Source organism: Miscanthus floridulus, chromosome 2, assembly GCF_019320115.1.
Source record: "Miscanthus floridulus cultivar M001 chromosome 2, ASM1932011v1, whole genome shotgun sequence".
Classification (NCBI taxonomy): Eukaryota; Viridiplantae; Streptophyta; class Magnoliopsida; order Poales; family Poaceae; genus Miscanthus; species Miscanthus floridulus.
The window spans coordinates 72841868-72913956 of NC_089581.1; the positions used below are offsets into that span (position 1 = coordinate 72841868).

General features: G+C 47.6%; 2 protein-coding genes and 3 pseudogenes across 3 annotated transcripts; 3 read left to right on the top strand and 2 right to left on the bottom strand.

The window, feature by feature from the left end:
* The first annotated feature begins 4005 nt into the window (after positions 1–4005).
* Positions 4006–5091, top strand: LOC136536712 (uncharacterized; annotated as a pseudogene).
* Positions 5092–8212: 3121 nt separating this feature from the next.
* LOC136539114 (uncharacterized) lies at positions 8213–15493 on the bottom strand (annotated as a pseudogene).
* Positions 15494–15781: 288 nt separating this feature from the next.
* Positions 15782–19810, top strand: LOC136539115 (protein S40-7-like; annotated as a pseudogene).
* Positions 19811–35694: 15884 nt separating this feature from the next.
* On the top strand, positions 35695–44537 carry LOC136526120 (probable prolyl 4-hydroxylase 7). 2 transcript variants are annotated; one of them, XM_066518892.1, is made up of 7 exons: positions 35696–35918; positions 36018–36075; positions 36169–36273; positions 43317–43374; positions 43465–43640; positions 43715–43775; positions 44000–44537. In XM_066518892.1, exons 1-7 carry the CDS (start codon positions 35788–35790, stop codon positions 44308–44310), a joined length of 900 nt encoding a protein of 299 aa, XP_066374989.1. In that variant the 5' UTR covers positions 35696–35787; the 3' UTR covers positions 44311–44537. The 2 variants fall into 2 exon arrangements, with proteins under 2 accessions (XP_066374985.1, XP_066374989.1); XM_066518888.1 differs by having other exon boundaries at positions 35695–35918; positions 43317–43640.
* Positions 44538–44883: 346 nt separating this feature from the next.
* Positions 44884–50910, bottom strand: LOC136526110 (glycerol-3-phosphate acyltransferase RAM2-like). The gene is made up of 2 exons (XM_066518880.1): positions 50180–50910; positions 44884–46094 (listed from the first exon to the last, which is right to left on the bottom strand). The coding sequence occupies exons 1-2, from the start codon at positions 50834–50836 to the stop codon at positions 45210–45212; spliced, it is 1542 nt and encodes a 513-aa protein (XP_066374977.1). The 5' UTR covers positions 50837–50910; the 3' UTR covers positions 44884–45209.
* Between the last annotated feature and the right edge of the window lie 21179 nt (positions 50911–72089).

Sequence of the window (72089 nt, forward strand, 5' to 3'; positions counted from 1 at the left end):
TCATAGGTGGCAACCGACATGATCTGTCGGGCGGTGAGCTTCTGTTCCCACCTATTCTTGGAGGTGGCCCTCCCACCAAAGTTGGAGGCGACGGTCTTGGTGGCATCCAAGTAGACAAGGCCTACATCCTTCTCCCGTCCTCCGCCTTGGCCGTCATCTATTTCATCATTGTTGCATCGTGGCCTCTTTGCATCCTCCATGCGGAAAGCCCTATTCAGGCCTTTGCACTCTCCCATGGTATGCTTGGCGCCCTTATAGATAGGGCATGGACCATCTAGGAGCTTGGCATAGTCAGCGTCGTAGGTGCGCTTAGCGTGAGGAGTGTTGACAGCATTTACTGAGTTTTTAGGCCTACGGCGGCGGTTCTGTCTGCCTCTCAAGCTCTCCGGGCGATCATCGTGCCGGTGCTCACGATCATCGGAGCGACGGTCATGCTTGTCATGGTGGCGGTCGCGATCATCGTAGCGCTTTTCTTCACAACGGTCGTCATGATAGTGTTGGGGTGATCGAAGCGGGCTACCCTTTCAGCTTCCTCGGTGTTGGTGTAGCCATTTGCAATCTGTAGCAGCTTGCCGATGGTCATAGGCCTCTTGCGGTATAACTTTCCATGAAGTTGCTCGTGATGGAGCCCCTTGGTGAATGTGGCAATGGCCTCACCATCACTGATGTTGGGGATTAAGTTCCTTTTCTCCGAGAAGCACCTAATGAAACTGCACAGGGGCTCCCCGAAGGTTTGACGAAGCTTCTCTAGATCATACTTGGTGCCCAGTTGCTCGCACATAGCCATGTAGTTCTCGCTAAAGACCTTCTTGAGGTCATCCCAAGATCGGATGGAGTCCTCCTGTAAGCTAAGGAGCTAGTTGTTCGTAGATTGGTTGAGCATGATGGGCAAATATATTGCCATCACATCTTCACTTCCTCCTACGGACCTTACGGCGATCACGTAGAGCGTTAGCCATTGCACGGGGTTAGCCTTGCTGTCGTTGGTGTCCACCCCTAAGATCTTGAAGCCTGTGGGCAATCGGATAGCCCAGAGCCTTGTCATGAAGGGGTGAAGTCCAGAGGTGTTGGCAATGGGTGGTGCTTGGGCTGCACCGGGTGCTCCATGTTCGGCATCATATTGCCGCTGGCGTTCCATCTCCACGTCGTGGCACACGGACCTGCTATTCTCGATGCCATCATGGATGTCGATGTTGGCGTTGATGTGTTCACGAATGTCATATGTTGTGGTTGCCCCCTCGGTTGCCTAGTGGATGAGGAGGGCGTCCGCCTTAGTCCGGATGTCCTTCATAGTTGCCCCTAGATCCTCTATAGAGGTAGGGGCCGCTAGCTTTGGGTCAAGGGCACTCGGAGCCCTGATGTTGACTTCCTCTATCATGGCAGGAGCTACGAGAGCGATGGCTGTGAGCCAACACAGTTGAGTAAAGCGGAGCAGGGTGCTGGATGTTGTTGACTTGAACTTGAGCCGCTTTGACATGCGCTTGGATCTTCTCGACTTTCGGAGTCCATGGGAGCTTCTCTAGCTTATTGAAAATGACAGCGAGATTGGCGCTTAGCGTCTTCTGTATCGACTGGTTGCCTACCATGTCGAACTCGTCCTCTAGATTGCGGTGCGCGTGGTGTAGGGCGTTAGGATCCCCATCAGCTCTATGGGTGGCTTCTTTATCTCGAAGACGTTAACGATCGACGTTCTTCACCAGGCGAGCATTGCCTTCTTTGGTGGTTTCACTGTCCTTGGTTATGCTGTCGAGGCTGATATGAAAGATCTTGCCCTTGAATCCTAGAGGAAAAGGGGGTAGCTAGAGACGGTCTTGGTGGTGCCCTCGGAGTATGTGTTAGGGCTCTCATCCAAGCTGTTATGGAGAGAATCATCTGGTACTTGACGAATAGCCACCATGTTGACCATAGGCGTAGGCTAATTGGCCTTAGGCAGATCAATCTTGTAGAGGTCGTCAACACGGTCATGCTCGGAGTGGTCAATGAAAAGGTGGTGGACGGTGTTTTGGTACGCAGATCCCGTACCCACCAGCCCAAAAGGATAGGGCCTCAGCATATTCTCCATTGGGGCTTCGTAGTTGGCTAGGCATAGGCCGGTCGTTGGGAGTGGTCGGCGTCGCACCATACGCCCTTCTGGAGTTGCTGTGATCACCAGATCTGAATCTTGCCACCCCGGATGATGTGGTCGAGCAAATTGCTCGGTCGTAGTGGCTCGGCGACCTTGGAGCGTAGGAATTTCGCTGCTCGTAGTTAACCGATTTAAGAATGAGTCCACGAGGAGCTGACATTCTGCTAAGCGGTCTATAACCCGATCGATAGATGCGATCAAATCGTCGTTGCTGATGGATCTCCTAACCTAGTGGTGGGACACCGAGATCAGAGATATTATTGAAGACGTTGGCATGATTGGCGCAAGGTGATTCTGCACCACCTCCACGATTTCCTCGACGCCATTGGCGCCGATGATCCAGTTCATAGATCTAACTGTAAAGGTCTGGCCTGGCTTCGGAAGGATCATGGAGCTCGGGAAGCGGACCATCTGGTTTGCCATGGAATCAGCCGTCATGGAATTAGCACGCACACCCCCTACCTAGCACGCCACTATCGATGAAATATGATCGGTAGTCTACTGAGAGGTATGCCTATGGTAGTAGATGAACAGGTGGAGGTGCGTGTGATGGGAACTAGATGGTGACATAGAACGCAGAGACAACAATTTAGGTAGATTCAGGCCATCAGCTTGACGTAATACCCTACGTCCTATGTCTTTAGTGGATTGTATTATGAGATGAGATGAAAATGAGAGGGTCCCTACCTGCCTTATATAGCTCAGGGGTAGGGTTACAGGCCAGTTAAATCTATCCTAATCGGTTTACATGATAGGAATTACAAATATTGCGGTATCTTAGCATATCCGAATGGATTTCCCTTGATCGCCAAGGATCTTCACGTAGCCTTACGAGGCACGCTAACCTGTGTCATGCTCCACATGATGTAATCTTGTGGCCTGGGTCTCCCCTAGCGGCTTGGCCCATGTTCAGCCATGTGGTATCCGGGGTTATACCCCCTGTTGTGACTAGGCTATAGTATTCCAGGCGCAAGCCCATTAGTGGCTAAGAGAGCCCGTTAGGATATTTAGTTTTATTTCTCAATTTTATTCATGGAAGTATAAATACTTGTAATTAGGCACAATTGGATTTTAAGCAAGAGTAATCATATTACTTGGCTTCCTTAGGGAGCCAAAAGTTTGCCCTAGCCGCCTCTGTTCTCTTCCTTGCGCGCGAGATCACGGCGCCCCACCGCCGATCCTCCATCTTCAAACCACGTCCAACCATCACCCATTCATACAACCTTCAATCCATCAGAGGGAGAGCACCGGTCCATACCAACCTGGTATTAGAGATGTTGATCCCCCTACCCTCCACCACCATGCCACCGCTGGCCGCAACCGCGCCACCACCTGTGTCCACCACCGTGCCACCACTGGCTGCAACCGTGCCGCCAGCACCGCCACTTGTGTCCTCCTCCACGTCGACGATGGTGCCAACACCGTCGCTACCGATGGGCACGCCAGCTGCCCCACGGGTCATCTTCACGCCCGAGCAAATGACGGCAGCCATCATCGATCTCAGCAATGGCATGGCGGAGATGCGGCTGACGATGCAGTCCATCCTCTAGTACCTCCACCCGCCGATGCCATCCTACGTAGCACCACCTCAGTCCTCCCTACTGTCTTCCCAGCAGATGTTGCCGATCTCAAACCCCTACGGGATGCCCACCGATGCTAGCCCATGGTCTTCCACCTCTATGCCGCTGCCGTCGACGAACGTCCCGATCCACATGATCCGATTCCCACCATCACCATCCTAGATACCAGCATGGGCCCTAGGGCAACCCAGCCCTATTTATACCATGGCCCCATCCCGGCCACACGTTCCCGCGACGCCCTCCACCGGTGCCATAATGGACCATGGGGGACCCGTGGCATCGGGTACCCTCGACGGCGGGATGGATGGCACCCTCTTCCACGGTAGCAGCGTGCTACCACCGGCCACCAGTGCCCCGAGCTCCAACGATAGTGCCTTCGAGGGTGGCGCTCCAGCGGCCGCACAGGGCAGCATGCCCCCAAAATTCCACAAGCTTGAGTTCACAACTTATGATGGCTCCGTGGATCCGTTGAACTGGCTCACGCATTGTGAGCAATTCTTTCGGGGCCAACTCACGCCGGCGTCGCAACGCACATGGATGGCATCCTACCACCTCAACAGAGCGGCCTAGACATGGTACTATGCCCTCAAGCAGGATGAGGGCATGCCTCCATGGGACCGTTTCAAGGACCTGTGTCGCCAACGTTTTGGGCCTCCTATCCGCAGCACCCGCCTGGCGGAACTAGGCCGGCTGCCGTTTCACTCTTCGGTGGAGGAGTTCGCCGGTCACTTCCAGGCGGTCCTAGCACACACCCGGAACATATCTACATGCCAGAAGGCCGAGATGTTCATGGGTGGTCTCCCAGACCACATTCACGTGGATGTGGAAATGCGAGATCCTAGCGACCTCCAGACGGCCATGTACTTGGCTCATGCTTTCGAACGTCGTGCCGAGGCCATGGTGGTGCCTACACAGCGTGGCACCCATCCTCCTCAGTGGTCGGGCCCTCCAGCATGGGCTCCCACGGGGGGTGCTACTCCAGCGGCTACATCCGCCCTTCTAGCGCCAGCATCTACAGGCTCGGGCGCAGCGATGCCTGCTCGGCCGTTCCAACGTTTATCGTCGGCCGAGATGCTCGAACGCCGTCGCTAAGGCTTGTGCTATAACTATGATGAGCAGTATGTACGTGGACACGTGTGCCCCCACTTGTTCTACTTAGAGTCCGCAGACTACATCGATGACGAGGGGCTCAATGCCGCGGACGCCGATGTGGCTGCATAGGCCGAGGAGTCGACACCTTCGGGGGCCACTGTTAATGCCCTTGTTGTTTTAGTGTACGCTCTTGTAGGGATCCAAACCTACCACACCTTGCTGCTGCCGGTTGTGGTTAATGGGGAACGCCTCCTCGCCCTGTTGGACATGGGTTCCACCCACACCTTCCTCTAGGGTACCATCATGCGCTGCCTGGGGCTCGTTCCATGAGGGGGGGGGCACCTTCTTGTCACCGTCGCCAACGGCGAGCGCGTGTTGTGTGAGGGGATCGCTCATGACGTTGCTATCACCATCGGCGGCGAGTCTTTCCCCGTCACCTACGTCGGCCTCACGCTCGGCTGCTTCAACTTCATCCTCAGCGTCGACTTCTCGGGACGTTGGGTCTCCTGCTCTAGGACTTCGAGGGCCTGACCGTGGCCTTCCAAAGGGATGGTCGACGCATGATGTGGCAATGCGTTGGTGCCCCTGGCGCTCCAACGAATCACCAGCCCCTGGTCACGGTCATGGCTGACCCGCATCACCCACTGCTGGAACAACTACTACTATAGCACGGGGCCATCTTCGACGAACCTCGTGGCCTCCCTCCAGCGCGGCCCTACGACCACCGCATCCACCTCCTACCCAGGACCGCGCCGGTGGCGGTGCACCCTTACCGATACCCGTAGCTGTAGAAGGATGAGTTGGAGCGGTAGTGTGCCGCCATGTTGGAGCAGGGCATCATCCGGCCGAGTACATCCCCGTTCTTCGCGCTGGTGCTGCTTGTCAAGAAGGCGGACGGGTCATGGTGCTTCTGCATCGACTATCGAGCGCTCAATGATAAAACATCCAAGGACAAATTTCCCATCCCGGTGGTTGATGAACTCCTCGACGAGCTTCACGGGGCTCGCTACTTCACCAAGCTCGACCTTCGGTCGGGCTACCACCAGGTGCGCATGCACCTAGCGGACGTCGAGAAGACCGCTTTCCGCACCCACCACGGCCACTTCGAGTTCCTGGTGATGCCGTTTGGGTTGTCCAACGCCCCGGCTACTTTCTAGGCGCTGATGAACGATGTCCTCTAGCCCTTCCTCCGCAAGTTCATGCTGGTTTTCTTCGATGACATTCTGATCTACAGCACATCGTGGTCCGAGCATCTCTAGCATGTGGGCCTCATCTTCACCGCCTTGCGAGCTCACGGCCTCTACCTAAAGAGGTCGAAGTGCTCCTTCGGGACCCTCTCTGTTGCCTACCTCGGCCACATCATCTCCGCCAATGGCGTCGCTATGGACAGCGACAAGGTGGTCGTGGTCGCCTCTTGGCCGACGCCTCGCTCCCCATGGGGTGTGCGTGGCTTCCTCGGGCTCACCGGCTACTACCAGAAGTTCATCCATGACTTCGGCTCCATCGCGGTGCCACTCACGTGTCTCCTACGCAAGGAGGCGTTCATCTGGATAGCGGTCGTCAACAAGGTGATCGCGATGTCCCTTCGTTGTGCGACCGGCGACCGCCCGTGCTCATGGGTGGACTGGCTTTCGTGGGTGGAGTACTGCTACAACACGTCGTTCCACACGACGCTCTGGGCGACGCCGTTTGAGGTAGTCTACGGCCGGCCTCCGCCGCCCCTCCTTTCCCACAGAGAGGGGGGCGCTGACACGGAGGCCGCGGACACCATGCTCCGGGACCAGGACGCCTTCCTAGTGGAGGTCCGGGAGCACCTTCTTCAGGCGCAGCAGCATGCCAAGCACCGCTACGACGAGCATCATCGCGCTGTGGACTTCAACGTCGGCGACTGGGTACTCCTTCGTCTACTCCATCGACCCACCCACACTCTCGCAACGCCGGCAAAGGGCAAGCTGCGGCCGCGATACGCTGGCCCTTTCTAGATCCTGGAACGTATAGGCTAGGTGGCCTACCGCCTGCAGCTACCAGAAGGTGCACGTCTCCATGACGTTTTTCATGTTGGCTTGCTCAAGCAGTGGAGGGGTGATCTCCCCACGGCTACGGCGGCCGTGCCGCTTGTTCAGGATGGGCGCCTGCTGCCAGCTCCGGAACGTGTTCTGCGTGCTCAGCTCCGCCGTGGCGATTGGAAGCTGCTGGTCAAATGGCGCGGACTTCCCAACGACGATGCGACATGGGAACCGCTCGATGACTTCAAGACTCTTTACCCCGATGTCCAACTCGAGGACGAGCTGTTTGTCAGGACGAGAAGAGATGTTATGACCGGGCTACAGTATTCCAGGCGCAAGCCCATTAGTGGCTAAGAGAGCCCGTTAGCATATTTAGTTTTATTTCTCAATTTTATTCATGGAAGTATAAATACTTGTAATCAAGCACAATTGGATTTTAAGCAAGAGTAATTACTCTGCTTCCTTAGGGAGCCAGAAGTTTGCCCTAGCCGCCTCTGTTCTCTTCCTTGCGCGCGAGATCACGGCGCCCCGCCGCCGATCCTCCATCTTCAAACCACGTCCAACCATCACCCATTCGTACAACCTTCGATCCATCAGAGGGAGAGCACCTGTCCATACCACCCCCACACTAATCCAAAGCTCAAGATGATTCAAGTGAAACCCACGTGGACATTAACATAAACAAGTCAAAAAATCGTATTGCATAACTGCTAGGAGATAATACAAATTGAACACTTATTCTAAAAGGTGAGCTAAGATACAATGCAAATAGAACACTTATTATAAGGTGAGACATTAGTTACTCTGTTCTTTTTTTCCTCAAACACACATGCCAAAACCTATATATGAAGATGTCGTTTATTTCTGTAGGATGGAAGAAAACTGCTAACATTTAGAATGACACGCCACTTTGGAATGACGATTCCAATGCACATGCCCACTTGTCCTGTTAGCTTCGTTGAAATGCCAGGCTAAAAATATCGTTGGCTGATTTATTACTATAGTTGATAAGTTCAAGCGAGTAAGGGCCATAAAAAGCAAAGTATTTACTCTCTGGCAAACTGCAAAATCAAAGTTTTACAATGCACATGCTCACTATTGGGTTTTTCTTATTCTTAGTTCCAACCATTATATGGAAATTACACTCGAAAATGACAGAACTAGGAGGGTAGCACAACCACAGCCACTTTTACGCATCGGACTGGAATCCTTAGGGAGGGGAGAGGTGGATGGATGCATACAGGAGTTCTGATTTCGTCCCTGTTTGCACACTATAGTATTATAGGTGGTATTAAGAAACTACAGTTTTGGTATTTATAGATGTGCAAAACCATAGTTTAGAAAAAAAGAAGTCTAGAGTTGAGCAACTCCAAAAGACCACAGTTTTAGTGATACTATAATTTTTAAAACCATAAATTTTATTACATCCAAACACTTCATTTGTGCTCCAAAACCAAAATATTTACAAAACGTATTTTTTCTTCTAAATTGTAAAAATACTTTGCATCCCTGCATGTCCATCTTGCATTACTCGATTTTTGAATCATCATCTTCAAACAGGACAGCCTCGTCTGCCTGGGACAGTTATGATTGACCGCATCATCCTCTCACAAAGAGATAAAAAAAGAGCACGCATCAAGGACAAGGACAGCAGTTGGCACGATTATGCCTCGACCCTAAGGCCTTCCTAGGATTTTGAATTTTTTTTAACAGTATTGTAGCTGGAATATTTCGAGCGGTCAACGGAGCAAATGTGCATGCCTTGCTCTCACAGGAATTGTAGTCCACAACTGCAGGCTATACTACCACATGATTCTGAACAATATATCTTCAAACACCTGTCCCGCGATTGAGATGTGACTCTTACACAGACCTTGAGGTCACGATTCAGTCACTGTCTCGAGAGGAGAAAATCCTCTTCAGAGCATGGGGTAGCTCCAGCACAATGTCTGCGTATGCTGAAACACAGAATAGGGAGGGGGCAAATAGATCAGAACAGAGTTCAGCACAAAGCTATGTATGCTGTAAGGCAAGGTGGACAGGAAGCAACCTTCTGGTAGACACAAGGTCTTGAGTGCTTCCTCGGCGTATGAAAGGTGAAAAGGTACTGGTTGCGCTGGCTTGAGCACTGCTGCTTCTTGTGGATATTCTCTTGGCCGAGCGAAGTGGCCAAGCCAAGACCCTTGCTTGACTCGGCAGGGTCTGCAGTAGATCCGAATATCGGATACTGATTGTAACCTTGCTGCTTATAAGTGGCAAACAGATCAATCTCTACAAAATGTGCAACATGCCACTTACGCATATAGCAACTTATAATCAGTATGCAATAAACATGCATGCTGCAAGATAACAAAAAATAAATAAATGGCTGCACTAGGTGTACATATTCGACGAGTGAGTGTACAAGCAACATAACAGAACTTATTGATGCAGATCCTAGCATTAGCAGTAATTAAATATTATCCTTACCACTCAAAATCCTCCAATACAAACTCTATCATATTGTAAGGAAGACTATGGAACAGCTCGCCAATTTGGTTCCCGTAGAGCTCCTTGATAAGACGAACCTTGAACATGAAATAGAAATTAGCAATCTACTGTCAAAGGCTGTATGGCCCATCTGTCTCCAGCTTCCACACTTGACGCTAGCTACAATCTTTACAGCTATAAATGCCTCAACAGTTGATTGGCCAAATGGTAGAAGCTAGAAGGCAATGTCATGGCGCATATTCTCATATCAATTATTTTCTAATACTCAGGGTTTCAATATCAGACATGGAGCAGAACCAAAGTCAACCAGTAGCACAGATTGGTCAGTTTCTAGATGAGGTCATATATGAGCAAAATTTAAGACATGTCATAAAGTTACTAAATGCACATATATGCAAAACAGAAACAGCAAAAAAGAAAAAAAAAGTCCTAATATACATAAAATGCTCCCAACTATGGAGAAAAGAGATATCATATTGTAACTCCTTTTCTGAAAATGATAACTGCAATGTGCACAGCTCCTGCCATGCGCTGCTCTGGCTGACTGAGAGTTTGCAGCAAGACATTAGACTAGAGGGTTCAACTTAGGCAAAGACAAATGAACAAGAAGTGCTAGAACTAGAGTTGTCTCAAGCATTTTAGATTGGGATGAATACACCTAACTAGAGATCTTTGCAACAAAAAGTTAATTGATCATCTGTGATGACATCTTTGATGGTTTGGTTTCGTGATTATAAACCTTTTCACTTGTTACAATTTACAAACCTAACTTCTGAAAATAACAATATGAAACATCATGGCTATGTTTGACTATATAATTAGTAAAAGCCACTATTGACCATCTTCTAAATGATAAATTGGAGGAATATACAGAAACATATTAAATCTTCAAACTCAGTTGAGCAACATGGAGACCATCAGATCAGATTCATTATGTCTCACCTAAACTAGACCAATGTTTAAAAACAAGATAACTGCAAGTCAAGTACTGTAGCAGAGGTGAACAATAATTATGTTAAACTAATTTCTAGCATTACATAATAGAAGATAAGGTAATTTGAATTATAAAAAACACAGATAAAGTGTGTAGTGACTCCTACTAGCTGATACTGACCTGCTCTCTCCTGTCAATATAAGCCTGTAAAATTTCTTCAAGATGATCAATGAATTTCTACAAGGAAAAACAACTATGTTAGCATATGGAACTTTGTATTTAATTCATATGGTAATAGCAGAGCTGTGCGAAAACTTACAATGGAATTAGATGACAAGAGATCACTTTCTAATTCACGTATGGGCAGAAAGAAAGGTAAGGTGTGTTCAACCACAATCATCTTTTCCAGGAATGACTTGCTTTCCAAAACACAATGAAAAATTTCACAAGGCTCTCCTGCAAAATAGAATGACTGTGTTTATATACTACAGAAAATCACGTGTTTAGAGATTTGGGCGTATCATATCATGTCTTTTCATCCTTTTAAAGCTAAACTACCGCACTTAGCTTGTATTATCAATTATTATTCACAATACTATAGGTCTGCATAGTGCAAAAGATTATGTTATTGTTTATAGTAAACTATTTGTATGGGGTTTCCAAACTGCTATGTACAACAGGAATAAAGTTTTCAAATAGGAGAAAAACCAAATATTTGTCTGAAAATGCAATAAAAAAAAAGTTATAGGTAATCACCAGCAAAGAATGTCTCATACTGTATGCCAATCCTCGCTCCATCCAAGCAATAGATAACCTATTAAAGAGAAGATATTTACTTTAATTGACAGATTAAGAAAAACTAAATCTAGCATGGATAGTCTTTACCAATGACAAGACTCATTCTGGAAAACAATAATAGCATGATGGTGCCCCAAAACAATGCATTTATGATAATTCATAAGGGCATCATAACCATATTTGAGGTGGAGTAAGGAAGCTGAAAGTTCCACAAGTTCTAGATACAAAAACAAAATTTCAGCTCATGAATCACCACTTTCCACACCAGCCAACACAAGCACTGGTTACTGGTTAGTATATATACTATATTGTGATGACAAGGAATCATATGATATGCCACTACAACCCAATCCCAACTAATCCACATATCAGTCAACACCAAAGTCAAAAGGAACAATTAGTGCAAGAGGAAATAAAGGTTAACCAGGCAAATCAACAAGGAGAAAAAAAATCCTACCAAAGCAGCACCAACCTCAGCATACATGCTAACCAGATACAAAACTATATTAGAAAAGGCAATGATCTGGGGAGCAAATGCTACCTTATTTCTAATCCTATATGTAGTCCTTGATTGAAATGGAAGATCTGCTGGAACATTTACTTGATTGGCCATGGCCTTCCTATCAGCCTCCATATGGACCTGGTCTACGAAACAGAGCAAACTTAACAAAAACTCATAAATCACAGAACAAATAGTCTGTCTCATGTAACAAGAAAATTAAGGGTGCTGAACACACATTAAATACCTTCTCACGGATGGTTGCCAGTAAACCATCATTCCACTCATCATCATCTATTGAAATCTCTACAGAATGCCAAAAGAATGTGTCGACAATTCTCCAAGAGAACAATATGATTCACAGCACAACAATTTTGTGATGCTGGCATTAGAACGTTAAATGCTACATATAGTCAAAACCAAGTACAAGATTATTCCACCTCTTCAGAGATTACAAGACACTTCAAGAAACAAACGACATATATTATCGACTTCTCCTACTGAGCTACCTTTTGGTAGTAATATCTTTTGATACATTGAATCTGTGTAGAGGTCATTCCACCAGAGCTCAGACTAAACTGAAACCTGCGACAAACATGACAAATATACCCTGGCCCTGTCCACCATAATGTGTTGCTAACACTTCCTTACACCCAGAAACACAGCTACACCTAACCAACAAAATTATGTTCAGAATTAACTTGAAGAGTTGTAACACTTGCTTGCAATGTTATATTCAGGCACTACTTCAAATACCTTTTAGCTTTATGAATGGATGGAAAACACAATTTTGTATTCCTACATAGAGAATATATGTTATAGTTCTTGATCTCTGTAGTCTGTACCTGTGATCTACAGATCAAATCTGGCTAACTGAAGGATCCAAACCATCTAAAGAAAGTTATCAATTGGAGTACATTGACACAGTTTGTTCAACAGATCATGCTTTCCATTTATAACAGAAAGATGATTCTGTTCATCCAACAGCCTGCACCACTTCAGTTGTAGTAAACAACTCTCAAATAGTTAATTCAGAACAGTGGCAACGTGCCTCCCAAACCCAGAAACATTCAAAATGATATCATATGTAGTGCACAGTAAAAAAAAAATTCTATCAGTCTGTCCTGTTGACTGATAAAAGTTAAAAACTGATCAGCACCAAAGGGATGTACTGTCAGAACTTAATTAGCCAAACAAGAAAAGACTTAAGATTCAATTGCAGTGTCAGCACATGAGAGTTCAAACTTGAAACACATGCCGGTGGTTATAACTAAACAGATATTCAACACACGATTGACAGATGTCTTTCCCCAAACTGTCCAGGATTTGTGTAGGTTAGCAGGTAATTCATCTATTTAACACTTACTCTCAGAACTAAATTAACCAATTTGTTTTGGAAACAATACGAAGCATAGTTAATAGCTTGGTCTTGCCATAAGTTCGAGGAGACCATTAAATATGCAGAAGAGTATTATTACTAGTTCACCCATGCCCTACATCCATATCTCTGTGCATATATATAAATAATAACATATATGAATTGACAAGCTTACTTATATAACTAGGTAACAAAGATCCATTCCAATGTATACCTTCGGTTTGAGCAGCACGTGCAGCCTCAAATTCTTTCTGTAGGCGCTCAAAAATCAGCTTATCAGAATCCCTAAAGTAAAAAAAAAAAAACTTATGAAGTAGAATAGTAGTTTTACAAAGCATGAAATTGCTCAGAGAATGAGCAGTGAGTATAAAAACAAGCAGCAAAGGAAACAAGATGAAGGAAAAAATATATCCAGTAAAAACTACCCACAGCCAACTTTCAGAAGATTGTCCAGAATATTGCTAGATGTACATTAATATAAATATCCTCCAAACGTCAGAGTTTAGAGGGTATGCGTTTTGAGTTAAGAGTAGCGCACACTAGTACTCGTCTGACAGGACAAAGAATTTAGACTCTATTCTAGTAGTAGAAGCAAAGAATCTATATGGATTAAAGAAATATAGCTCAACCGAAACTTTTTCTCAAAACACCTGCCACGTGACATGTTCAAATATCAAACAGGAAGTAGTGGGAGCTTTCTGCAGAAAATCACATTCCTTGGGCTAAATGCCAATAATGTTAGAAGCATTAACCAAGGAAAAACAATTACCAACATACAATAGCATTAGCATAGCAGCATTATAAATCAAACCAGGCTTATTTATATAACATAACTACAGTAGTGTTCTTTTTTATACGAAGATTTTGGATCACGAACTTCTTGAAATGAGCCAATAACACACTTCAGTACAGAAGACAACCCTATAATCCGAAGAAAGATGCCAAATCCATTTACATAAATTTAATACAGATGGTTCTACCAACCACTATAATTCATTTTTTATTACTTTTCCTGTTTCAATTGAGCACCATCGCAAGAGGTACAGCAGTTAGGAACAGATATAGAAAAATACAGTTGGATTCAGGTTTGCATTGACTGTTAACAGTGAAGGAACAAAGGCATAGATGAAATGGGAACAGAAGAGCTTAACAAGTAGCTCACAGTTTGCAAATTAGTTCTCAATTTGAAGAGTAACAAGAATTCCACTATCGTAAATTGTTACATGCCAAAGTACCTAAACAATAATTATCTTAAACAGTGAGCTGGTCTGCATCCATGGGAAGCTTTTGCAAAGTTAAAGGAGTACCGTGAAAGGCGCTCTTTCAGATCTTCATGCCTTTTGAGGATGTTTGACACTGCAAAACAAAATGATAAAAAAAATGAGTTAAGGCAGCACCTTTTGCATGATTTATGGCATTCCTATAGAATTATTAAGCATGTGAGGGGTAGAAAGTCCCCTTCATCACGACACAAAATAACGTTCGTTGGGGACAGGAAAAAAAAGTTCTTACGCCTTGCGCGTGTGGCCTCAAGTTTTGCATCGTCATCCCTTGCATAAGTCTGCGGTAAATAGAAGGATAGGTGGAAAACCTCTTAAAATCTCACAGAACATATTGAAAGAGTACTACAAAGAAACAGACAGGTAAATGATAACATACAAACAATCCTCAGATTGCCACATCAATTGAGTTCTAACAGAGGAATGAAAAATAAATAATTTAACACTGATATACATTCATATCTGTGCATGAAGTACACATACATTTCTGTACTGACTGTACAAGAACTAATAAAGTCAATTTAGTTGCACTTCAAAGCACAAATTGATTTCCATAGCAATAGGTGTTAGTTAAACACCAGGAACTGCAGGCTGTTGCTGACATTGGCAAATCAGCAAAATTGAGTCCGGCACTCTAGCTCACAATAAGGAAGACCGCACTATAGTCAGACTCATGGTTTTTCTATGGTAAAAAGGCATCCTAAAAGTCCAATATAGAGCCTGAGTGGTCGAAAAGAAAATGCAAAACTAAAATACAACCATCGTATGGTTCACAATGAATGTAGGTACAGACTGTTCTTGCTCAACTCATCACGAAAACTACAGTATCTATCTGACGAACTCACGGCAAAGATAATGCGATTTCATTAAAAAAAATCTGGGCCGTTCAAATTTAGGTGGTCGACCTCACCTCCGTGGGCGCCATGATGAATCTGAGCGCCCGCAGCTGGGCGACAAGTTGCCCCTGCAGTAGGGGCCCCGAGACGGTATCTCCCTGCGACAGCGGCTAGGAGACAGCGTCTTCCCTTCGGCTGCTGCCCTGCGACGGCGGCCCGGCGTCCACGGCCCCGGCGACCTGCGACGGATGCGCAGCGACTTCCGGTGAGGGAGGAGGGGTGACTAGGCGGTTTTGATGCGACCCGATTCGCCGTTCCGGTCCGACGAGCCGGCTCCGCCGGCGCTTCCCTAGGGTTTTGCAGGAACGAGAGCGTGCGGCGCGAGCGCGATAGGGGCAGAGGGGTGGCATTTGCGTGTAATTTTCAACTGCGGGTGTGGGTAGTTTTGTTTGGTTTCCATTTCACAAGTCTACACGGAGTACTCCCCCGTCTCGGATGACGTTATGAAATAAGTGTGATCAAACTTTTCTAACTATAACTAAATTTATAAATAATACGTATAATATTTATATCTCTAAATAAATTTAATATGACAGTATATTTAATGACTTATCAATGATATTAATTATATATTATAATTATTAATATTCTTTTATAAATAATTGGTTAAAATTAGAAAAGACTGACTCGTCGGTAAGCGAGAATCACTTAGGACGTGGGTTCGGCCGCCGTTTTGACTCTGCCCCCACTTCCTGACCCCGCCTGGCCCTTGCCTGACGAGTGACGACTGACGACACCCCAATGGACTCTCCCGGCCGGCCCCGCCGCTCTCCGCCCGCCGACCGTTTCATCGGCCTCTTCTCCTCCCCGTCCCACTCGCTCCCCGCTTCCTCGCCCTCCGCCGGGGACGAGCTCCTCGAGGGCGACCTCCTCTTCCCCGCGCCGCCCTCCTCCTCCTCGGACCCGCCGCCCGACGCCTCCAAGAATCCGGGCCGCGTCCAGGGCGGCCACCTCGGCCTTCTCGCCGCGCTCCACGAAGGCGACAGGAAGGTACGTGGGCGCGGCGGAGCTGCTGCTGCTGTGGCCGCGTCCACGGCCACGGCTGGAACCTCCGGGACGCTGCTCCGCCGCAAGGCGACCATCGCAGCGGCCGCAGCCGCGGCGTCATCTTCCTCAGTTACGTCCCCTACGTCCGCCTCGCTTGCCATCCCGGTGGCACCGAGGCCAAGGGACCCTGAGCTGCCGCCAGCGGCGCCGTACCACCAGTCGGCTCCCGTCCTGGTTCCCGTCCCTCCCCCCTGGAGTCGCGAGCGCAAATGGGACAAACTCGCCGGCGGTCCTGGCGACGGGGACGATGACGATGAGGAGCTCTTTCATGGGGACGCCGCCATGCTACCCCCGCACGAGATGGTGGCGCGCGCGTCCGCGGGCGACGGCTACGGTTCGCCAGGGAAACCGTCCTCGATGCTGGAGGGCGTCGGCCGCACGCTCAAGGGACGCGACCTCCGCCGCGTGCGCGAACGCCGTGCTCCGGCAGACTGGCTTTCTTGACTGAATCCAGCAAAGGTGGTAATATGTTTTGTCCTGCATGATCTAGTAGGAAAGGTGGTCCAAACTGTTAGCAATTTTCGTGTTCTTGGAGATGCACCACTTGCCGTGACTTAATAATCGATTAGTAGTGAGGATTAGTGTTTGGTGTCAGGGAGCTCTCTTTCTGCAGCTAAGGAGAGAGAACAAAGCTTGAGAGGATGTTTGGTGATTTTTGTCAGTCCAAATGTCCAAGCCAATGCATTGTTTGCTGCATCAGAATTTTGCTTTATGAAATCTTGAGTTCAAATAAACTTGAGGATTTTGGTACTCTGCTACTTTTTTTTTGTTCAATTCTGCTCTAAGGTTGGAAGAGACGAGTGGAAACTATACCTATATATTTTTGGTTTTACGGGTGGTTGTTTTTTCTCATTGAGGATTGAAATTGGGGGATGCTGAAGATGCTCTAATTTCTTATTGCTCCTGTTCATGTATAAGCTCTGATGGTCGATAGTCATTGTCTTTTTTCAATATAAATTAATCTCATCAACTATATGATACTTCCTCCATTCTAGAATGTAAAGCCATTTTAGTTGTCTTAAGTCAAACCTCTCTAATTCGACCAAGTTTATAGGGGAAAAAATAGCATCTACTGACTCCCTCTGATTCTTAGGACAACTAAAACAACCTACAGTCCTACATTTTGGGTTAGAGCGAATAGAAGCCAATAATGATTATTGGATCTTTCATCAAAAAGGAAAAAAAAAAGTATTGTAATATTTGACTCTTAGCACACTTCCATGGTCTGAACTGCCCATAGTGATGTTCAAAAGATGGACAATAGCCAAATGGTTTCAGATATTCATGTGAAGTGATTTCAGTTTTGAACTAGGAATGAGAATCACCTGAACAGGTGTTTCACAATGGTTCTAGTTCATTTCAAGGAGAATATGGACAATAGCCAAATGGTTTCCTAGATTCTTGTCAAGTGATTTCATTTCAGCAGAGAAATGTTTGTAGAGAGAATATGGATCTAAAACGTTTTTTAGGAGAATTTGGATCCTTACCAAATGCACCCATAAGTTTTTTTCATACATCTACATGATCTCAGTTGAAACAAGGGCAGGTAAAATGCTTGTGTACAAGGACAGGTGAAACAAGAAACTTGTTGTTAGCTTGTGGCCCAAACTGTTTGCAGTTTTCGTGTTCTTAGATCATCTCTTGTCATAACTTGAATAAGCGATGAGTAATGAGGATTAGTGTTTGGGGTTAACGGCGGAGGGAGCAAAACTTTAAGAGGATGTTTGGTGATTTTTGTGGTTCCAAATGTCCAAACCAATGCATTGTTTGCTCACATTTCCAATACGTCTGAAATTGGCACGATGCACTAAACGGCCAATATCTGCATCATTGGCCGGAGTTGATATATATAAGCTACGTTAAGAATACCAGGGTGAACATAAGGATCAAACACATATAGTAGAGAACAAAACATGAGAAGCAATAAAGTAAGTACCGTGGCAACGCAGGAGGCAGATTTAAGAATCTCTTATTATCAAACCAGGGAGGTTTGACCGATGCTCAGGCCATCCACGTCACCCCGCATATTTCCAGCCGTCCGATCCTCCATCGTGTGGCCAAGATTGCTTGTAGCGGCTTTCGTTCGAATCAACTTCATACAGATCCTCGTCGCTTTGCGTTGCTTTTGCCAGCTTCTATTGCGTCTGCTCCGAATCCGGTCGACCAAATATAAACAGCAGCTTCTGCTTCTCCTTCTGGATTCTTCTGAAAATATCTCGCCTCCTCTTCCTCTCCCGAGCTCGACGCCTCTCCTCCTGGTCGCGGAACGCCGCCTCCGCCCCCGCCTTCCCTGCCTTCCTCTCTCCCTCTCTGTCTCCCTCTCTCCCGACGTGGCGCCGTGTGGCCGCGGGCCTCGGTGCAGTCGCTTCACCGGGTCAGGCGCGGGCGGCGCCACGTCGGCCTCGGGTTGCGCTGGACCTCCGCATGTCGGCCCTGGCGGCCGCCGTCCTCGGCCACAAAGCGGCGCGTGCGTGCCCCGCCGTTGGCCGCCGGCCCGGGTGCCCCCCCGACGTGGCCTCCTTCCACAGCTCCGCGTCTGCTCCTCTGCTCCATGAAACCCTAGGTGCTTGCGCTCGACGACCCCGGCTACGCATCGCCTCTTCCTCTCCGCCAGTGGCGAAGGTGGCTCGACTTGGCGGCAGATCGGCGGTGCCTCACCCCTCCACCCGTGGTTCCGCGGCGACGGAGGTGGGTCATCCCCTCCTCGCCTCTCTCCTGCTCCACAGAAGCCCAGACACCAGGTATGGATGGCTATGGCCATTTCCCCTACTCTATTTGTGCTTCAGCTGCAGTGTCCATTTTCCTAGATTTAGAGATTGATTTATTCGGATTTGCTACCGGAGATGGATGAGGGATTAGAGCCAAGTGTTTAGTTTGCTTTCTTTCTTAGCTTCGTTTAGCGGCACATGGCTTCCTGTTGTTACCGGTGATGAACTATGTACATTGTTACTGCTGAGACTTCATCGTGCTGTGACTTTGGGAGTTTTACCTTTTAGTGATGTTTCCATATTGTTATCTACCTATCTAAGTGCCTTCACTCAGAGATTTGAATTTCATCTGTATTTTGTTCCATATTTTGCTATGTTTTTCTACCATGTTTTCCTTTTGTAAATGCAGGGTTTGGTAGAAGAGTAAAATACCTCGATGTTGTAGATCATGTGCAGCTGACATACTACATATCTGGAATTTCTTCAGGTGAATTATTTGAGAGCATGAAAATCTGATTCTATAGTTTTAAAGACATGACAAGTAACAAGGAAAATGGCCTATTCATACTTCTTTTGTTGGTTTTCTGTTACCGTGACCAAAACATTCTGCAGGTGAATAGCCTGTTCAAATTAGTTATGAGCATCCTGCATTGCCAAGGCACTGGATTGTTCAAGGGCAGCACCACAATGCAGAGGCACGGACTCGCGCTGAGGGGATGTCATGGCGTCAAGTTCAGCACCAGCGACTAAAGGTCGTGTTTTCTTTACCAGCTATACATTTTGGTTTGCTTCATCATGTTATTTAGGGGAACATGACATATCATTATCTGCAATTGCCTTGGGTACAAAAGCTTTGTCTAATTATTTGCAAGGATCAGAAGGAGCTGCTCCTTTTATTAGCTAGATTTGTAAAAACAATACCTGTTGCAGGGCAGATGCGAACAATATTGGAGATCGGTGTGGTGGATGGATGGTTGCATGCCATGAAAAAAGGTTGACCAACCACTCTTGGTAAGAATAAACTTATCTTTCCAGTCTAATTGTTTTTTTACCTCAAAGTTTTATTGTGTACTCTGATTCACACAATCTTTTTCTACTATTAGTCAGTTTGATCGATTTAAAGGATCCATTTTGTAACACCTCTGGTGTTTTGACCTAGCACTAAAACTTGACATGTCATCATATGCATTACAAAGCATTTATAAAGTAGAAAATTTTGAATGCATACACTAAATAAGATTTATTTCATAAGTTGTTATTTTATGTGTGATGTGATTCAAAACCCTAAATAAAGATCATGACCATCAGGGTCAAATTTCATGTGATCATGTGAGGCCATGTGTCATTTGACTCAAATAACCCTAATGGGCCATGTTACTGGTCAAAAATCAAAGTTAAAGTAAAAAGGTAAACATATCAAATTTTAATTCAAATTCAAATCGTAAAAGTCCTTTTTGCCCCTTTTGACTAATTCAAAATCTATTTAAAATTTGGGGTTGAGGGAAAAAGCAAAGTTGAAGATTATTTTATAAGGATCAACTTTGGTATTCAAAGTTTTTAAAGTTTACATATAAAATTTGGAGTAATTTTTAAATGATTCAAATACTCAAATGCACCCCAAATTCAAATTTCAAAATGGAGGCAGAATTTGAAAATGTTCCTTGAAGCAAAGTTGTAGAGTTTGAAAAGTTGAGCAACTTTCATTTTTGGAGATTTTCAACTTCTTCAGAAAAATTATGAGTAATTTGCAAAATTAACGCAGTGGCAATTCTGTAAATACTTCAAAAATCAAAATCAGCCGAGCGCCACCTCTCTGCTTGCCGCCGGCGCCACGCAGTTGTCGCCGCCGATCGATTTGCGCCGCTTCCTCGCATGTTGACACGCAGCAAGCTTCGTGGCGAGCTCGTGCGTGAGCTGTCGACGCCGGGCGCGTTCTCCCTGGCTATAAATAGGAGCACCGCCGCCGTCGCTCTCCGTTTTTCCCTCTGCTCTGCTCCACCGCTCGCCGTAGCCACTGTCGAACCACGTCCGTAGTGCCCAGCTACGCCAACGCGATCGCCTTGGCCTTGCGCTCCTCTTCGGCTTGCTCGCGTTGCTTGTGTTGGCCGGAATCGCCCGGCGCAACGCGTTCTTCCCCGAGACCAGCCGGAGCTCCGCCACCATCGATCTCGCCGTGGCCCGGACGTTCCAGCCCATCTCCGTCTTCACCAAGCACACCAGCGTGATCGTGGTGAGCTCCTGAGCGTGATGCTCGCTTCGCTTTAGTCTCTACTGCTTCGTTGCCGGGGTTACGCCGTGCGCCGTCGTGCCCGCGCCGCCATGGCCGGCGTGGAGCTTCCTCCGGTGTGTCTGCTGCCGTTTTGAGGGCTGGGTTAGATTCGCGGCACGTTGTAGATCATGTAGGTGCGGTCTGCCTCGCCGGAGCGTCACCGCCGGCGCATTTTGGCCGACCGGTGATGGCAGCGCCGTCGTATGCCTTGTCTGTGTCACTGACAGCGGGGTCGGGTTGTTAGTGAGAAAGAAAGAGAAGAACAGTAAGGTTTTGATATTTTCTGAATTTTGAATAGTGCTGAAACTTTGGGAATTTGTAGGAAAATAATCATAGCTCTAAAAATTCTGAAAAATTGTGTGTAGCTTCTGTACATGTTCTAGTATGGTTTAAAAATATGAAACTTGAAATTTGAATAAATTTTTAATGTTTAAATATTCAGTCCATTAATTGATAAATGCAATTTCCATGATTTTTGTAGGCCACTGTATAATTCTAAAAATTATGAAATTTGTTTTGGTACACTAATTTGTCATGAGGAAGCTTACATAAAATTTTGAGGTCATTTAGAACAATTTCATTTTTGGGCTTATTTCCAAATTAATTCAAAAATAAATAAAAGCAAACCCTAAATGTTTGATTAGTGTTTAATCTTGTTTTGATCTTGTTTTGTGATCAGTAGGGTTTCAAGATCAGTTTGGTCAAGTCACATATGTGGTTCTTGACTGTAGAATTGCAAGTTGATTTTGTTGGCTTGCAACTGTACCGTGAAAAAACGGTTATATTCGAAGTGTTGTTATATTTCATGTACCATAACAGCATTATGTTTACATTATCATCATGTTAAAGCATATGTTATCATTTTGTGTAGAACCCAAGAGTGAAACAATTCTAGTTGAGCAAGTTCTGGAAGAATCCCCGATTGTCACGGGATTCGATAATTGTGGTACTGATCCGGAACCTGAGATCATCAACAAAGGCAAGCCCCAGTTTATGCATTAAACCCTTACCTTGTTACTTTGAAAAGTTTATCACCTATGTTACTTATTGCATTAAGTTGATTAATTCAAATGTTACCTACTTGATGCATTGCCTACCTTGTTAATTGTTTACCATCTTTGAAGATGTTTTCATTTACAAAGGCGTAGAATGCTTAGTATGCTTTATGAGAGGTTTTCAAAATAAAAGTTTTGATACAATCAAAGATGGCATACTGGCCAAAGAAAGAAAGAAGGTTGAATGAACTAGAGACTAGTCGGGTGACTTATCTTGAATGTTGGGTAATGTTGCCGACTATGTCGCTTAAAGGCCACTCATTGTGGATCTTCTGAACGAGACACTTTGTAGTACTGGTCACATACTCCGGTAAGCCTATTTCGGCTAATCCGATACTAAGACGAATGCCGACGCACTAGGAGTGGAGAGATGGCGGGAGTAGCGTGTACCCTCGTGGCTGGAATGTGGTCGGATTTGAGGTGTGCTGTGCTCTCGGGTGGCGTGGAGACGGCTTAGTATAGGAGGATCCGGTAGCGAGGTTGATGTATGCAAGATTAAGTTCTACATATGTCGTGTGATAAGGAATCCCCAGCTAGGACTTGAATCAATTCGAATTGCTAGTACTCCGTGGATATGGAGACTCGATTCATTACAGAAGCAATGTAGGACTGGTGAATTACTAAAATATGAGAAAAGAATGAAATAAGAAGGATTGGAATATGGGAAATGTACATTTAGTTGAGATAATGAACTAAAAGGACTTAGGGGTAAAACTTGAAAATAGGATAAGAATAGTAAGCTTTTAGCAAAGAACTTTTGAATCTTGCTACATCCTTACCTTGCCCCAACCCTTGCATCTCTAAAAGTCTTACACCCCTTTACGTCGGGTTAGTCTTGTTGAGTACTTTTGTACTCAGGGTTTGTTAACCCTTGTTGCAGGTGAGTCGCATGCGCAGGCTTGTTTTGGTCCCTGCTGCATGTCTGTGTTTGAAGTCAATGACGATGAGGAGTGATGAATGACCTTTGGACAAGGCACTAGTTTGTATGATAAATAAAGTTAATGTAATATTATCCTGCTACTATAGTTGTATGACACTTATGGTATTGTAAGTTTGAAAACAACTGGTTTGTAAACTATGTTATCTTAAGACTTCCGCTATTTTTTACTCTGATATATATATTTGAATAAACTGTTGTAATATGTAATATCTATGATTAAGATCAGGCTATCACCAAATTAAGATCAGACGAGAAGATGTGCCGAAGACAGCGTTTACTACCCGATATGGTCTATATGAGTATCTAGTCATGTCTTTTGGGCTGGCCAATGCCCCAGCTCATTTCATGTACCTGACGAACTCAGTTTTCATGCCCAAGTTGGATAAGTTTGTCGTGGTGTTCATTGATGACATTCTTATCTATTCTAAGAGCAAAGAGGAACATGCGGAACGCATTGTTCTACAAAGATTAAGAGATCACCAACTATATGCCAAATTCAGTAAATGTGCATTTTGGTTGGAGGAAGTATAATTTCTGGGTCCTGTGCTATCTGCTGGTGGTATAGCTATTGATCCGAGCAAGGTAGAAGAAGTCCTTAACTGGAAAGCACCTACCACTGTTCATTAAGTTTGTAGTTTTCTGGGGTTGGCAGGGTATTATCATCGGTTCATTCCTGACTTCTCTAGAATTGTGAAGCTAATTACTGGACTGCTGAAAAATCAAACTAAGTTTGTATGATCAACAGAATGTGAGAAGGCCTTTCAGACATTGAAGAAATTGCTAACAATTGTACCAGTATTAGCACAACTTGATATCGATAGGCCATTTGATATCTATTGTGATGCATCCAGAATTGGTATTGGCTATGTTCTGATGCAAGAAGGCAGAGTCATAGCATATGCTTCTAGACAACTCAAGAAGCATGAAGAACATTATCCCACCCATGACCTTGAATTAGCTGTTGTTGTTCATGCACTCAAGGTTTGGCGACATTATTTATTGGGCAATATCCATCATATCTATACGGATCACAAAAGTTTAAAATATATCTTCACTCAGTCAGAGTTGAATATGAGGTAAAGAAGATGGTTAGAACTTATCAAAGATTATGACTTAGAAGTGCACTATCATCAGGGCAAGGCTAATGTGTTTGTCGATGCCCTGAGTTGCAAGAGTCATTGCCATTGTTTGACTGAAACCTATGCAACGAACATTGTGTCAAGAGATAAAGCATCTGAATTTACAAATCATAGAACAAGATTCCCTGTCTAATATTGTAGTTGAGTCCACTATTAAAGATCAGATCATTGCTGCTCAACAGAAAAGTAAGGGCATAGCCCATATCAAGGATAAAGTCAAATCTGGAAGACCAACATGTTTCAAGATTGATGAATCAGATGTCGTATGGTTCAAGGATAGATTGGTAGTACCCAAAAATCCGGAGCTGCGAAAGCAGATTCTTGATGAAGCTCATTCTATAAGATACTCCATTCATCCAGGTAGCAACAAAATGTATCATGATCTGAGAAAGAGATATTAGTGGACCAAAATGAAAATAGAAATAGCTCAATATGTGGCCAAATGTGATATTTGTCAGAGAGTCAAAGCGGTTCATATGAAGACTGCAGGTCCATTACATTCATTGCCAGTTCCATCTTAGAAGTGGGAAGATATCTGTATGGACTTCATCGTGGGGTTGCCTAGGACATCTGCAGGCTACAATTCAATATGGGTTATTGTTGATCGCCTAACCAAGATAGCTCACTTCCTACTAGTCAGAGATAAATATCGAGCGGAATAGTATGTAAAGCTTTATCTTGATAGAATCTTCAGTCTGCATGGGGCACCCAAGACCATTGTCTCTGATAGAGGGTCATTGTTTGTATTCAAGTTTTAGAAAAGTCTACATGAGTCTTTGGGAACTAAACTTATCTGTAGTTCTGCTTATCATCCACAAACAGATGGACAGACTGAGAGGGTAAATCAAATTCTTGAAGATATGTTAAGAGCATGTGTCCTTTCCTATGGTGCTAAATGGGATGAATGTCTTTCCTTAGTTGAATTCTCATATAACAATAGCCATCAAGAGAGCATTAAAATGGCACCATTCGAAGCACTGTATGGTCGTAGGTGCCAGACACCTTTAAATTGGTCAGAAGTTGGAGAACGTTGGTTCTTTGGACCGGATGTGGTCAAGGAAGCTGAAGAGAAAGTTAAACTCATACAAGCTAATATGAAGGTAGCTCAATCCCGACAGAAAAGCTATGCTGATAAGAGGAGACGACCGCTAGAATTCAAAGTGGGAGATCATATCTACCTCAAGGTATCACCGATGAAGGGAGTTCATCGTTTTGGGATTCGGGGAAAGCTGATGCCCCGTTATGTAGGTCCTTTTCAAATCCAACAACGATGTGGACCGGTCGCCTATCGCGTCAAGCTACCAGATCATATGTCAGCTGTGCATGATATCTTTCATGTATCTCAGTTAAAGAAGTGCCTTCAAGTACCTGACCAAGTGATTGACTTTGGTGATGTAGAACTAGAACCTGATTTGACTTATGCCGAGTACCCCATTAAAGTCTTAGATCAGAAAGATCGAGTCACTCGAAGACATACAATCAAGTTCTACAAAGTACAATGGAATCAACACACTGAAGATGAAGCTACTTGAGAGTCCGAGGATTACTTAGAAGAAAACTTTCCTGACTTCTTCGCTTCTATCTAGTTGCAATACCTTGTCTATATTGTAACTTGTCTCATTTGTCAACAGAATGGAAAACCCCCTCGCTAGCCTTTTGAATAAAGTTATGATGTGTTAGCTTGACACATTTTCTTTTCTATTACTTAACCTTAGGTTTTAAATCTCGGGACGAGATTTCTTTAAGGGGGAAGGGTTGTAACACCTTTGGTGTTTTGACCTAGCACTAAAACTTGACATGTCATCATATGCATTGCAAAGCATTTATAAAGTAGAAAATTTTGAATGCATACACTAAATAAGATTTATTTCATAAGTTGTTATTTTATGTGTGATGTGATTCAAAACCCTAAATAAAGATCATGACCACCAGGGTCAAATTTTATGTGATCATGTGAGGCCATGTGTCATTTGACTCAAATAACCCTAATGGGCCATGTTACTGGTCAAAAATCAAAGTTAAAGTAAAAAGGTAAACAAATCAAATTTTAATTCAAATTCAAATCGTAAAAGTCCTTTTTGCCCCTTTTGACTAATTCAAAATCCATTTGAAATTTGGGGTTGAGGCAAAACGCAAAGTTGAAGATTATTTTATAAGGATCAACTTTGGTATTCAAAGTTTTTAAAGTTTACATATAAAATTTGGAGTAATTTTTAAATGATTCAAATACTCAAATGCACCCAAATTCAAATTTCAAAATAGAGGTAGAATTTGAAAATGTTCCTTGAAGCAAAGTTATAGAGTTTGAAAAGTTGAGCAACTTTTATTTTTGGAGATTTTCAACTTCTTCAGAAAAATTATGAGTAATTTGCAAAATTAACGCAATGGCAATTCTGTAAATACTTCAAAAATCAAAATCAGCCGAGCGCCACCTCTCTGCTTGCCGCCGGCGCCACGCAGTTGTCGCCGCCGATCGATTTGCGCCGCTTCCTTGCGTGTTGACACGCAGCAAGCTCCGTGGCGAGCTCGTGCGTGAGCTGTCGACGTCGGGCACGTTCTCCCTGGCTATAAATAGGAGCACCACCGCCGTCGCTCTCTGTTTTCCCCTCTGCTCTGCTCCGCCGCTCGTCGTAGCCACTGTCGAACCACGTCCGTCGTGCCCAGCTATGCCAACGCGATCGCCTTGGCCTTGCGCTCCTCTTCGGCTTGCTTGCGTCGCTTGTGTTGGCCGGAATCGCCCGGCGCAACGCGTTCTTCCCCGAGACCGGTCGGAGCTCCGCCACCATTGACCTCGCCATGGCCAGGACGTTCCAGCCCATCTCCGTCTTCACCAAGCACACCGGCGTGATCGTGGTGAGCTCCTGAGCGTGATGCTCGCTTCGCTTTAGTCTCTACTGCTGAAAGGTCCTTGTTTGGTTTTAGTAATTGAGTGACAACTTAGGTGGACTAATTGTGTTTATATGAGATACACAGGTGATTAGTCCACAGGTACATGTGTTGTGAGCAACATATGCCATGAAGGTGAAAATGGCTTGGAGATGTTGCAAAGCTCACACATGTGATGATGAAGGAGCTTAAATGCACATGAGACATGACATTGAGTTATGTGATCAAGGTGGAGAAGATTAAGACAAGACTTGGCTTGATGGACCGGTTGCAAGCGTGAAGGGCAAGTCGAAGGCTTTGGAGTGATGGACCGCGTGGCGGTGAAGCTTGAGCAAGACTTGGCGCCGATGGATGATGGCAACAGCGAAGAGCAAGTAGAGTCAAGATCGATGAACCAATATGATCATATGATGATATGAAGTGGATCATATCATTGTTGATCATGTTGGTGCATGTGTTGCATCAACATTGAAGGAGATGGAATGGAATGCGTAAGGCAAAGGTATAACCTAGGGCATTTCATTTCACCGGTCATAGGTGTGTAGAGAAGTTTATGACCGGGTTTAGGATAGATGGCCGTACTATCAAGAGGGGCAAACTTGTTTGCATATCGGTCATCTAGTGCCACTCGAGTGATCTAACTTTGTATTATCGCTAGGATCGAGTGGCGTGGCAAGTTGAGTGGCTAACATCCTTTGGGAAATGATTGTGAAAATGCTAACACACATACACATGGTGGTGTACACTTGATGGTGTTGGCACATTTACAAAGGCGGTGGTGTTTGCAGGGGTGAGATGGGTTTGGGATTCGGCGCTTTCGGGAAAATGGAATGCCTATTTTCTATTGCGCCGGATGCAAATTCTTGTGGTTAGCACACTTGAGCAAGGGTGAAGAGAATGGAGAAGATGCTGGCGTCGGTCAACTGACCGGACGCTGGATCTGAATACACCGGACGCTGGCAGGCTGCGTCCGGTCGCACTGACGTGGAGTGTAGTAGTAGCTGGAGAGTGACCGGACGCTGGCTGCGTCCGATCGCGTTCGACCGGATGCGTCCGGTCATGCTCGGGAGCTTACTGGAAATGACCGGACGCTGGGGGTTCTGCGTCCGTTCAGTTGAAGCTGCTGCGTCTGGTCAAGTCAAGTGACCGTTGGAATCGGGACACGTGGTCGTCTGCGAGCGACCGGACGCTGAGGTCTAGCGTCCGGTCAATACGACCGGAGCGTCCGGTCAGCCCGACCGTTGCCCAGTGAAGGGGTAACGGCTAGTTTAGCCCTTGGAGCTATAAATAGGAGTGGCCCTCAGCCATGGCTGGTGTGGAGCACCTTAGGGGACTTAGTGTCCATGCTTGTGAGTGCTTGGGAGCCCTCCATCACACACATACTTGATAGCGATCATTCGATTGTGTGAGTGAGCGATTCTAGTGCGATTGCATCGTGAGGTTGCATCGAGTGGCACTAGGTGATCGAGTTGCAAGCCGGTGGTGCTTGTTACTCTTGGAGGTTGCCACCTCCTAGATGGCTTGGTGGTGGTCTCCGTCGAAGCGCGCAAGAAGCTTGTGCGACGCTCCGGAGAAGTGCTTGTGAGGGGCATTGTGCTCGCCCCGCGGGAGCCGCGAAGAGCAACTCTAGTAAAGCGTGTCAATGAGCTACCCTCACTCAAGGGGTAGGTTCTTGCGGCGCCCGACGTGCGGGCTTAGCGGGTGATGCTAATTAGCCGCCGAACCACCAAGTGAGCGGTCGACACAACGGGGACTAGCGTGTTGGCAAACACGTGAACCTCGGGAGAAAAATCATCGTGTCAACCTTGTTCTTCCTGTTGGTTTGCATCCCCGTTACACAAGCTTACGTTTACTTTCATATACATTAAGCTTGTGTTGTTGCTTTTGTAATTAGATAGCTTGTGTAGCTTGCTAATTACCTTCTTGCTTGTGTAGCATAGAAGTAGCTCCCTTGTATGGCTAATTTGGTTTTAGTCACCTTGTTAGTCACATTGCTTAGTTTGTGTAACTAAGTATTTGCGCTCTCTAATTAGGTATTGGTTGCCTTATTATTGAGCATTGCTAGTGAGCTTAGTTAGCTTTGTGCTTTTGCTTACTAGCATGTGTAGGAGCTCCCTTGTCGCTTAAAGTACTAGTGGCATAGGTTTGTGTAACCTTGCTCCTAGAATTGTTTAGGAGAGCTCTAGCTAACCCGGCACCTTTGTTGCATAATTGTTATCTTTGCAAGGTGCTAGTGAATATATATAGTGGGGTGTAGTCTTGGCTAGACCGTTAGTTTAAATTCCGCATTTGTATCGGTTAGCCGACGCGATTAAGTTTTAGAAAAGACTATTCACCCCCCCTCTAGTCGCCATCTCGACCCTTCAACTGCTTCGTTGCCGAGGTTACGCCGTGCGCCATCGTGCCCGCGCCGCCATGGCCGGCGTGGAGCTTCCTCCGGTGTGCCTGCTGCCGTTTTGAGGGCTGGGTTAGATTCGCGGCACGTTGTAGATTATGTAGGTGCGGTCTGCCTCGTCGGAGCGTCACCGCCGGCGCATTTTGGGCGACCGGTGATGGCAGCGCCGTCGTATGCCTTGTCTGTGTCACTGACAGCGGGGTCGGGTTGTCAGTGAGAAAGAAAGAGAAGAATAGTAAGGTTTTGATATTTTCTGAATTTTGAATAGTGCTGAAACTTTGGGAATTTGTAGGAAAATAATCATAGCTCCAAAAATTCTAAAAAATTGTGTGTAGCTTCTGTACATGTTCTAGTATGGTTTAAAAATATGAAACTTGAAATTTAAATAAATTTTTAATGTTCAAATATTCAGTCCATTAATTGATAAATGCAATTTTCATGATTTTTGTAGGCCACTGTATAATTCCAAAAATTATAAAATTTGTTTTGGTACACTAATTTGTCATGAGGAAGCTTACATAAAATTTTGAGGTCATTTAGAACAAGTTCATTTTTGGGCTTATTTCCAAATTAATTCAAAAATAAATAAAAGCAAACCCTAAATGTTTGATTAGTGTTTAATCTTGTTTTGATCTTGTTTTGTGATTAGTAGGGTTTCAAGATCAGTTTGGTCAAGTCACATGTGTGGTTCTTGACTGTAGAATTGCAAGTTGGTTTTGTTGGCTTACAACTGTACCGTGAAAAAAACGGTTATATTTGAAGTGTTGTTATATTTCATGTACCATGACAGTATCATGTTTACATTATCATCATGTTAAAGCATATGTTATCATTTTGTGTAGAACCCAAGAGTAAAACGATTCTAGTTGAGCAAGTTCTGGAAGAATCCCCGGTTGTCACGGGATTCGATAATTGTGGTACTAATCCGGAACCTGAGATCGTCAACGAAGGCAAGCCCCAGTTTATGCATTAAGCCCTTACCTTGTTACTTTGAAAAGTTTATCACCTATGTTACTTATTGCATTAAGTTGATTAATTCAAATGTTACCTACTTGATGCATTGCCTACCTTGTTAATTGTTTACCATCCTTGAAGATGTTTTTATTTACAAAGGCGTAGAATGCTTAGTATGCTTTATGATAGGCTTTCAAAATAAAAGTTTTGATACAATCAAAGATGGCATACTGGCCAAAGAAAGAAAGAAGGTTGAATGAACTAGAGACTAGTCGAGTGACTTATCTTGAATGTTGGGTAATGTTGCCGACTATGTCGCTTAAAGGCCACTCATTGTGGATCTTCTGAACGAGACACTTTGTAGTACTGGTCACATACTCCGGTAAGCCTACTTCGACTAATCCGATACTAAGATGAATGCCCATGCACTGGGAGTGGAGAGATGGCGAGAGTAGCGTGTACCCTCGTGGCTAGAATGTGGCCGGATTTGAGGTGTGCTATGCTCTCGGGTGGCGTGGAGATGGCTTAGTATAGGAGGATCCGGTAGCGAGGTTGATGTATGCAAGATTAAGTTCTACATATGTCGTGTGATAAGGAATCCCCAGCTGGGACTTGAATCAATTCGAATTGCCGATGCTCCGTGGATATGGAGACTCGATTCATTACAGAAGCAATGCAGGACTGGTGAATTACTAAAATATGAGAAAAGAATGAAATGAGAAGGATTGGAATATGGGAAATGTACATTTAGTTGAGATAATGAACTAAAAGGACTTAGGGGTAAAACTTGAAAATAGGATAAGAAAAGTAAGCTTTTAGCAAAGAACTTTTGAATCTTGCTACATCCTTATCTTGCCCCAACCCCTGCATCTCTAAAAGTCTTACACCCCTTTACGTCGGGTTAGTCTTGTTGAGTACTTTTGTACTCAGGGTTTGTTAACCCTTGTTGCAGGTGAGTCACATGCGCAGGCTTGTTTTGGTCCCTACTGCATGTCTGTGTTTAAAGTCAATGACGATGAGGAGTGATGAATGGCCTTTGGACAAGGCACTAGTTTGTATGATAAATAAAGTTAATGTAATATTATCCCGCTACTATGGTTGTATGACACTTATGGTATTGTAAGTTTGAAAACAACTGGTTTGTAAACTATGTTATCTTAAGATTTCCGCTATCTTTTACTCTGATATATATATTTGAATAAACTGTTGTAATATGTAATGTCTATGATTGAGATCCTGTTTAAAAAGAGAATCGTGGATGATTCGGGTTTCCCGAGGACACCCGACAAACCTGTTGAGTTGTTGGGAACTCGTGAACGCTATCTGAGGTCTGTTAAGACAACGATATGTGCACGTTGGCCCGATTTCTTAGGAGGTTCTGCCACACATTTTCCCTTTTCAGATATAGAATGTGCACTGCTGATATAGGCTCAGTCTCACATAGCCTGTCTTTTCCTAATTTCCTGATGGTCTCACTAGATTTCTAATACCAGTAATGCTTATAGATGATCTATCCCTACAAAGTACCTCATGTACCGACTTTGTGGAGATTGATTCTAACATGTTTTGGGGGCTCTTATTGTGATGCTAACATATTTTTTTAAAAAAGCTGACCATATAACGATTTAGTCTTGCACGATGTTGCCTCTGCTGCTATATAGGTTGCTTCGTTCTGAGGTTTGCTGCTTCACCTATTTGGCTATTTCAGACCAAGTACATTTCTTGCTGTGCAGACGCTGTGCCTAATGCAAGTAGTAAGCAAGTTTAGTCCTTCCTTTACATTGCTGACCAACTCACTAACAACACTAAAAGACCATACTTTTTCCAAGATGTCTGAACAATGTTCTCGTGTGTTTTGCAATATTATAAAATTTGACACCGCATCATTGCAATGACCATTTCTTTGTACAGGTGTACAAGGTATCCATTGCTGCGGCGTGTGGCCTCACATGGCCACCAGACCGTATTGTAATACAAGTCTTCGATGATTCCACTGATCCGATTATTAAGGTACGCCTTCATTTCAGGGACCTAGTTTATCTTGATTGACTAAAAGTAGAAATATTCATATGTTTTTGGGTCAAATTGTGGTTGATGTGATGTATTTTTAAACGTTAGTTGTGACTTGAAATGGTAAAGGAATGGTCAGTTCCTCATTATCAAATGGGGCATATGAACGTCGATACTAATTTGCTAGGTTAAGTGTGCTTGCTAATAGTCGGTGATGCTTGCTAGCCCTGCACTATGATGCCTACCACCTGTTTGTTAGAGTAAGCAAACAACCAAGCAGTTCATACCTTTTCCCGACTTATCTAAAAAAAAGAGATAGAATGATCATATAATTTTGTATTATACCATCCTCATCATACGACCCTGAGTATTTGTCATGTTAGTTGCTAAAGATTAGATGAGTGTTCAATCCTGCGTTGCATCTTTGGTTGGATAGCCAACGTGCGCGATGGCGCGCGTGATGGACTAGTGACAATATTTGATTTGCTTGAATACCAAATTTTTTGAGGCCCTGTTTGGTTCTTTTTTAGCTAGAGCATTCGCTTCTTTTGATATTTTATCAAAAGCTTCCATTGCATTAGGGATATCCAAGTGTTTGCACTTCTTATCGGTCAAGATTTGGCACAATACGCTAGACCGTAGGACCTTTGGAAGAACCGCAAACTCAACCAATCAATCAAGCTGGCGACAAAATTGAAGCTAGGCCCTATTTGGCAAGGCTCTCTCTAGCTCCGGCTCCATGAGGAGCTAGAAAACGTGGCTTCTTCAGACTCCTAGTTCATTTCACTATAAGAGAGAAAAACGGCTCCCTGCTACTGGTTTAGAGGAGCCAGAGCCCCTAGAAGCCTTGCCAAACAGGCTCTTAGTGGTCATGGGGTCCATATCTCCATAGTCCACGCCTATATAGGCAAGCTCTACCTGAACTTATCATATGCAACGGAGGCAAGAGTGCACAACATGGACATCTCTTCTTCGCGCTGCTCCCGAAGGTCGGCATATGTAATCCATTTGCATGGTAGTGTTAGAATGGTCAATCCAGCTCATGTCAAGAAAATTTTTGGAGACAGATGCATCAACCCTGGGGACTGCTCTTACATCGATGGAGATAGACTGAAGCCCAAATGGGCTTGTTTAAGCTGATACGGGAATTTATGTTTTCTAATTTTGTGCATTGTATATATATAGTCTCTATCTGCTCTAGATTGTGTAATAGGGTAGCAGACAGCTTAGCTGCTTATGGGGCTTGTAACTTGCAGGCTGATTCACATGTGTACTTAAGCCAGGTACTAGACTTTGTAATGGCTCTGGTGTCCGACTTGTCTGGAGCCAGTGTTTAATGAAAACTTCTGTTTTCTGTTCAAAAAAAAAAAATCACTGCTGGCTATGTACCTAGACAAGCATTAAAAAGTTGATTTATTTTTAGTAAGGAAGTAATTCCTAAACCCTAATTGACAAGATATATAAATACGAAAATAGATCCATGATTGTTCTCTAGAATAACTTCAAGAGCCTCTTTACATTCATTTTTTATTGATAGGAAAAGATATTTTGGTAAAAAAAATCTCTCGGATAGCTTCTTTAATTAGATCTTCAAATATTGTCATTCTGATTTCTCAATCCCTATCCCATGTGTTCATCTTCCTCCACTTCAAAGGCTACGGCATCATCAATAGTGCCCAAAGCTAGTGCTCTTTAGGGCGTTCCTCTTCCTCCACTTCAAAAACTACAACATCATCAATAGTGGTCAAAGCTTGTGCTCTTTAGGTGGAGAAGGTAGGTTAACAAATGCTTTGCCATTAAGCTTCTTCCTCAATCAACAAGAATGAGGTTTGGATCCAATAAATAATTGTAGCCGTGACACTAAATATATGAGGTCTATTTGGACCTAAATGATGCATTATGCCAAGTTCTAGCACCACGTACGCAAAAACTACCCCTATAGGTTCGCGAATTACACAAGTAGCCCTATAGACTGTGCCGTCATATCTCGAGATTGACGAAGTCGTCACAGATGCCTTCACTGAGAGCACAACACCGTTAAATTCTGGAATAAATCCAGGAAAATGCGGGCACCCGTGCAAGTCGAGGACTTGAACCCGAGTGGGCAGGTTCCACCACAAGGAACCTAACCAACTGAGTTAGGCTTAGTTTGATGTCACTCAAACATATAACAACTCCTTTATTGCCATCTAAAATTATAGATTTTCCTCGCTATCATTTATTTATAATTTTTGATCCCTTCATTGCCGTTATCGTTCTATGGACAAACCTTATTATCTTGATTGCCATCCATATAGATAATTTATTCTCTTAAATACCATTAAGAGAACAAAACAACGTTATAAGATATTCGTTACACAAGACTAACTCCCACGAGCACCGTTGATAATCAAATTTGATCACTCTTTATAGTTTGAGCACGGTAGTATGCTTAGATAATTTATTTTACCGAATTAATTTAATTTAAGTTTAATTCGGTACTATCTCTACGTAGATATTTTTATTTTTATCTCTCTATTAAAAAAGAAAATTTGGCATCCTCAGCTGTTCGAAGTCCGAATAAATAACGCATTCTTCCATATTAATTATTAAGCATGATCCATCTCCGACTACTTCCTAAAAAAAAGTCTTCCTCGATGCAGGCTCTTCATGACCTTTGTGAACATTATTGTTTGAACATGAAATTCGTAGCTTTGCTCGTGAATTAAACTTAAATTCAATTAACCAGATTAAATAAATTGCCTAAGCATACTATCAAACTCAAACTCAGAATGTAAAAATGGAGTTAGTCCTATGTAACAAGCACCTTGTAACGGTGTTTTATTCTCTCAACGGCATCTAAGGAAACAAATTATCTATACCAATGACAATTAAGGAAATAGGTTTGTCAATACAACGATAATGACAATATAAAAAGTTTTAAAAATAAATGGATGGAAATAGAAATTCTCTTATATAGAAAAGGCATGCCTATAGAAAACTTAAGCCCGAAAGACGTCACCGGCCCACTGCAGCTAGCGACACGCCAGCCGCGTGGGTGTGGGAAACTTCCAGGGCGACTCTGGCATTCTTCCCTCACCCGGTCACCCCCCTCTATTCTTCGCTCGGGGTCCACGTATTGCCGGCCCCCCTGTCAGTGGCATTTTGACATCGTCTCGGCGCCTGGACGGTTAACTCCACGCACACTCCGAACAGATACTAGAGGAGAGGCTTAAAAAAAAAAAAAAAAAAAAACTCCACGCACACCGCTTCTTCTTCCCCAGTTCAAGTGCTACACCGCTAGTCGCCTTCCCATCTCGCCGCGCCATGGATTTCTGCCGCCACCTCCGTCTCGCCGCGGTGCTCGCGCTCCTCCTCGCTGGCTGCGCCTCTGCGGCGAGCCGGGGCGCTGGTTCCTTCGACCCCTCCCGCGTGGTCCAACTCTCGTGGCGCCCCAGGTGACGATCTGATCTCCCTCGTACACTCCGCTCTCTCCTTCCCCAAAACCCTAGGTCGTGCGGGAGTCTGACGGCTGTGTGATTTCGTGTGGCTATCAGGGCGTTCCTGCACAAGGGTTTCCTGTCGGATGCGGAGTGCGACCACCTCATCGTGCTGGTGAGTGCCGGAGGCTGGGCGGATTAGGTTGTGATGTTTGGTTTGGTTCGTTCGTTCGTTGGTTGATTGATTCGGCGTTTGATTGGTTGAAAGGCCAATGACAAGCTGGAGAAGTCTATGGTAGCAGACAACGAGTCCGGTAAGAGCGTCCAGAGTGAGGTGCGCACCAGCTCCGGCATGTTCCTGGAGAAGAAGCAGGTGAGCAGTTGGCACTCCAATCGATTTCACTTTCTTTCCATCGTCATCTTCTGGATTCGAATGGTTTGGATATATGGAAAGGAGTATCATGTAGATTCTTTGCCCGTGTATGAAGTAATCGAAGGTAATGCTTGTACATTCACGGTGGTCTCCACAAGCAATTGAAATTGGTTAAACTGTTAAGCAACAATTGCAACTTACTTTGGGTATTGCAATCCTGAAATACGAGGGAAATTTATTTGCTCCTTGAATTACTGATAGTTCTACATGGTTCTTAGGTTAAGACTTAATACTTGACAGTGGCGATCTATGGGTTAATGCTTCAATTAAATATTTGTTGCTATAGCTCTTTTGTGGTCATTTGTGAAGTTTGATTGTTTCTATATGGGCTCTGGAGATACTGTAGGATGGCTAAGTTTGATTTTTACTTGTGGCGCTCATACATAATTTTCATGTTGGGTTTCACTATCTATACCCAATAACTTCAAGGATTAACTTTTTTTTTAAAAAAATATTTAGATACAGTGATCCATTCAACGGTGATGTTTGTAAGCATCTGTACCTTGTAGTTGCCTAGAGCAAAATATTATATTAATTTATAGTTGCCTAGACCTCTTTTTGTCTTACACACTGTGAATTAAGGCCAACAAAATTGTTTCATTTCTCTTTATTAAATGTTTGTTTGTTTTACTGGATGCTTAATTATATTACTCTATATTTATTTCAAAATTATATTACTCTATAAACTTGATTGAAATATGCATCTTAGATGTGAACCGTAGGACCATATTATCTCATATGTACACAAAATCACTAATAGATTATTTGTTCTTGCTGGGTTCCATCTTCACTAAATTTGTATCCCATTTTTTTTTATCTGGGGTGCACACTTGGTGCTCTGTGGGTGCCACACTGTTGATCCAAAAAGAATACCATAAATTTTGCATGACTACACAACGTAATGTTGTACTGCATCTGTGATGTTCTTTAAGTTCCAGTTTTTTAGAATAGTGCATCATGTACTTGTTGTCGGGTATTGATATTAGGGATACCCAAAGCAAGGAAGTTAGAGCCCACGCTGACTTCCCCGGATGGCCTGAGACATATTAAAAGGTCTCGCCCGACCCCAAGGTCGCGGGCTCCATCTTGGCCGACCTTGAGGCCGCGGGCTCTGTCTCGCCCAACCCCTTGGGTGCGGGCTCCGTCTCATCCGACCGACCCCAAGTACGCGGGTTCCGTCTCGCCTAAAGTCGCGGGCTCCGTCTCGCCCGACCCCAAGGACGCGGGTTCCGTCCCGCTGGGCTCTGTCTTGCCTGACCCCAAGGACGCGGGTTCCGTCTCGTCTGACGGGGACCCATACCATCGCCAACCACTCCAGGTCCAAGCGTATGAGCCTGTATCAAAACTCTGACGCCAGGGAAGAGGCTGACACGCCTCGATGTAATCCGTGGCCATGACGGGCCATACCTGGGGATTCACATCAAGAACAGTGTCTGGCGTGCCGGTGCTGTTCTGCCTAATCCTCGTACGGACGCTGACAGATGCGTCAGTTCACCACGACGTCCGCCGGGACGGAGTGGAACGCCATGACCGACAGATGATGCCTGCGCATGGCGCCAGTGACGAACAGGGCCGCGACATGGAGCCGTCCCTGTTAACATCTACAGGATTGGCGGGACCCGCATGAAGGAGAAGGACCCGACAACCCTGGAAACATTCTTCTCTCTCTCGTTCTTCTCCTTTTCCTTCTCTGTAATCCGCGCTTTCCCTTCGCCTATAGGGGAAGCAGGGCGCCCCATGAAAGGGGGTATCTTGACACAAGAGCACGACACGAGCACACGGCTGAGCGGCAAGCGAGCTCTCAGCACCCGTTCACTCTTTCCACCAGAGACTTGGGATCCTCTCCCTCTCTCGCCTGTTTGTAACCCCTACTGCAAACCAAGTGTCGGTAACACGAGCAGTAGTGAACTGGACGTAGGGACGTTCCACCCAAACCGGTATAAACTCTTGTGTCCTCCGAGCACACCATCCGAGCCAGGCGCGCAAATACAAATTTACTCGTCGGTTGTCCGAAAACACCGACAATACTTCTCACAATTTTTCCACAAATGGGGCATTGTACCTTAAACGTATGGCAGGAAACTTGAATTTTATTGGGTGGCATAGTAGGAATGGTTATTATCACACACTGTGGTGTCCCTTGATGACCCGACAAGTTTTGGTAGGTGTTGTCCCTTGATATTTGGGTTAAGATGATTGGATTTTGATCTATGCCATCTTTGTTCTTTGAGTTTAATCTGCCGAATTCTTTGCACTAGACAGTAAGATTTAGAATACCATGTTTGGATGATGTACTGTTCTACTGTAGTTTGTTTGATGCCATTTTGTTTTTGTTGTGCACATTGGCTTTATTGGGTTCTGGTTCAATGTCTGAATTGTCCATGAAGTTTTGGTTTTGTTAGTGTAGGAATTGGTCGCAATCATCCTTAACATATATGCATGTTCAACATGTGTTGTTGTGTTTAACAGCTTACGTGGTTATTCTGTGGCCCTGTTTGACACAGGTCCTGCTCTGACATCCATGCAGGATTTAGAGTTTGGAGTTTTCAGGGTAAAATAGAGGGATTAGACATATGTGTTTAATCCAAAACAATAAAATATTTCTTAATTAAAACCTTTAGTGTGTCCACAGCTCCAGCTCCAAGATTTTCTGGAGCTGGGAATGATCAGCTCCAAATATTCTTGGATCTAGGACTGGCCAACTCCAAACAGTCTTGGAGCTGGAGCTGTGCCAAACAGGCCCTATATGTGTGCATTATCAATTTATCTTCTCATTTGATAAACCTGTTCGAGCTGTTGCTGAGTCATGTTCCACCTATGGGCATCAATGTCTTAACTTCATTTATTCTCATGCATCTTACTGTGATTGTTTAGGACTTGCTAGTTGAACTTGAACCTGAGCTATCCCCCTAGGTTCAGAACACCATACACTCTGTCATGTGTGATCTGTATTAATTAGATGGCCCTGAACCAAAGCAGCATGCTAATTGCTGATGACTGGAGGCCACACAACATGGGCAGGGATAGATGGAAGATACTAGGAACTATGAAACATTTCTTGATCAACGAGTAGAGGTACAAGCCCATCCTTATATAGATGGGATGACTGGCCTTTTAATGAGTTAGTTAACCTCTAGAATTAAGGAGAGTATCAACCCATTTCGGTTATAGGCGCATTAGAAGTATTAGGCTAAAAAAATCAGAAAAAGTCCTGAAATTATCAAAAGAATAACAGGTCCATTGAAAATTTAAATTAGTACCACTGTTACAAATTTACCTAACTCCGAGTATAATAGTGCACAGTTCAACCCTGCCTCTATCACTTGGACTTGCACTCCACCTTAGAGTTCAAACAGACCCAGGACAAATTGGGTTTCCACTATCCACACATCCACATATTACTTAAGTTAAAGTTGAATTGAATACTATCTAATATCAAGCAAGTTTTGTTCACTATCATCAATGAAAATTCAATAAACTGCATTGTAATTGACTTGTACATACTGAGCAAAGTAGGAGATGCATCTTGAGCACCATTTGACATCTTCATCTATTAACTTCTGAGATACGAATTTCGTGCAAACTGAAAAAGTAAATCATAATATCAATGGCTGAAGCAATTAAACAGCTAGAGATTGCCTTGTTGTACAACAACAACAACAACAACATAGCCTTTCAGTCCCAAGCAAGTTGGGGTAGGCTAGAGTTGAAACCCACCAAGAGCCCCAAGTCACGGTTCAGGCACTTCAATAGCTGCTTTCTAAGTACTCCTATTCAAACATCCTAAGCTTTCAAATCTCTTTTTATTGCCTCCCCCCATGTCAATTTCGGTCTTCCTCTACCTCTCCTCATATTATTAGCTTGGCTTAGGACTCCATAATGCACTGGTGTCTCTGGAGGTCTCCTTTGGACATGGCCAAATCACCTCAACCGATGTTGTACTAGCTTTTCTTCAATTGGTGCTACCTCTAGGCGATCACGTATATCATCGTTTCGAACTCGGTCCATTCTTGTGTGACCGCAAATCTATCGCAACATATGCATTTCTGCAACACTCAGTTGTTGAACATGTCGAATCTTTGTAGGCCAATATTCTGCTCCATAAAACATAGCCGGTCTAATCGTCGTTCTATAGAACTTGCCTTTTAGCTTTTGTGATACCCTCCTGTCACAGAGATTGCCAGAAGCTTGTCGCCACTTGATCCAATCTGCTTTGATTCTATGGCTAATGTCCGCATCAATATCTCCATCCCTCTGTAGCATCGATCCCAGATACCAAAAGGTATCCTTAGGCACTACTTGACCTTCTAAACTCACATCTCCCTACTCCTGTACAACTCCGCCAAAGTCGCATCTCATGTATTCGGTTTTAGTTCTGCTCAATCTAAAACCTTTAGACTCAAGGGTCTGCCGCCATAACTCTAGTTTCCTATTTACTCCCGCTTGGCTTTCGTCCACTAACACTACATCATCAGCGAACAACATACACTAAGGGATATCCCCTTGTATGTTCCTGGTAACCTCATCCATTACCAAGGCAAAGAGATACGGGCTTAAGGCTGACCCTCGATGAAGTCCAATTTTAATCGGGAAGTAATCTGTGTTACCATCGTTTGTTCGAACACTAGTCACAACATTGTTGTACATGTCCTTGATGAGGGTCATGTACTTTGATGGGACTTTATGTTTGTCCAAAGACCACCACATAACATTTCTTGTTATCTTGTCATAAGCCTTCTCCAAGTCAATGAAAACCAAGTGGAGGTCCTTATTCTGCTCTCTAAACCGCTCCATAACCTGTCTTATTAAGAAGATTGTTTCTGTGGTTGACCTTCCGGGCATGAAACCAAATTGGTTTGTTGATATCTGCATCATTCCTCGCAGGCGTTGCTCGATGACTCTCTCCCATAACTTCATAGTGTGGCTCATCAACTTAATTCCCCGATAATTAGTATAACTTTGGATATCTCCCTTGTTCTTGTAGATTGGTACCAATATGCTTCTTCTCCGCTCCTCAGGCATCTTGTTCGATCGAAAGATATTGTTGAACATCTTGGTTAGCCTTGTTGTACATACATTTTTTTTAAAAAAAAAAACTAAAGATTGCCCTATTGACATGCTCTGTTTTACTGCATCTTACAAAAGTAGGCAAAGACACTATGTTGACACCTTTACTAGCAAATCAGCTTGCATGAAATTTGATTGGAGGTGTAGCTTTGGTACCATTCTTTTATAGACAATTCTTGCTTCTAATCTGTAATTGTGTCTGAATGGATCAGCGACATTGTTTTCTAGATAATCTAGGAGGAAAAAACTAATCAAATTGTTCACTGGCTTTCACCTAATGACTGAGCTAGCACACATTAGTTACAAATAACTTGATCCTAGTGATATCATCACCTTGAGGCGTTTGGAGAGAGGAAGATGGGCAACTTGTTATTTGGACTAATATTCAGGGCTATGAGCCAGTGAAAAGTTCTTTACTCTTTTTTTTTTGACAAGACAGCTACAGTTGGACTAGAATAAAGGTGTACACATACTTCATCGGTTAATTTTTAATTTAATGCATCTGTACAAGAAATACACTTTAAAAGGATAAAGCTTGTTTTCTGTTCCTTCCAAATGGAGAAGTTGAATTGTGACAAAAAAAAGGACCAAACGAATTATAGAACATTACTCTCTGGAAGGAAGATACTTTAGCTGGCTAAATGCTCTTGCTTTATTCTGAGTGCAAATCTCGAAAGCTTTCTACATACATTGGCGCTTAAGGTAGGCCTCCACTAGGCTTTTGAGAGACTCAGCTGACATCTATGACATTAGCATAGAATCACAGTGTGATGATAAGGCAATGAATTGGTGCCCCGGTCTAAGTCTGAAAGTTTGATGATCTTGGTTCTGAACCAAAAGATTTTGGGGGCAAGTTATGTTCAGTGACTAAGTCTGAAAGTTTGATGACCATAGGATGCACACAATTGGGACTTCTCTCCCACAATATATTACTGTTAGGCTAGCACATATAGCATATTATAAACATGATGGATTATGCTGAACCACAATTTTTACAGTGCAACTTAAAAATGCTATGCTCTACCTTTATACATTTCAACTGTCTATATGAAATATTTAATCAATATAATTTCATTTTTGTACCTAATGTCTCTGACCTGAGATGTCCAATGAATTTATCCTCTATGCATGTAATGTGTGTTTATCCTCTGTGCATGTAATGCACAATAATAGTAGGGCCATTTTGTTTTCTGCACACTGAATGTTCTGAAATTCAATCCCTCCCACTGTGTGGCGTGATGAATTTCAGTCTCTCAAACATAGCACCCCTCAGATCCAAGAATTCTGATACAGGGCAGTAGCACAAGGTAAACTTCACTGAAGGAATCACTCATATATTGCTGGGATCTCACTCACAAACTCGGATTACTTTTTTTTGAAGCCTCTCATCTGGGTACAGTTGTAGCATCTGTTCATTCATACACACGCATGCATCCAAGGACACCACACGTGCACGACTAGACCTACAACTAGACACAGAGTAGAAGACCGCGTCCTTCTAAAGATCACCGAAACCATCAACGGGAACATCACAGTCCCTTTGTGGCATCACGCGTGAGGCTGTAGATTTTTATTTGGGAGCAAGTCCTGCTAAGAGACACATGTTCTATTCTAGGAATCGAACCGCGCCGGCTGCTTGGCCACTGCCACCGCTAGCCACTTGAGCCTTCGCTCGGTCTCGCAAACTCGGATTACTAACATGTAAGACATAATCTGCTGCTGATCTCCCTCTCTGGGTCAGGCATTTGGTCAGCTCCTGGTTGCTGTAGAGTGACCGAAGCCTTGAGGTGTCATGGCTTATTTGGAATTTGGAATTTGGAATTAGTAATGTAATGTAATGTAGAAGATCTATCTCTTGGCTGGCAACAATTACCTATGTATATGACGATATGTTAACATAGATATTCACTTGGCAGGATGAAGTAGTAACGAGAATAGAGGAGAGGATATCTGTTTGGACATTTCTTCCACCAGGTACCTCGAAAGCTTCAATTAAATTACTCAAAAGCATTTCCTTCCTTTTAATTGTCAACAATCTTAACTCTATGCTTCTGGCATGCTCAGAGAATGGTGAATCCATTCAGATATTACACTATCAGAATGGTGAGAAATACGAACCCCACTATGACTACTTCCATGACAAAAATAATCAAGCCCTGGGTGGTCATCGCATTGCCACTGTGCTCATGTACTTATCAAATGTTGAGAAGGGTGGAGAGACCATCTTCCCCAATGCAGAGGTAGTTACTTATCCCTCCTGTGTTACTTTCTTAAGAGTGCCAGTTGTAATTGTAATAACTCCAACATTCCACAGGGGAAGCTATTACAACCCAAGGACGACACATGGTCTGATTGTGCAAGAAATGGATATGCAGGTATAACAGTGTTTCTTGTAGAACTCGAGTTACATTGCAGATCTGCAAGCTATATATATCATCTTGACCAGTTCTTACCTGATGTGACTATGGCCCATGTCCCTTTTTATTTGATATAATGTCACTAGTAGTTTCTTAGCAGGCTTCCATAGCTTTATCATGCGTGTACCTTCCACCATGCATATTTACTCTGATGTCTAGCTGCTGCTGGTTTCCATGTGCAGTTAAACCGGTAAAGGGTGATGCCCTGCTGTTCTTCAGTCTCCACCCTGATGCAACAACGGACTCTGAGAGCTTGCACGGTAGCTGCCCTGTCATCGAAGGCCAGAAGTGGTCCGCAACTAAATGGATCCATGTGAGGTCGTTTGACCACCCTGTCAAGCAGCCGGGTTCCTCTGACGGATGCGAGGACGACAATATCCTCTGTCCCCAGTGGGCGGCCGTGGGTGAGTGCGCCAAGAACCCTAACTACATGGTGGGGACCAAGGAAGCTCCTGGCTTCTGCCGGAAGAGCTGCAAAGTATGCACAGAGTAAGGTATTAATCCACTGTCTGATAAGTATCATGGCATGTTACATACTAGTTGCTGTTCCCATTACCAGGGTTTAGATACGACTGAGTATAGCATGTATAAGTGCAACCCGGAAGAAGGAATCGTAAGAGCTAGAACTCATGCCTTGTCCAAAGTTAAAAAATGGTTACCTTGTTAAGTTAAGCAATCTAATCAATGGCAACGGTTCGAGCAATCTTGCTTCCTTCATTTGGCGCGATATGTGTCATGGAAAGCTTTCCTCGGCCTATTCGTTTGTTGGTTTTAGCCAGCCCAAATCAGTCGGCCAACAGTATTTTTCTCTCACAATAAACTAGCATCAGCCAGCCTAAACTAGCTCAGAAATCAACCAGCGAACAGGCCGCTTAAGATAGGAGGTTGGGGCAAGGATGTGCTTTGTGGTGTTTGGTGTCCTTTTACGTGTTGAGCTGTGCTCCAGTTGCCTACTGAATTGCAAAACGTCAGCCTGTTCGGCCGGGCTGAAACAATCGTATATGATTGTGGATTATTGAGAAAAATACTGTTCTAACCGGAAGTCGAACGGGCTACGTATAGGCCTGGGTGGCCAAAGGTTGTGTGAACTAATCTACCAAACGAAATAACTTCGCCTTTATGTTCTTAGCTGTTGGGTGCAGAAAGATGCACGTTGCTGACACGAATGAGAAGAGTCCCTGCCCCCCTTTTTCACTTCACCTTGTGTGATCTTGCATTCAATTCCGGTAGGTACATAGCCATAGTACAATATATTACCGTAGTAGAGGTGACCAATACAATACAAAGAGAAAAAAAATACTACTGCCCATTGACGTGCATCATCATCACAATGAATTTAGTAGCAACGACACACCACAATAACCCAATTTTCTTTCCTTTTTTTTAATAACCTTAGCTAGCAACCTTTGGCTTTGGGTTGGCGACGACTCCGTCGTTTCCTGCAAGCGCCCGGTACTTGTCCCTCCTGGTGAGGCTTGTGCACTCGTAGGAGAGCGTGGCGGCGATGAGCCTCTGGATGTAGTTGGCCACCTCGTGGCTGGTCCTGCCGCCGGCGCAGGTGAGCTCCGGCGGGAGCTTGTTGAGGAAGGTGACGACGTACGCCGGGCTCGGGTTCATGAAGAAGTAGAACGGGTCCATCCCCTTCCAGCCCCTGGCCGTGGTGCCGTGGAACATGCTCATCCGGTTCTCCATGGCGACGGGCACCACCTCGTGGGTGAGCTCGGCGAAGAGCGCGGAGAAGCGCAGCAGGAAGGGCTCCCGGCACGTGGTCCCCTCGGGGCAGATGACCAGGTCGCCCTCCGCCAGCAGGTCACGGATCATGGCGGCGTCCGACGCGCGGTCCCGCGACAGGCGCACCGTCCGGATGGGCGACAGGAACTCGGAGAGGCGGGAGAGCGAGTAGGTGACGGCCGCGACGGGGCGGCCCAGCGCGGCGGACAGGAAGATGGGGTCCAGCAGCGTCCGGTGCGAGCAGGCGAAGAGGACGCCGCTCCGGCCCGTGGCGCGCTCGGCGCGCGGCGGCGGCGGCGCGCCACGCACCAGGACGCGCACGCCCAGCGCCCAGAAGGCGTAGTACACCAGCGGCATGGGCAGCAGCGCCCCCGCCGCGATGCGCAGACAGGCGAGCGCAAGCCCCACGGGGAACCAGAGCACGACGAGCAGCGCCACCAGCGGCGTCGGCCGTCGCACCAGGCGGCCGTCGTGGAAGATGACCGGACGAGGCAGCTGGTCCATGGGCAATGGCTCCACCGGCGCGCGCGGTACGATGTACGCCTCCTGCATCCATCCATCCATGCACAGCGCAGCGCAGGCGCGGCGCCCACAACTTTGCGTTAATGGCGAATTAAGAAGAGGGCATGCATGGTCTCGTCAGCATTAAAAGCCGTACTGTGCTAGTGCTAGCACAATGAATGAATGAATGAATATAAAAATCGAAGATGAGTGCAGCTAGCAACCACCGTGCGCCATCACTTGTTAGTGCTACCCTATGCTACATTTAGGCCCGTTCGGCTTACGTCGGCCCCGTTCGCTAATCTGAAACTTAACTGATTTTGTGAGAGAGATGGATACTGTAGCGGCTGGTTGATGAACAGTATTTTATGAGAAGGAGTAGCTGGCTGGTCTAGAAAAACCAGACCAGCAAACGCAGCCTAATCCGTACTATTCAGCTTGTTTTTTCAATCAAAACAATATTTTTCTCTCACAACAATTTAGTCATAACAATGTTTTTCAACCAATTCAATTGCATTAGTTGTTCAGCCTACATAGTAGTGGAATGAGCTTTGTCGAAATTCCTGTTCTCATTGCCTACTATTGGAGACAATAGCCAAGGAAAGGACAGGGGCACAGGGCATGACTACTTGCTGCATCGTACCGAGGACCTTTTGTTCAGTTGTTAGTGCTATGTTTTCAGCTTCGTGTTCCTGGTGCTTGTTTAGTTCCCAACTAAATTTCTAAAAAATGCTACAGTAGTCATCACATCAAATCTTACGATACGTGTATGGAGCATTAAATATAGACGAAAAAAATTAATTGCATAGTTTTGTTAGAAATTACGAGACGAACGTTTTAAGCCTAATTAGTCTATGATTAAACACTAAGTGTCAAGTAAAAATAAAAATGCTACAGTAATCAAATTTCCAAAATTCGCGAACTAAACACAGCCTACTTCCATTTCCGAGCAAGTGTTGAAAGATGGAGCAATATTTCGTCTAGTACACAATTAAAGGAGCTCGATCGGCAGGACAAGCTTTTGATCCCGGCCGATCCATGCCATGCACATCAGCACATGCGCATGTGTGTCCATCGAAATCTCAGCCCATGTTTAGTTCCAATCTAAAATTTTAAAAAATGTTACAGTAGCCATCACATCAAATGTTTGCGGTTCGTGCACGGAGCATTAAATATAGACGAAAAAAAATTAATTGCATAATTTGGTGAGAAATTGCGAGACGAACGTTTTGAGCCTAATTAGTCCATGTTTGAATACTAATTGCCAAATAAAAACAAAAGTACTACAATAATCCAAAATTCCAACTTCCTGAAACTAAACCCGCAGTCAGCTCAGTACAGACAAGCAACAGTAGCGCCCTGCTATCTTACTAGGGCTAGGGACTATACAGCCGGTTCGGTTGTCTGATGGATCTCGTAAACAATTGTAAATTTTTATTCGAAATAATATTTTTCTCTTACATCAAATCAGTCAGCGGTAATAATCCAAGATCCAGCTACAAACCAGCCAACCATCCCAACAGGCTGATGGTTAGTTAGATTCACCTAAAAGGTTGTGCTGGCGTCGCCTGGGCTGTTTGGTTCGCTACCGTTCACCGTTGGTAGCCAGCCAGGCTGTGGCGCCGCCACAGTTTTATGGCGAGGGAAAAGCTCGCCGCACTTGTGGCGTAAACCATCACATGAATGAACTGTAACGTTGCGTGGCCGCCTCAACTTACGTGGGAACCAAACAATAGCCCGTTTTACGTGGCTGCCGCATCCAAGGCGTGGCGAAGTCTGGCGGGGAACCAAACACCCGTGCGGCCAAGTCTTCGCCAAGATTTTGCCATATTATAGTTACACATGCATGCATGTTTTACACGGAAACCGAAACTTAACAATCCAAGTTTCACCAACGCAGCTCGTTACACAAACTTAGCCGTGTGTACGTACTCAACTAACGGCATGCAGGATGTCCAAATATAAAGCCTACACGAGTCTGCTTTGTGTGTGCTGACAGTTTAGGCAATCGTCTTAAGCCCTCTTCGCTTGTGCTATTCAGCCGGTTTTAATCCGTATAAATCAATCGTAGAACAGTATTTTTCTCTCACAACAAACCAGTCGTACAAATCAGCAGAAGTCGATTTAATACCAACCGAACAGAAAGGCTCAAAAATTTTTAGGTTACTCGCATGTATGCGCGTTCGGTGGTACTGCACGTTTTCCATGCACTAAGCCTCCCAATCTCTTCTTTGCATGTGTACAAGCCGTATGGTGTGAGTGTGGAATGTACGGGTACGTCCAAGTTGTATCCGATAAACAAAAGCTCTCTGTCAGTCCTAACTACCGGCCAAACGTAACTAACGCCAACCAAATAACTAAATCAAAATCGATAAAGGGCCTGTTTAGTTCCCAAAAAATTTTGCGCAGTACTCATCACATCGAATCTTGCGGCACATGCATGGAGTACTAAATGTAGACGAAAAAAAAACTAATTGCACAGTTGGGTGAGAAATCGCGAGACGAAACTTTCAAACCTAATTAGTCCATAATTAGACACTAATTGCCAAATACAAACGAAAGTGCTACAGTAGCTAAACCCAAAAATTTTTTGCATCTAGATGCGCCCTAAATATATATGAGCGTTGGCCGCTGCTGGGCAGCATATGCGTGCCATGACGGGTCCCGGCCCTAACCACCGAACACTCTTTACTGCACAAAGATGTGACCCAACCAGATTATTAAACGTTTGCATTATTATATATAATCGCATATCTGAGTGCTCCAACTATATATGTGCGGTGTGTAACCCTTTTATTTAGTACTGGTAGTTGTGGGTGTGCTACGTACCAGTATGGAGAAAGGTGTATCATAATCATATCATATATCCATGCTGACTTGCTGACGTGAACAACCATGAGGTGTAAGCATGCATGTTTAAGAGCATGTTTGGAGCAGTATGCTTTGAACCAAATACAACCTTCAGAAATTTGCAGGAACAATTTGCTTGGGTATGTTTGGAACGTGAATTTCTATCTTCAATTCTGTACTTTTTCCTATATATGTTTTTCTTTGTACACATGGCTCACAGGGAAACTTGATAGTGTTAGTTTGTTCTCTAAAACTAATTTCTGTCAGGTTAAGGGCGGCGCAAGAACATTTGGGCTTGTTCGCTTTGCAGAAAAAACAAGTTGAAACAGTGTTCTAGCTGATTTGTTGTGAGAAAAAAAATACTGTTTCAGCTGAAAAAATAAGCCGAAAAGTATGGATTATAAGACAAGCGACCATGGCCTTAAAGTTAATGGCCTCTACATACATATTAATTCAATTCAATTCGATATCGATTTACAAAGAAGTTGAGCACTTTCTTTTTCGTCGTGCCAGCTAGGGTCTGATTGTTTGAACTTATCAGTCAGCTTATCAGCTAGTATCTACAGTATTTTTCTCTCACAACAAAACAGCTTCAGCCGACTTATCAGTCGGCTTTAATACCAGCCGAACAGACCCTGACTCTGATCCACACCACAACAGTGCCATATATCTCCAATTTATGGCGGGAAGATGCAAATTAAAAACCCCATGACTGCAAACACATGCGTGCGATGCAACGCGGTTCGCCCGGTACCGCATCCACATGTGGTGCCATATATAGCTAGCTTATTAAGCTAGTTTGTCCAATCACACATTCGCTCCACGGCCAATAAGTCTGTGCAGCCCGATTTAATATATATTTTTTTCACATAGGCTCCGTTCGATTCGCTCAAAAAACAAGTTGAAATACGGTTTCGATTGATTTGTTGTGAGAGAAAAATATTATTCCGACTGAAAAGATAAGTCGAAAAGTACAGATGATAAGTGGTTCAACTGCTGTAGAAGTGTGTGTGGGAGGGGGGATCACTTATTGGCTGTATACTGCTTGTGAAACTCGTGCATTCAAAACATTTGAATTCCATGAACGAAAGGAGAAAGGTGAAGAACATATGTGTAGCTGGTGCTTGTACGAATACGGAATCATCTATATTTATATATGGAGAAGAGAAGAGAGTCACTGAAGGGTACGTTGCCATATACGGAGTAATACGGTAATACGGAATATTTGGAGAGTTAATAAATATACAGTGTTGTGACAACTGGTGTCCTGCAGGCCGTACCTTGCACATGCTCATGAAGGCGTAGTCGGAGCGGCTGTCCCCGAGTCCGACGTCGGGCGCGTCGCCGCCATCGCCGTCGGCGGTCAAGATCTCCCTTAGCGCCTCGGCCTTGCGCCTGCCGACGAGGACGCCCCTCACCATGCCCGTGGCGCGGCCGCGCCACGTGGCGAGCTCGGTGCCCGCGACGGCGTCGGCGCCGAGGCAGTCCCTGAGGAAGGGCTCGGCGAAGTCCCTGGGCGTGGCCGTGAGCACGATGCGCCTCCGGGAGCACGCCGAGAAGACGCGCCACGCGGCCGGGTGCACGTCGGCGGCGTAGAACCGGGGAAGCACGGCGCGCGCCGCGGACTCGACGTCGCGGACACGGGCGCCCGCCGTGGCACCGAACACCAGCACGCGCGCGCACGCGGACTCCGACGCCAGGAGGCGCAGCGCGGCGGCCAGCGGGGACAGGAGCAGCAGGAGGAGGAGGCGCGGGACGCCGCCGGTCTCGAAGGCCACCAGCGCGTAGTACGGGAACGCGCTGCGGGAGCGGAGCAGCGTGCCGTCAAGGTCCGCCACCACGGAGGAGTGCGCGCCGAGGCCCGAGGCGTCGCACTTGTCCACCGTGGGGAACGGCTCCACTCCAGCCGCAACCACAGCCTCCACCGCCTCCTCCATGGGACGGATGGCTCTCTATCTGCTGTGGCACGCGCGTGTGCGAGCTCTCACTCTCTCTCGCACTGCGCACTGCGCACGGCGTGCCAGCTCGAGCTCGATCGCGCGGGCATGTATATATAGGGGGTGGTGGCGCCAAGAGCGGGTGGTGGCGCCCGTGCCCGCGTTTGTGGCGAGGTGGAGCGGTTATGGTTGGTTGGTGAGCGGTAGGGATGGGCTATCATTTCCATTTCATTACACTAATGCCCAATGCATGCATGGTTTACTGTTAACTAGTAGTAATACTCTACACTCTACTCCAAGGGGTGGCATCACCCCTTTGATCAGCGACCATTTTACGATCGATGGTTGCAATGCGAGGACGAGTGCAACACTGGAATCATACTGTAGCTGCAATTTATGCTCTCATCTATCGTGGAGGTCTTATCGGTTTTAAGAGATGGGGGCATGTGGTCCGACGACGCTGAATCGGAATGACGGGAGAGGGACCGTGCGATAGACTCTGCGATGCTAGGAGGGACAGCGTTGGCACTAAACGCGCTCTGCGAGCACACAACTTGCAACTCTCAAGCATTCTTCCTGCATCACCTAGAAAACAACTTGGTTAGGTCAAGTGACAGCTTGTGCTTATTACTTTTGGTGATATTTTTTCTGGATCGGACGTTTGGCCCGTTTTTCATTAAGAGGAACGATGCACAGAGGTTACACGCACGGTCGGTCAGTAACAGTGGCGAGGGACCATCGTTGCCAAGCCGCAGGCTCCTAAACTACCATATTTTCATGACAGTATTACATTGTAGCCGAATTTTGTGACCAAAAGGAAAACACAGCTGCCAACGTGGAGATCCCCGCGCTAATCCAATCTTCAGCTTCACGGAGCATATAGCCTGATACATAGACTGCAGGCTTGCCGACGACCTCTGAAATGTTGCGTTGTTCCTCCTTCCAGACGCACCAGGCGACGAGCAGCAGCACTGAGTCAAACGGCGGGCGTGCATCCACATCAAGCCTTAGCCGCTGCCTGATCCACCACTCACCAAGTTCCTCGTCGCCAGCCCTATAGGAGACAGAAGCTCGAACCACAGTTGCCTGGTCACCACACAAACACAACCCAGGAACAAATGGTCCCCGGTCTCAGGCGCCTGATCGCACGAGACGCAGTCATCGTCGTCCTGAAGACCATGTCTCTTGCGACGTGCCGCAGTCCACAATCGGCGGTGAAGAGCAAGCCAGAAGAAAAAATTGACTTGCCGCGACACCCAGGAGGCGTTGTCGACCCGGCGAAGAACGCCCAGTAAGTAGAGGATGCGGAGTATTTCCCATCCGCCGACCACTTCCAAACGAATTGATCGGACCAAAGAGGATCAAGAACCACGACCCGCAACAGCTCCTAGACCTGCAGATATTGACAGAGGACCTGGGTGGTTAGCGTTCAAGTGATATCACACGCCCATCGATTTTGGAACAGCGCCTCCTTGATGCTCCTCTTCTTCCCATTCCTGGACAATGCCGCAAACAAAGCCGGGGCGCACCGATATAGAGGCCCAACCGACGCCCAGCTGTCAGTCCAGAGTCTGGTAGAGGCACCGTCACCCAGTTGCACGGACATGCTGACGGCACACATTGCAGTAGCTGGGCTCTCAAGCTTGCACGGTAGAGCCACCCAGCAACGGTCCGGCTCCATCCTGCTGAGCCATTCCCAGCGCAATCTCAAGGCGAACACAAAGAAGCGCAAGTCAAGAACACCCAGCCCTCCCAAACACGTTGGTCTGCAAACCGTTGGTCAAGCCACCTTACATTTCCCTCCCATTGTCGATTCCGTGCCGGCCCAAAGGAACGCCCGGCGGCGCTTATCAATCTGGCCAATTTCCCATGTAAATAGAGATTTTTTTTAATTTTAACACTTTTTCAAACTTAATTTTAAATCTAACACTCTCGATTTTTTTTAAACTAACACTTTTGGCCGCGCCTATTGCCTTGGCGTGGCCAAATGCCTATGCCGCGCCATGCATGGTGGCGCGGCAGAGGGCTGGCGTGGCAGCGACCAGAAGCGCTGGCCGCTGACGTGGCAGGGCTCTGCCACGCCACCGATCTTGGCGCGGCAGTGCCGCACCCTCATTCATGGCGTGGCAGAGCCGGGTATAACCTCCGCCGCGGCCCGCGTGCCCGAGTAGTCTCCGTTCTCCGAGTAGCGCAGCAAGGCTAGCCGCCGCGCCCGCCTTCGACCGCGCCTTCCCGCCGCCGTGCACGCCGTTTGCCGCGTCCGCCCACGCCAGCCAGTCTGCCCGCGCCAGCAAGCCAGCCGCGTCCGCCCGCCCACGCCAGCCAGGCCGTCGGCCGCCACGCCCGCTCGCCGGCGCGCCTCCCCTCCGGATAGAACCTCCGGTCACGCACGACGGCTGCCCTGCGCCTGCGCCTCCCAACCCGGTCTTACGCGCTGCAACGAGGTACTCCACTAATATAGTTAGCACAGTTAGTAAAGTTAGTAAAATTATTAAAGTATAGTTAGTATAATTAGTAAAGTTAGATAGTTTAGTTAGTATACGTAATATAATAAGTTAGTATAGGTAGTAAAGTTAGGTAGTTTAGTTAGTACAGTTATAGTATGCCTTGTATAGATGTTAATATTTGATTAGTTAGTATAGTTATAGTTAGAGAATATATTAATGTTACTATGGACATTACGTACGATGATTTCGATGACTTAATGAAGTTTCTTGAAATGCTTCTGCAGATGGATTGTTGTGTTAGAGTTTTGTATGGAGGAAGTGTTAGGAGAGAGGATGGTATGTTTGAGGATATGGAAGAAGAATTGGAATAGTTTGATGAACCTTCTAGCTTCAACGACCTTTGTGTTCATTTGAATATAAAGTTTGACGGTGATTTCACATTAAAGGGGAGGTTTGATACTAGGAAGACTAGGGCACACTATGTCCTCATGCCCTTGCGCGATCTTGCTCACTGGTCCCGCTACACTAGGGTTCTCCAAGGTTCCAATATGCCCATGGCTGAGGTGGTGGTGGAGAATGGGTATATGATACATGGTGTTCAGGACGGTCCGTTCATTGATGGTTTTGAAGGCAATGAAAAAGAATTAGGGGTCGAAGGGGAAGCAACTTAGGATAACATGGATTTGGACGGTCAGTTGACGCAGGAGCAGTTTCATTCAACTGCAGTAGGCTGTATAAGCAATGACTTCGATGTGAATGAGTTCGAACGGGAAGAGGAGGAACAGGAGGAGGAGGACCAGATCGATGATGTAGTTAGCAGTGATTCAGACGATTCTGATGATGACCAAGGAGGTACAGATGCTATGGCAACAACGGCTGATGCCATGCTAGTACTAGTACATACTATGCCATTACCAGTACCAACTGAGGTTTTGCAAGGTGTCCATGCTCAGGGTAGACTAGTCACAGGTTTGGCTGCAGATGATATCCCTTATGATTCATGGGCTAGAATTAGCGAAGCGCAACAGTATGTTCCACCACCACCTTACACAACGACTGAGCTTGAGCAACAAAGGTCCAAGAACGTACCTTTCAAGGGCCTTCCGAACTATAGGGATGTCAGCATGACGGATATGGCAGTTTGTGATACCGGTCTCTAGATGTGTAGGAATTCATTGTATAACCATGAGACAGAAACCCTTAGAAAGGGGATGATATTCAACACAATGTCAGAGATGAAACTCTTCCTTCAGGACTATGTTGTATACCACCATAGACCGTACACCATCACTCATTCGGACCAAGAGTTGAGGTACCACTTGATATGAAAAAATGGTTGTCTATGGAGGTTAAATGCACGAAGGAGACAGAGTGATAACAAGTGGAGGATAACTAAATTTGTTGAACCCCACACTTGCCTAGACAATAGGGGGAAGGAAAATCATTAGCAGCTCACTGCATGTTACCTTGCCCGTCGTATATTGGGGCTCGTTGATGACAACAACATCTCGGTGTCTTCTTTACAACAGTCCATATCTGGATTCGTTAGGTACGATGTGACGTACGAAAAGGCTTGGTGTGCTAAGCAAATTGCTCTGGCGATTCGATGGGGTACTTGGGAGGAAGCGCACAACAGGGTGCCCCGCATCTTATGTGCAATGCATTATTACAACCCTGGCTTGAAATGGTTTGTGGACACCGGAGGGATATTTTTTCGGGGCCCATTGAGACATGTCCTCTATCGTGTGTTCTGGTCATTTGCGCAAACGGAACATGCATTCCAGTTTTGTCGGCCAGTCGTACTTGTTGATGACACTTTCCTGACAGGAAAGTACAGGGTCACCTTGATGATGGCTGCTACTATTGATCCTGAGGACCAGATAGTACCCGTGGCATTTGCTTTGGTAGAGGGAGAGAACAATGAATCGTGGTTATGGTTCATGCGGCTTCTACGTGTGCAAGTGCTTGGCCCAACTCGCACTATATGTTTGATCTCCGACTGCCACGTAGGGCTTCTTAATGCTGTAGCTGAGCATATAGATGGGCTCCCACCTCTAGTATATAGATGGTGCATGAGATACTTTGCCGCTAATTTCTGGCGGCGTCAGTGGAAGCAGGAGGTATGTGACAAGGTAAAGGCTCTATGTTGTGTACGTACAGAGCACCAGTTTAAGGAGACAAAGAGAGAACTAGACAAGATGGTAAATACAGCGGGAAAGGCCTGGTTAGAGGCGCAGATGGAACAGAAGGCTCAGTGGGCATTAGCATATGACGAGGGGGGTTTCAGGTATGGCATCATGACCACTAACTCCTTGGAGTCCTTCAACCGTGTATTCATCGGAGTTCGATTGTTGCCTGTGTCTGGAATTGTTGAGTTCTCCTTTCATAAGTGCAACGAATATTTTATGAAGAGGTGGGAGCTTGCGTAGAGGAATATAGCTGAGCAGGGGCATTTTGGAAAGGCTAGAGCTAAACATTTGAAGGAGGCCGAGGAATTGGCCAAGTAGCACACCGCCAAGCCGTATGGACCCCGCCGCCATATCTTTAGTGTACGGGGCAAGGGTGGCACAAGCCTGGGCGGCGAACGTTATAGTGGACAAAACTACCGAGTTAATCTTGAAAAGGTAGAGTGCAGTTGCAACGTCCCTCAGATCATGCATGCCCCTTGCTCTCATATGATCATGGCCTACATGGTTCATGGGTACAACTATGAGGATCTGCCATATATGTTACCCTTGTATCTCCGTTCGAACACCGTTAGTATTTGGGAGATGAGCTTCAAGCCATACCTTGACCCAACACAGTGGCCACCTTATAATGGTTATGACTACGTGCCACATCCAGATCTAATGAAGGTAGGAAAGGGTAGGAGGAAGAAGAAATGACTGAAGGGGGACATGGACGCTATGAGAGGGTACGGCGAAGACATGTACGGCGGGGGAGACTTCAACGAGACCCGTGGCAGGAATCTTTGCTCCATTTGCAAACAATATGGCCACAAGGCTAGCCGGCATAGAAGACAGCAGGTGATTTAATATTGTGTTCGTATTGCATAACAAGTAGTTTAAATTTTACAATGCTACATAATGTTACTCTGAAAATTGTTAATTTGAATACTCCAACCCTTTGTTTATCATTTTGTAACAGGATGGCCCCTCCCACGCCGCACCAGCTGGTCCCCCTTCTTGATGTGGAGTACGACGACCCCCTTCTTGTACCTGATGACGAGGTTCATTACGTCATGGGACTTAGTTCATTACGTCCAACTTATGTCAAACGAATATTATCGTCGAAAACTTGTAGACTCATAAACCAATGAAAATATTGTATGGCAACTTATCGTCCATTTATTTGCTTCATGTTTGTTTTATACAACACTTGTAGTTTTGTATAGCGCATCCGCCTATAAGCCCACCTCCGCCGCTTGTAGTTCTGTAGTTTTGTACAGCACACACACGCCATGGGCTATGGCACGACAAATGATTACGTTCGTTTTAGAATTTTTTAACGCATGATACAAATAGATGTGATCACTTAAGATCGATCATAGGTAATCCGAGTACATCATACATGGGTACAATACATCGTTAGTTCAAATGGAATATAAGACAACACAATAGAATTTCTACTACATGGCTACATTGATCATTAATAAAGCATGGAACTAACAGACGACGCAATTAAAAACCCCCAGTCAGAAACATACTGAGTAAGCAACTCATCGTCCGAGTACCAATCCTCAACCACAACCCTGTTGCTGTGGCTAGGCTCACCTGTGTTGCTTTGACCTACCTGTCGCCTATAGTAAGCGGCCTCCGCTTCATCTACGGCCGCTGCGGCCTAAGTGAAGAATGCGTCGTCATCCTCCTCTGCCTGTAACCCCACCTCTGCTAGAGCGATGAGCTCGCTCAGTCTGCCAGTGTCGTCCTCATCCTCCTTCGCCTGTAAGCCCGCCTCTACTAGAGCGATTAACTCGCTCAGTCTGCCAGTGTTGTCATCATCCTCCTCCGCTTGCAAGCCCGCCTCTGCTATAACAATTAGCTCACTAAGTCTGGCAGTGTCGTCCTCATCCTCATCCCCCTCATCAGACAACACAATCGGTGATTGAACGGTGCGACTAGCTCGCTTTCTGTGCTCATCTAACTTCTTTTTCTCGTACCTTGCATGAGCCACCTCTGCAGCATGTTCCTCACTGTATCCAATCCCTTCATGTATAAAATTCAAGCAGTTAGCAACGTGATTATATTACATTTACAACCAGGCAACAAAAATAGGCGTTCAAGCACTCACTGCCACATAATGCAGCAACATGCTCATTCAAGACCTGCATCTATACTCTTGTCTCCTCCCTTGCCTCCTTCCTTGCCCTCTCCTCCTCTAACGTCATCCGTCTCTCCAATCCCCATTTGTTAAGCCCAACATTGATCGGGTTATAAATACCGCGTTGTCTAGCAAACTCACATATCTTTTCTTTGTGATGTTTAACGAATAGGTTGACGTAGTTAGGTCTATATCCCCTCTTCCTTGCAATTAGTTGCCTCTTCTTTAGTTCATCCAAGAACTTAGCTTGACCATCGTAACGTTCCCACCTGTATTTCTTAGTGCTCTGTTCAAAAGAAATATTATATCATATATGTCTTCGCAAAAGAAACAAAATACGATTTCATGTTTACCACAAAAATAATGAACCTCTTCGTACTCAACCATATGACCACAATAATGGCCTATTCCAAGCTCCGAAGGGACTAGACCATAGTTAGAATTAACACCACATTCGCACTTGACTGGTGGTGCTTTGTAAATTAACCTTTCTTTCTTCTTTTGTTTTGCTTTTGGAGGTTCTTCGAGGTATTTGTTCTTAGGACCATACAACCACTCCTTGAAACGGCACTTCGCCATTGAATACACCTAAATAACATGACATTAGTACATGACACATATAGCTTAATATTTCAACACATACACTTTGCACTTACTTCATGCTTGTTTGGACACACAAACTCCAACATATTGTCAGGGTTTATCATGGCTCGGTCTCCGCAATGGCACAGAGGAGGTTCCTCGAGTCGTCTAACTATAGCTAAGTGCTTCTCCTTAGCCGTCATTGGAGGGGGGTTAGGGGGAGGTGGAACCCACCGCTCGAAGTGCTCTCGTGGATGTTGCCCTCTCCACCAATCGTCGAAAAGGAAGTACCTAGGGTCAAACTTGTCTGCACCGTCGATCCACTGAAAGAAAAAGCACCTCTCATGAGCCTACACAACAAAAATTCAACACAATATTAGTAACCTAGTAATACAAATGAAGAAGAAAAATATATAGAAACAATAACTTACATTAAAATGACTGCACGTGTAGAAGCAACGAGCCGCTGTGTCCAGATGTCTCGATTAAAACACGTCGGCCGAACGACCATAGTCATAATTAGGATGGGGAGTTCAGGAGGGACGGGGGGCATCTTTGCTAGACTCGTCAGGGTACATTTCTCTAGGACGACCCCGTTTTTGCCATAACTGCTCCCGAAACATGTCTTCCATCTAATAAAACGGTTCAAATTAAACACCAATCAAAACAACGTAAATTAATGCAAAATGTAATCATTTGCAATGCAACTAAAATATTATAAACAACAATTATAGCAACAAAAATATACATGGCAAACATACTTCTAACTAAATAATTAACCTTAACATTGATAAACTCATACTAATATCTTCACCATAGTTCTCAAACATAATTTTCCTACTAACCTTAACTCCCATTCATAATATCCTATCCACCATTCAAATGAAAATAAAATGTGCGTCATTACCTTGAACTAGGATGAGGAGGGAGGGAGGCGGCTGGGGAATGGAAGGAAAGGGAGGGACGCGGCAATGGAGGGCCAAGCTGCCGCTGTTCGTGGCGCGGCGTGCTTAGATGAGCAGAGGCTATTTTGCTGCTCGGGCAGCGGGACTAGCCGTGACGGAGGTTATACCCGGCTCTACCATGCCACCGATCAGGGCATGGGACTGTCGCGCCATGAATCAGGGCGTGGCACTGCCGTGCCAAGATCGATGGCGTGGCAGAGCCCTGCCACGTTAGCGGCCAGCGCTTCCGATCGTCGCCACATCAGCCCTCTGCCGCGCCGTCATGCATGGCGCGACACAGGAATTTGGTCACGCCAGGACAATAGGCACGGCCAAAAGTGTTAGTTTTTTTAAAAAAACCGAGAGTGTTAGATTTAAAATTAAGTTCAAAAAAGTGTTAAAATTAAAAAAATTCTAAATAGACAACAAGCAATGCTCATATGTACCGGGATAGCCAAGAGTGTCACCTTCGTTAGCAGCACACGACCAGCATGTGTGAGAAGGCCGGACTTCTAGGTTGGTATTCTTGAGGGCCTATTTGGAACAAAGGAATCCAAAACATAGGAATAGGAAAAAATGCAGGAATAAGGTATGATGAAAAGTAAAAAACTACGGGATTTCAAAACACAGGAACAAAAAATTTAGGCTGTTTGGAACATAGGAATTTATAACATAGGAATTGTAACATGTTAGGCAAATATGGGTACTAATTACGATATCTAACCTCCACGTTTCCTACTGTACAGGATATAAATAACTAATCTACTCCACTCAGATGAGTTGAATGGCATGGCTGCCTCGGGCTTCAGCGCAGGAAACAAAAACTAGAGGTGGGAGCGGATGTTTATTTTCCTATGAAATCTCGTTGCTGCTACAGTATTTCCATGGAAAGGAAACTGTGAATCCTATGTTCCAAATGCAGTCACCGGCATTCTTTCCAGAGGAATGAAATCCTCTAAAATTCCTATGAAAAAACTATGTTCCAAACATGCCCTGATGCAACGACGTCAACCAGTGACTGCTCATCGACTCGCTTGAGCCTCTTGAGCGATAGGGAATCCCAAGATACTAGCATGGGAAAGGCGACAGGATGCATGGGAACACCTATTGCACGGCCGCCATCATCTCATCAGAACACCTAATCGGCATGGCCACACATTTCTCAACATTGGTGACGAGGCCAGATGCCCCCACGAACAGCTGTAGGATTTGGTGCAAGCAGCTGTGATCATCCTCGCATGGGGCAACGAGAACCACTAGGTCATTGGCATATAGCGATGCACGATGTGCGATTGCATGGCCAGGTAGCGGCATAAGAGCCGCACGATGGTCGGCTTCCCTAATTAGAGAGTTGAGTGCCTCCATGACAATGACAAAGAGCATCGGCGAGATGGGATCGCCTTGCCTCAGCCCTAGATGTGAATGATCCATCTCCCAGCCCTTATGTTCAGTAGCACTTTGGTGCTCGCGGTGGATAGTAGAATCGAAATCCAGTTCGTCCAGCACCGGGGAAGCCGATGTGTTGCAGCACCTCCAACAGGAATGGCCAGGTGATGGAATCGAAGGCCTTCACAATGTCGACCTTGAGAAGGACTATGGCGAACCTTCTATAGTGCAGCCACCAGAAGGCCAATTGCACTACCCTGAAGTTGTCATGGATTGAACTGTCCTTGATGAATGCGCTCTAGTTCGGCGCAATGATTAGTTTTAGTTTCAGTGCCAGGCGTCTAGCCAGGCGCTTGGCAAAAATCTTGTCGGATACCGTGAGAAGGGGTACCCTAAGCAAGACCCAAAAAACGACTGCTTAGACTTCGTAAAGATCGAAACCAGCTAAACACCGCTAGCCTCGGCCGATTCTCTGACTCGCCCGAGGCCCCCTCGCCGCTGGCCTCGGCCGATTCTCCGACTCGTCCGAGGCCCCCTCACCACTGACCTCGAGCAATTCCCCACCAAAGGCCTCGGCCGGGCCACCGACCCTCCGTCTCGTGCAAGGCGGGCTCGGCAGCACTCCGCTGCCTCTTCCTTCTCCCGTCCCTCTGACAAAACGTCGTGTCGCATTAACTCAGCCAACTGCTGCCCCTGACATCGGCCGCATGCTCGGCACAGTATAGCGGAATGGCCGACGGGACAGGAGGCAGGACTGGGCAGGGGTTACCCGCCACTGTGCTAACCACTATGCACATGGTTGATGCCCATGCCTCACTGAGCTGCCAACTCCTGCTCCAAGGACAACGCAGCATGGGGAGCCACGTTAGGGCTACTATGGCCTCGGAATCAGTACCCAGGACCAATAATTCCCCTCTAAGGCCTCGGTAGTTTGCTTTAGGGGCTCGGCAGCCTGAGGACCCATGTCCGCCGAGGCCCCCCGCGATGGCTTGGCCCCGGCACCTGCAGAGCCACAGCTCCCTACGACGTCATTACACGATGACCTGCACGTCGCCCGGACTGGGCAGGGGTTACCCGCCACTGTACTAACCACCATGCACATGGTGGACGCCCATGCCTCACTGAGCTGCCAACTCCTGCTCCGAGGACAACGTAGCGTGGGGAGCCACGTCTGGGCTACTGTGGCCTCGGAATCAGTACCCAGGTCCAATAACTCCCCCCAAGGCCTTGGCAGTTTGCTTCAGGGGCTCGGCAGCCTGAGGATCCATGTCCGCCGAGCCCCCCACGATGGCTCGGCCTCGGCATCTACAGGGCCGCTGCTCCCTACGACGTCATTGCACGGTGACCAGCACGTCGCTCGCCATGTCCTGCATCAAGCTGTACTAGAGCCCCACGACGCACAAAATCGAGTATGATCGGCGCGTCACTTCTGCACGACAAGGATGGGGCCACTCCATCGACCATACCACAACAGTGGCCGGCTACAGGGCTCGGACACGCCACCCCATTTACAGAAGCGCTATGTAGCAACCTATGTACGGTCCCAGTTCTCCCTTAGGGTATAAAAGGGAGGGACCGGGGCCATTTCTAGGGGGGAAGAAAGAGGAACACACCGCTAGAACTATGCACTCCTACGCTGCTTGGGAACAACGCCTCAAGTAGCCCGCACCACCCACGCCGAGACCTGGGGCTAGATCCCTCTCTCACCTAGCTTGTAACCCCCTACTACGAGCACTTCGGTGCAAGGAATACAAGATCGATCTCTCGGACTGGACGTAGGGCCTCGATTGCCTGAACCAGTATAAACCTTGTGTCTCTTTGCATCACCATCCGGGATTAGGGGCACACAGCACAAATTCACTTATTGGTTGAGGGACCCCTGGTTCCAAAGCACCGACATGTGCTAACCACTATGCACATGGTTGACGCCCATGCCTCACTGAGCTGCCAACTCCTGCTCCAAGGACAACGCAGCATGGGGAGCCACGTCAGGGCTACTATGGCCTCGGAATCAGTACCCAGGACCAATAATTCCCCTCCAAGGCCTCGGCAGTTTGCTTCAGGGGCTCGGCAGCCTGAGGACCCATGTCCGCCGAGGCCCCCCGCGATGCCTTGGCCTCGGCACCTACAGAGCCACAGCTCCCTACGACGTCATCACACGATGACCTGCACGTCGCCCGGACTAGGCAGGGGTTACCCGCCACTGTACTAACCACCATGCACATGGTGGACGCCCATGCCTCACTGTGCTGCCAACTCCTGCTCCGAGGACAACGCAGCGTGGGGAGCCACGTCTGGGCTACTGTGGCCTCAGAATCAGTACCCAGGTCCAATAACTCCCCCCAAGGCCTCGGCAGTTTGCTTCAGGGGCTCGGCAGCCTGAGGATCCATGTCCGCCGAGCCCCCCATGATGGCTCGGCCTCGGCATCTGCAGGGCCGCTGCTCCCTACGACGTCATTGCACGGTGACCAGCACGTCGCCCGCCATGTCCTGCATCAAGCTGTACTAGAGCCCCACGACGCACAAAATCGAGTATGACCGGCGCGTCACTTCTGCACGACAAGGACGGGGCCACTCCATCGACCATACCACAACAGTGGCTGGCTACAGGGCTCGGACACACCACCCCATTTATAGAAGCGCTATGTAGCAACCTATGTACGGTCCCAGTTCTCCCTTAGGGTATAAAAGGGAGGGACCGGGGCCATTTCTAGGGGGGAAGAAAGAGGAACACACCGCTAGAACTACACACTCCTACGCTACTTGGGAACAACGCCTCAAGTAGCCCGCACCACCCACGCCGAGACCTAGGGCTAGATCCCTCTCTCACCTAGCTTGTAACCCCCTACTACGAGCACTCTGGTGCAAGGAATACAAGATCGATCTCTTGGACTGGACGTAGGGCCTCGATTGCCTGAACCAGTATAAACCTTGTGTCTCTTTGCATCACCATCCGGGATTAGGGGCACGCAGCACAAATTCACTCGTTGGTTGAGGGACCGACAGTTGGCGCGCCAGGTAGGGGGCGCTGCGTGTCAGCTTCGTCATCCTAGCAAGTTTCGGATGGCAGACCCCGTACGACCATTGCGCCTCGGCACCATAGTTTGGTTCGGGAGCCTAGAGTTCATATCTCTAGGGCATGAGTACGACATGGTGCTCCTCACCCCTCGAGCCCCACCATCCGACGATGAAGTCGCGCCCCGGCAGCCCAGGCGCAGGCGGCGCCCGGGCGGCCGCTCTCGCCACGCTCGCCAGGCGCGACGCGAGCAAGGCCACCCCGACGCTACGCGAGCCCGGGGCGGCACGCCACTCCCCGCCGATACCCTACGACCAGCTGTTGGTACGGGGTCCCTGGCTGGGGACCTGTCTGGCCTAAGCATGGACGAAGGAAAATCGCCGGTGGCTCACGGCGATGCCCAGTCGTCTAGCTCCGCTCCACCACTCCTTGAAGAGCCGACCCCGGTGGGGCAGAATATGGGGACGGCACCGTCCCCATACCCCTTTGGGTTGAGAAATGCCGCCGCCTCTTACGCCTACGCTTATGCTGCCACTCACGAGCACCCCTCGAAACACCGCCAGCGCTTCGCTCCCGACCTAAGCATCCGCTCCGACTCCTCAAACGAGGACGAGGCATGGCCCGGGGTGGATTTCTCTGAACTCCACAACCCTGGGGCTTTGCGCCAATTCTTGGCTGCAAGCGACTACTGCCTCGGCTACTTTGACTCTAACGATGAAGGGACTTATGATCCATCTCGTGCGTGCTTCCACGTCAGGCTCGGGATGCCAAGGGCGGGCGAAGAGGACGAGAGGACAGGCAACCATTCCCCACCCCGGGCAGGGGCGGGCGACGCCACACCTTCGCGTCTCGAAGCCCCGGCAGCACGGAACGAGAATCCCCTTCGTGGGGGACATCGACGCCCAGACCTGGAGCAGCTCCGCGAGCTTCAAGCCAAGGTCAAACAAGACCGACTCCTTCTGCAATGGCTTCGGGACACTCTCGAGTAGGAGCAGCAAGGGCGTGGTGAGGGCGGAGGAGCCCGAGGGAGGGCCCGCAACGTCCATCACCGCATCAACGACAACGAGGGGGGAGAGCCACCCCCAATCTTTAATCGCGCTAGCTAGAATGTTGCAGCGGTTGCGATGCTGGTCCGAGCGATGCCCGAGCCCTCCACCACCAAGGGGCGACAGGTCCGCGGAGAGCTCCGCGACCTCCTCGAGACCGCAGCGGTGCAGCAGGCCAAAAGTTCCGCCTCCCGCCGGTGCGGAGGCACTTCGGAGCAACCCACAGCGCAACCTCGCCAGGGCCAGGATGCCTCGGTCCGTCCCAAGGCCGCTCGCACGCCGACGGTCAACAGGGCCCCCTCGGTACGCGATCGACCTAGAGACCAACGCGAGGCACGGGGCGACCACGAAGTAGTTGGCAGGCGACGGTGGCACGACGACGGAGCCGCCTGGGGCTACCACCCACACCGAGGCGGTCGCTACGACAGCGGTGAGGACTGCAGTCCTTCCCCTGAGCCGCCAGGCCCTCGGGTCTTCAGCAGGGCCATCCGCGCGGCTCCTTTCCCCGCCCGGTTCCGACAGCCGGCCAATCTCGCGAAGTATAGCGGCGAGACCAACCCGGAGCTCTGGCTCGCCGATTACCGCCTGGCCTGCCAGCTAGGTGGCGCGGACGATGACCTGCTCATCATCCGCAATCTCCCTCTGCTCTTGTCGGACTCGGCACGAGCCTGGCTCGAGCATCTCCCTCCCTCGCAAATCCACGACTGGCGTGACTTGGTTAGGATCTTCGTCGGGAACTTCCAGGGCACTTACGTATGCCCTAGGAATTCCTGGGATCTTAAGAGCTGCCGTCAGAAGCCAGACGAGTCTCTCCGAGACTTCATCCAGCGCTTCTCCAAACAATGCACCGAGCTACCCAGCGTCGGCGACTCGAAGATCGTCCAGGCTTTCCTCTCCGGCACCACTTGTCGGGACTTGGTCCGAGAGTTAGGACGCAACGTCCCGCGCTCTGCTGCCACGCTCCTCGACATCGCCACTAGCTTCGCCTCAGGGGAAGAGGCTGTCGGAGCCATCTTCCCCAACGCCGATTCCAAGGGTAAGCGGAGGGAAGAGGCCCCCGTGGCCTTAGCCTCCCACCTCCCTAAGAAAAAGAAGAAGGGTCGCCCAGGAAAGCAGGAGGTCCTCGAGGCCGTCCATATCGCCACAATAGATCGCAGGAATCCCTGAGGCCCCCGTGGCCCTGGGCTATTCGACGACATGCTGAAGAAGCCCTGCCCTTACCATCAAGGTCTGGTGAAGCATGCTCTCGAGGATTGCACCATGCTGCGGCGCTACTACGCCAGGCTCGGGCTCCCCGACGACGACGCCAAGTAGAAGGGCACCGGCGGTCGGAACAAGGACAAGGACGACGGGTTCCCCGAGGTACGCAACGCTTTCATGATCTTCGGTGGGCCCTCGGCATGCCTTACGGCACGGCAACACAAGAGGGAACGCCGAGAAGTCTTCTCGATCAAAGTGGCCACCCCCTAGTACCTCAACTGGTCCTGAGAGGCGATCACCTTCGATCGAGGTGACCACCCCGACCGTATTCCGAATCCCGGGCAGTACCCGCTGGTCATCGACCCGATCATCGGCAACACCCGACTCTCCAAGGTGTTGATGGACGGAGGCAGCGGCCTCAACATCCTCTACGCCAACACCCTGGAGCTCTTGGAGATCGATTGGTCGAGGCTACGAGGCGACGTTGCACCCTTCCACGGCATCATGCCGGGGAGGCGCACGCAACCCCTCGGGCGCATCGACCTTCCCGTCTGCTTTGGCACCCCTTCCAACTACCGTAAGGAAGTCCTCACCTTTGAAGTAGTCGGGTTCGGGGGAGCCTACCACGCCATCCTGGGGCGACCATGCTACGCCAAGTTCATGGCAGTGCCCAACTATACCTACCTCAAGCTCAAGATGCCAGGCCCTAATGGTGTCATCACAATCGAATCCACGTACAAACATGCATACGACTGCGACGTCGAGTGCATCGAGTACGCCGAGGCTCTTGCGGAGGCCGAGACCCTCATCGCCCACCTAGACCAGCTCAGTGGTGAGGTGCCTGACTCCAAGCGTCGCGCGGGGGCATTCGAGCCCGCTGAAACCATCAAACTCATCCCAGTCGACCCCGCATGCCCCGACGACCGGGCGCTGAAGATCAGCGCCACCCTCGACATCAAATAGGAAGCCGTGCTCATCGACTTTCTCCGTGCGAACGCCGACATTTTTGCATGGAGTCCCTCGGACATGCCGGGCGTACCGAGGGAAGTCGCCGAGCATGCCCTGGACATCCGGGCTGGATCTAGACCGGCGAGGCAACGCCTACGCCGCTTCGACGAAGAAAAGCGCAGGGCCATTGGGGAGGAGGTACATAAGCTCTTGGCGGCCGGGTTCATCAAGGAAGTATCCCACCCAGAGTGGTTGGCTAACCCCGTTTTAGTCAAGAAGAAAAATGGGAAATGGAGGATGTGTGTAGACTACACCGGTCTGAATAAAGCCTGTCCAAAGGTCCCCTTCCCATTACCTCGAATCGATCAGATCGTTGATTCCACCGCAGGGTGCGAGACCCTGTCTTTCCTCGATGCGTACTCCGGATACCATCAGATCAAGATGAAAGAGTCCGACCAGCTCGCGACTTCCTTCATCACACCGTTTGGCATGTACTGCTATGTGACGATGCCCTTCGGCCTCAGAAACGCGGGTGCCACGTACCAGCGGTGCATGACCCAGGTCTTTGGCGACAACATTGGGCAGACCATCGAGGCCTACGTAGACGACATCGTGGTCAAAACCAGAAAGGCCGAAAATCTCATGAATGACTTGAGGGTGACCTTCAAATGCCTTAGAGAGAAGGGCATCAAGCTCAACCCCGAGAAGTGCATGTTCGGGGTCCCGCGAGGCATGCTCTTGGGATTCATAGTCTCGGAACGCAGCATTGAGGCCAACCCAGAGAAGGTCTCAGCTATAACTAGCATGGGACCAATCAGAGACCTCAAGGGAGTACAGAGGGTCATGGGATGCCTTGCGGCCCTAAGTCGCTTCATCTCGCGCCTCGGCGAAAAAGGCCTGCCCCTGTACCGCCTCTTGAGAAAGTCCGAGCGCTTTTTTTGGACCACCGAGGCTGAGGAAGCCCTCGCCAGGCTCAAAGCACTGCTGACCAACCCCCCTGTCCTAGTACCGCCCACCGAGGGCGAGCACCTCTTGCTCTATGTCACCACGACGACCCAAGTGGTCAGCGCAGCCGTAGTAGTCGAGAGGCAGGAGAAGGGACATGCTCTACCCGTCCAACGACCTGTTTACTTCATCAGCGAAGTGCTCTCCGAAACTAAGACGCGTTACCCCCACATCCAGAAGCTGGTTTACACCGTAGTCTTGGCTCGACGCAAGCTGCGTCACTACTTCGAGTCCCACCCGGTGACTGTGGTGTCGTCTTTTCCTCTGGGAGAGATAATCCAAAACCGAGAGGCCTCGGGTAGAGTAGCCAAGTGGGCTGTCGAACTCATGGGGGAAACCTTGTCCTTCGCGCCTCGGAAAGTGATCAAATCACAGGTCCTGTCTGACTTTGTAGCCGAATGGACCGACACACAGCTGCCACCCGTTCAGATCCAATCAGAATGCTGGACCATGTACTTCGATGGGTCTCTGATGAAGACTGGAGCTGGCGCGGGCCTGCTCCTAGTCTCGCCCCTCGGAGTACACATGCGCTACATGATCCGGCTTCACTTCGCCGCCTCCAACAATGTCACCGAATACGAGGCCCTCATCAACGGCCTGCAAGTCGCCATCGAACTTGGAGTACGACGTCTCGACGTACGGGGTGATTCGCAGCTCGTCGTCGATCAGGTGATGAAGGAGTCAAGCTGCCATGACCCCAAAATGAAGGCGTACTGCGCGATGGCACGTCGCCTGGAGAACAAGTTCGATGGTCTCGAACTCAACCACGTTGCACGAAAGTTCAACGAGGCCGCGGACGAACTAGCAAAGATGGTGTCGGCACGGACCCCGGTCCCCCAAACGTCTTCACCAGAGACCTCCACAAGCCATCCGTTGACTACGCCTCAGCGATGGAAGAGGGCCCATCAGCCGAGCCCACCATAGGGCCCGAGGCCCCCTCTGCCATCGAGACCTCGCCCGCCGAGCCCGAGGCCATGGCGATTGACGCAGAGCCTCCCAAAGCCGACCAAGGAACGGACTGGCGAGTCCCTTTCCTTGATCAACTCGTTCGAGGAGAACTACCTGCTGACAGTACCAAAGCCCGACGGCTTGCGCGATGCGCCAAGACTTACGCCCTCTGTGACGGCGAGTTGTATAGGCGTAGCCCATCTGGTTTTCTCCAACGATGCATCACCACCGAGGCTGGCCAATGCTTACTTTGGGACTTGCACGCGGGAGTCTACGGGCACCACGCGGCACCTCGGGCGCTTGTAGGTAACACCTTCCGCCAAGGTTTCTATTGGCCAACGGCGGTGGCCGACGCCACGAAGCTAGTACGCTCCTGCGAGGGATGCCAGTACTACGCTCGACAGATGCACCTTCCGGCCCAAGCCCTCCAAACCATCCCCATCACATGGCCATTCGCTGTGTGGGGGCTGGACCTGGTTGGGCCTCTGCAGAAGGCACCCGGGGGCCATACCCATCTGCTGGTAGCTATCGACAAATTCTCCAAATGGATCAAGGCTCGTCCGATCGCTCAGATCAAATCCGAGCAAGCGGTGCTGTTCTTTACCGATATCATCCACAGGTTCAGGGTTCCTAACACCATCATCACTGACAATGGGACACAATTCACCGGACGCAAGTTCCAAACGTTCTGCGACGACCACCACATCCGAGTGGCTTGGTCGGCCGTAGGGCACCCGAGGACAAATGGCCAAGTAGAGCGTGCCAACGGCATGATCCTACAAGGCCTTAAGCCAAGAATATTCAACCAATTGAAGAAGTTTGGCAAGAAATGGCTTGCCGAACTCCCGTCAGTCATCTGGAACCTAAGAAATACCCCAAGCCGAGCCACGGGATTCACACCGTTCTTCCTAGTCTATGGAGCCGAGGCCATCCTCCCCACTGACTTAGAATACGGTTCCCCGAGGCTACAGGCGTACAACGAGCAAAGCAACCGCACTGCCCGCGAAGACACCCTTGACCAACTGGAGGAAGCCCGAGATGTCGCGCTGCTACACTCAGCCAAGTACCAGCAAGCCCTACGGCGCTACCAAGCCCAGCGCGTCCAAAGCCGAGACCTAAAGGTGGGCGACCTGGTGCTGAGACGGAGGCAGAGCAACAAGGGCCGCCACAAGCTGACCCCACCCTGGGAAGGGCCGTACATCGTCGCTCAAGTGCTGAAGCCCGGGACCTATAAATTGGCCAACGAGAAGGGCAAAATCTTCACAAACGCTTGGAACATAGAACAGCTACGTCGTTTCTACCCTTAAATTTCCAAACGTTGTTTACATTGTTTCTCGAAATACAATAAAGAAGCGTTCTTAGTTGTTATAATCTTTCGAGGAACCCCCCTTATAGACAAGTCGATTGTATAGAACCTAAGGACCGTACGATCGTCTCAAAGGCAAAAAGGCCGGCCGAGCCGTGAGAACGGCCTACGCCTCCGGGCTATGGCAGCTCCCTCACCACCTTTTCACCCAAAGGACAGCGTAGGCTCCGAGGAAGTTCTATGCAGAGAGCTTGTCTATCAATAGGGGCTCGACGTCACAATAGCGCTATAAGGGAGACTCGGCTCTGCCTCTACAAAGCCGAGCCTCCCACGGGGGCTAAAAAGGGGAAACCCCCTAAGTCCCGAAACCCCCTAAGTCTCGAACACCGTTTGTTAATGGTCTTTCAAAAAATTTCTATGCCAAACTCTCTCGCGCTCCGATGGGACCTTCACAAGAAACCCAAAGACCAAAAGTTTGTCTGGAGGCCAAAGGGCCGGTCGAGTCATGAGAATGGCCTACGCCTCTGGGCTACGGCAGCTCCCTCACCACCCTTCGCCGAAGGACGGCTTAGGTCCCGAGGGATTTCTTTGCGGGTTCCCAAGATCGAGACAGAGGGCACAGGCTCGGAAGTAGAACAGAAAACGGTTAAAAGACGCACATACACAAATACTTTAAAAGGCCTCGACGGCCACAAAAACGTCATGATACGGCAACTAACTCAATTCGGTTACATGGCCCCTTTTGGCCTAGGTCAAAGCTCAAGGATCGGTGGCCAGCGCAGGAGGGACCACCTCTTCTTCAAATAGACCAGCCAGCGCCGTGCCAGGTGCCTCGGCCGCCTCCAACAGCTTCACGACCTCCGCATTAGCCTCCTCGTCATCTTCTGGCAACACATAGCCGTCGCTGACAGCCTCGAGGTTGATGGTGTAGTGCGAGGAGATGACGGCCAGGGCGTGCTTGACACCCGTGTGCAACGCCCCCCGGAGCCTCTCGTGGACGCGGCCGCTCAATGCAATCAGGCGGCTCCCAAGGGAGCTAGCTGATTGGACCTCCTCGACGTCTAGGGCCTCGCAGGCGGTACGGATAGCGCTGCGCAGCGCCTCGTGCTCCCGGACCTCAACATCCAGCGCCGCTTGCGCTGCGACAGAGGCCTCAGCCGCCTGGGAAGCCTCTTTCTCCAGATCTACATCGCAACGAGGGGTCAGGAGTCAAACGCGAACTGGAACAAATGGAACAAGGAACACGGTTCAGCGGAACTTACCCTCGGCCTTGTTCTTCCAGGCTAGGACCTCGACCCAAGAGGCCTTGACCGCCTTGGTAGCCTCTGCCAAGGCGACTCTCGTCGCCTGATGCTCACTCTGCTCCGCACCCAGCTGCCCAGCTGTGGCCTTCGCAGAGGCCGTCGCTTCTTGGGCCCGAGACCTGAAGGAGTCTCGCTCCTCCTCTAGTTCCTTGATCTTCACCACCAAGGGGGCAGCCTACCCCTTAGCCATGACCAGCTCGGCCTGAAGGTCAGCACAACGAAGGCGGAGGTCCTCCACTTCCGCACTCCGCGCCGACAAAAGCCCCTGGGCATCGGCAAGCAGGCCCTTCTGCCGCCGGAGCTAGTCCCAGATATCCCTCTCCCTTCATAGGAACACCGATTTCCCAAGGGACCGGGTCTCGAGCTCCTATAAAGGTAAGAAACACGCGTCAAAACACTGCGAGGGGACTCGAAGAGAAAACAACTCGGCACGGGAGAGGAAAGTACTTACCTGGGTGACACCGGGCAAGTCCCGTCCCATAATAGTCATCGCCGTCTACAGCGACCGCACTGCCAGTTGGCGGTACTGCTCGAGGGTATCCCACCGCCCCCCCTCTGCGATATCTTCAAGGGCGAACACAGGCTCCCCCTCGGGATCAGCCTGGTTCCGCCAAAAAACACGCGGGAAGTTCCACCCATGGGGCTCGGGCCGTAGCCGGGCAAGGGCCGAACTCCCCTCGACGGGATCTGGGACCGGCTGCTCCGCGGTACTGGCCGCCTCGATGTCCGCCGCCTCCTTCCCTCGGGAAGAATCATCAGACGAGATTGTCTGAACCAGGGGCGGCGCCAAAATTTGCTCCG

Coding starts and splice junctions, on each gene's coding strand:
- LOC136526110 (XM_066518880.1), bottom strand. CDS start 50,836: ATGGAGGAGGCGGTGGAGGCTGTGGTTGCGGCTGGAGTGGAGCCGTTC. Junction 46,095..50,179: donor CCTTCATGAGCATGTGCAAG/GTACGGCCTGCA, acceptor GGATGGATGCAG/GAGGCGTACATCGTACCGCG.
- LOC136526120 (XM_066518888.1), top strand. CDS start 35,788: ATGGATTTCTGCCGCCACCTCCGTCTCGCCGCGGTGCTCGCGCTCCTC. Junction 35,919..36,017: donor CAACTCTCGTGGCGCCCCAG/GTGACGATCTGA, acceptor TGTGGCTATCAG/GGCGTTCCTGCACAAGGGTT. Junction 43,641..43,714: donor CCATCTTCCCCAATGCAGAG/GTAGTTACTTAT, acceptor AACATTCCACAG/GGGAAGCTATTACAACCCAA.